General features: G+C 44.1%; 1 protein-coding gene across 1 annotated transcript; it reads left to right on the top strand.

Moving 5' to 3' along the window:
* The first annotated feature begins 48,677 nt into the window (after positions 1-48,677).
* Positions 48,678-66,963, top strand: LOC121553302. The gene is made up of 3 exons (XM_045211460.1): positions 48,678-49,234; positions 55,525-62,862; positions 64,576-66,963. Exons 2-3 carry the CDS (start codon positions 55,765-55,767, stop codon positions 66,622-66,624), a joined length of 9,147 nt encoding a protein of 3,048 aa, XP_045067395.1. The 5' UTR covers positions 48,678-49,234; positions 55,525-55,764; the 3' UTR covers positions 66,625-66,963.
* The last annotated feature ends 5,126 nt before the right edge of the window (positions 66,964-72,089 follow it).

Here is a 72,089-nt window from a genome sequence, read left to right as displayed (position 1 = left end):
ACACACGTACACTGAGCGTCAAAACAGGAAGTGCATGCCTTAATATGACATATGTTTATTTCAGCCAATTACATAGAAACTAGAACAAAGAAACAAAATGGAATTGCATTTGTATTTTATTTATTATGGATCCCCAAGGCAGCAGCTACTCTTCCTGGGGTCCAGCAAAATTAGGGCAGTTATACAATTTTCAGAACATTACAATACATTTCACAACACATTAAGTGTGTGCCTTCAGGCCACTACTCTACTACCACATACAGTATCTACAACACAAAATCCATGTGTACATGTATGATTAGTGCGTAAGACGATCTGGTCGTAAGATCTCAGACTTGTTTATATTTTACATTTACATTTTAGTCATTTTAGCAGACGCTCTTATCCAGAGCGACTTACAGTTAGTGAGTGCATAAATGTTTCATACTGGCTCCCCGTGGGAATCGAACCCACAACCCTGGCGTTGCAAGCGCCATGCTCAACCAACTGAGCTACAGGAGGCCATATGTGTAGAAGAATGCAGATACAGTGCATTCCGAAAGTATTCAGACCCCTTGACTTTTTCCACTTTTTGTTACGTTACAGCCGTATTCTAAAATTGATTAAATTGGTTTTTGTACCTCATCAATCTAAACACAATAACCCATAATGACAAAGCAAAAACTGGTGTGTATACATTTTTGCAAATATATTAAAAATAAAAAAACTGAAATCACATTTACATAAGTGTTCAGACCGTTTACTCAGTACTTTGTTGAAGCACCTTTGGCAGCAATTACAGCCTCGAGTCTTCTTGGGTATGACGCTACAAGCTTGGCACACCTGTATTTGGGGAGTTTCTCCCATTCTTCACTGCAGATCCTCTCAAGCTCTGTCAGGTTGGTTGGGGAGCGTCGCTGCACAGCTATTTTCAGGTCTCTCCAGAGATGTTCGATCAGGTTCAAGTCCGGGTTCTGGCTGGGCCACTCAAGGACATTCAGGGACTTGTCCTGAATCCACTCCTGCGTTGTCATGGCTGTGTGCTTAGGGTCATTGTCCTGTTGGAAGGTGAACATTCGCCCCAGTCTGAGGTCCTGAGTGCTCTGGAGCAAGTTTTCATCAAGGATCTCTCTGTACCTTGCTCCGTTCATCTTTCCTTTGATCCTGACTAGTCTCCCAGTCCCTGCCGCTGATAAACATTCTCACAGCATGATGCTGCCACCACCATGCTTCACCATAGGGATGGTGCCAGGTTTCCTCCAGACGTGACGCTTGGCATTCAGGCCAAAAAGTTCAATCTTGGTTTCCTCAGACCAGAGAATCTTGTTTCTCATGGTCTGAGAGTATTTAGGTGCCTTTTGGCAAACTTCAAGCGGGCTTTCATGTGCCTTTTACTGAAGAGTGGCTTCCATCTGGCCACTTTACCATAAAGGCCTGATTGGTGGAGTGCTGCAGAGAGGTTTCTCCTTCTGGAAGGTTCTCCCATCTCCACAGAGGATCTCTGGAGCTCTTTCAGAGTGACTATCGGGTTCTTGGTCACCTCCCTGACCAAGGCCCTTCTCCCCCGATTGCTCAGTTTGGCAGGGCGGCCAGCTCTAGGAAGAGTCTTTGTGGTTCCAAACTTCTTCCATTTAAGAATGATGGAGGCCACTGTGTTTTTGGGGACCTTCAATGCTGCAGAAAAGTTTTGGTACCCTTCCCCAGATCTGTGCCTCGACACAATCCTGTGTTTGAGCTTTACGGGCAATTCCTTCGACCTCATGGCTTGGTTTTTGCTCTGACATGCACTGTTAACTGTGGGACCTTATATAGACAGGTGTGTGCCTTTCCAAACAATGTCAAATCAATTAAATTTACCATAGGTGGACTCCAATTAAGTTGTAGAAACATCTCAAGGATGATCAATGGAAGCAGGATGCACCTGAGCTCAATTTTGAGTCTCATAGCAAAGGGTCTGAATACTTATGTAAATGTCATTTATGTTTTTTATTTTTAATACGTTTGCACACAAAAAAAAAACTGTTTCTGCTTTGTAATTATGGGGTATTTTGTGTAGATTGATGAGGAAAACATTTATTTTAATCAATTTTAGAATAATGCTGTAACGTAACAAAATGTGGAAAAAGGGAAGGGGTCCGAATACTTTCCGAATGCACTGTAACCAAAGAGCTGAGCTTTGGATTTTCCCTCTTAACGTGCACTGACAACAAACACATTTCCTGTTGAGTGGTATGTTTCAGACCCAGAAGAACTCTGTGCTTGCATTCTCTAGACAGAGGGAGGGAGAGCTATGGCTTTTTTTGTTGTTGTAGCATGCCACGTGAGGTTTTCAGGATGTTTTGTGTGTGTTTGTGTGTTATCAGTGGGATTTGTCTGTGTCTGGTGTGTGTTCCCCATTCAAACCATAGGCATGACCCTAACCCATAACAGATTACCCATACTGCTTTGCTTTCTCATAAGACAAACCACACATGATCACACCAATGAGCCTCAACAATTATAACCCACAACAAATCAAATTGTATTTGTCACGTGCCGTATACAACAGGTGTAGACTATACCGTGAAATGCTTATTTATGAGCCCTTTCCCAACAATGCAGAGTTAAAAAGTAAGAAAATTAGCTAATAAAAATACCAGTACCGAGTCAATGAGCAGGGGATACCCAATACCTCACAGAAGAGACAAGCAAATATGGCAAGGCTAGGGTGTAACAATGTAGAATGTATTTTGAGAGCAATACCTTCCTCTTTCTCTCTCTCTCTTCCACAAAGAGAAAAAGGTAGCTGCAGATGCCCATTAATGTGCTGTGACCACCCTGAAGACTGAGGTCTCTCTCCCTCTTCCCATCCATATCTTTCCCTCTTTCCCTCCCACTCTCTATACCTCCATCTCCATCAATATGCTCTGTAGCCATCCTAAGATGTCTCTTTCCTTCCATCTCTCCCTCCATTATTATGCTCCATAGCCACCAAATGCACCCATAGCTCTGGCTCTGTCTTTAACCTTTGAGTGTGGTGCTAATTGTGCTAAGTGGAGTGGCTTAATAGACTGGAAAATAGTCCCATAACTCTCCCATAGCTATGACCTTCTCCGAGACAACAGTCCACGGCCATTCTCTCTCCTCCACTGGCTTTATGATTTGAAATGCCACACCGATGGGTTCATCAGAATAATTAAATCAAATAAATTATAGTTCCTAGGCAGAACCATATTGTAGACTAACCCAATTATAATGCACTGTAAAGCTAATTATTAAGCATGATTACAATTAGTCTAATTTGAATAAATGTTCCCATTAGAGGGTTCATCCCAGTCACTGACTCCACCTCCTCTTCCTCTTCCTCCTCCTCCTCCATATTCCTATTCTCTGTCTCTGCCTCCACTTTCTCGCTCTCTGAGACAAGGATGGGAGGCATCTCTCATTCTCTCTCTCATTCTCTTCATCCATCCCATCACTCCTTCCATCCTTCACAATCTGACCTTCACAAAATGGCCTCCTCCTTCACCCCTGGTGGGCAGTAGAGCGTGGCACCTCCTGCCTCCAGGATAAAGACTCACATTTAGTGTTTATGTCTGTGGTGTTTATGACTGGGGTGTGTTGCTGAAAGTCTAGAAAGTAGACCGAAAATTAGGAGTGCTGCTGTGCTTAAGTAAGATGTACATCTTTCTGTCCCATGAGATCTCAGTGTCTATGAGCTATTTCTACACATTTAACTCTAGATTGTTTACCATATATTCTTAGTATCCCTATTGTAGTGATAGAACTGCATTTGGTTATCCTAATATTTGTTCATCCATTTATAGATGTGGGTCTATGTGTTCAAGAGAGTCTATATTCAAGGCCATCAACAGTTGTTTACCAACTCAAACAATGATGTTCTTTATTGAAACAGGAAAATAATGACCATATTTCAGGTTTAATTAAGTTCTAACATGATTTATACAATTACTTGTGGAACATCTCCTCACTTTTTAGATACATTAGTGCTTATTTACCTTTTTGTTTTTTTACATTAAACAGAGACTGAGTTTCAATGCTTTCTACCATAGCCAACATGTTGTTGACTTTTCAATATGTTTGATCGCTATTGGCAAGTCAATGATATAGCTAGCATGTAGCTAACATTGTTGAATGCAGAAACCATTATAAGACACACATCTCTAACATGCTGACTACACTGGGCACGCGCGTGCATGTTGATTTTGTCCATCCACTCCAGACTCGATCAGGAAACGCAGGTTGAAATATCAAAACGAACTCTGAACCAACTATATTAATTTGGGGACAGATCGAAACACGTGAAATATTCATGGACATTTAGCTAGCTAGCGTGCTGTTGCTAGCTAATTTGTCCTGGGATATAAACATTGGGTTGTTATTTTACCTGAAATGCACAAGGTCCTTTTTTCCTGGATCTTTGTAGAATTTTGACCCATTTTCAGTCACACAAAATCGTGTGTTCTCTACTCTGACAAATAACCCACAGATAAAATGGGAAATTTAGTTGGTTTCTAGTAATCTCTTCTTCTTCTTCTTCTGTAGACTTGATATGGCGGTTGGCAACCAACTTTAAGGTGCATTACTACCACCAACTGGACTGGAGTGTGGACCTCAGTTCAGCTTTCAACCCCCCACATGGGTATCTGCTCCTAAAAACCAATAAGGAGATGGTAGAGGCGGGACTTGCAGCGCGTCAAGCGTCAAGTTCTATTTTAGCGCCTGGCTACACAGCTGCTCATTGATGCACGCAAGCAGTTTGGATGAAATGATTGAATAACATGTATGTATACATTTATTTTGCAACGCTCATGCATGTAAAGCGAGCGGTGTGGTCAGCATGTAACACAGAAGATCTGGCTCGTAGACAAAATCACCAGCGATGCCAGCAAACAACACACAAACCCACATAGATATTGCATAAATAGAGGCAAGGTGCGAAGCAAGTTTTTGTTGTTTATATAATTGAGTCTGTCGCGATAGTAATGTCTTTGTGTAGCCCTTTCCACTCACATCCTCTGTCACCCTGTATATGGGTTGAAAATTGCAGATGTTGTTCTTTATAAGCGCCTAAATTGGAATTCAGTGGCTGTACAGTAACATGCTATTCATGATGTCAGAGCTCAGGTTCTCTGCTTCACAGCGCTGTATGGGTTTTCACTGACAGCTCTGTTGGTAGAGCATGGCGCTTGCAACGCAAGGGTTGTGGGTTCGTTTCCCACGGAGGGGCCAGTATGAAAGATGTATGCACTCACTAATTGGAAGTCGCTCTGGATAAGAGCGTCTGCTAAATGACTAAAATGTAAATGTAAAAATAAACTTGAGCACCGAGCGCGACAAGAAGATGCCCCCATCCCTCCCGCTAATTGGGCTACTTTTGCACATTTGTTGTTGTCTGAGTGAGGGAAATGCTGTAAATCGAGATGAGTCGATGTGTTCTAAAGATAAGATGTTGAGGATTATAACAAACACCGCTTTGATGCCATACAAGCAAACTACACACCCTATGTTTGTCGCATTGTGAAGAAAATTAGTCATGGAACACACACTTGAATGCATTCATGACTCCATTCTATGCGCACCAAAATTACAATCTGTTCGTCTGAAGTACCTTTTGAAAGCCTAACCCTAAATTCGTATTTTATAACTTAGCTAGCCATGTTGGCAATAGAACAAGCTTTCAAATAATGTCCACCTGACTCAGATTAAGATTTATAATGGAACGTGATGGTGGGGATGCAAGGCTGTGTTCCAAACAGAAAACTACAAGTCTGCCAGCCTCAGTTCCATAATGGCAAAGCTAGGAGTGCTCAAAAAAGCACCTTATAGTTGAATGCTCTTTCTTTGAGTCATAAAAGTACACTGAAATTACTTAGGAACTGTGCACAGTTTGGAGAGATGTGTGGCCACTTGGAGACAATAGTTAGACCTCTCACTCAAAACCTCTACAATCGTTTTTTCTTATCTTGCACCTACAGATTTCATTATTGACAAATGCTGCGAAAGGCACAGAAAATGTAAAACGAACATAAAATCAACAGTGTAATGTTTGTATTCAGTCTTGTCAGGTGAACTGTTGTTTCCTCACCTTTGATCTGATAGTTTACATTTACATTTTAGTCATTTAGCAGACGGTCTTATCCAGAGTGACTTACAGTTAGTGAGTGCATACATTTTTCATACTGGCCCCCCATGGGAAATTGTTTCCCCATAATCTCCAAAGTTTTCTCTTTCAATTGCTACCATGGTCATGCATATACTTTTTATAGTTCCTCTGTTAGAAACATTTCAATTTGGCCCTATCCATATTGGCCAATTTCCACGAGTGTAAGGGCTTAAGTCCATTCCTATATATCTTGCCAGGTCGCCCTCACAATGTTAATTTTTTTTTCAAACTCAAAGTTCCTTCCTGGTTAGATGAAGGTTAAATAAGACATCTACAGCGGTTTCTCCTGGAACAGGATCTGGGTGTAGACTGTGTTAGAGCTGGAAGGGCTGGAGGCTACAGGCTCAGGGATGGAGGGAGAGGATGGAGAAGTGGAGGAGGAGAAGGAGGAGTGGAGTTCAGGCCTGGGTCGTACCAGCTGCAACTCTGCATAGTCAGGCTGTCCTCCTCACAGACCCTCAACTGGAGGAGTGGAGAGGGAGAAGTAAAGGTTAGCATAGTTAAAACCTTTCTCCCCCTCATTTGCAGTTGTTGAAGGTTTTGGTTTACAGGCTTCACATTCTCTCCACTACAACAGAACATTCTCTGTAATGGAAGAACTGGACAGGGATCTAAGGAGGGTGGATTTTGTATAATGGTAGAACTTTCGGTATAAAAGGATCTATTTCCCGTGTCCTCAGATCCCCTTTCAGTCACACTAAATCCAATCAGCAATCTGCGTGCGAGCGACTCATTCAATTCTCGGCCAGTCAAAGTCAGACCAGGTGAATTACAGTGAATTACAACACAGCTGGATCTCAACAATAACACCCTTTTCTACCGACAGGATACAGATCGAAAAATCTTCACTGATCCTTTGTATTTTTCTTTGTGGTCCATATTTTTATGATACTTTTTACAGTTAATGTAATGTAATAAAGACACAACAGACTAAATAAATAATTTTGTTTGGAAAGCAATAAAGCTGAATAGAATTAGCAGGCTCATAACATGAGGACAGAGCAGCAATAACTGCAGTAGAGAACACACACAACAGCCCTCTGAGACCAGCTCTGGAACTCCCCCTCTCTTAGCTCCTACACCCAATAACGCAATTGAAAAATATAAGTAAATGAGATTTTTAAATGTAAACATTATACAATTTAAGACAAAAAGATTAAACACAGAAAATGATTAATAAAGGATTTAACTCAGAAGGCAGAAATCCTGTAATTCAATAATATAACTTTCTTTATGTGTTGTATTTGGCTGAGGGTGTGGGTGGAGGTGACCAATAAGAGGAGCTCTTAAGGACAGATTGAAACGTTGTCCAACTCAAGGTGTCATAATATTTCCACATGACCCTCCCCTTGTACTGTAGAATACATTGAACACCCTACCTCCTCATAGAATTAACTCAAAATAATGTTTACAACCACAAATAATAATAACTAGCGACCCTGTGTTTAAAAAGACACAACAGACTAAATAAATAATTTTGTTTGGAAAGCAATAAAGCTACAAGCATTTCGCTACACCCGTAATAACATCTGCTAAATATGTGTATGTGACCAATATAATTGTATTGTATTTGATAAATGTGGATATCTACTTTGCTTTCGCTGACCACCACAGAGGAGCTCACTCTCCCTGCCTGTTTCATTACTTCACAATCAGAGCCAGTTGCAGACAATGATCAGCTAGGGGGAAATCAGATTTTACACATTCATGCCATATTTATAATTATATAAAATATATGCAACATATTTTCCACCAACAGGTTTCTGTGCCAATGCACCACACAACCAATAAACAAAACATACTGACTTTGGGCACTTCAATATCATGGTTTGCGTTTTTTCAACACCACAAAAAATAGACTATGTCAATCTCGACAAACATAAAAGACATCCCTCCCTACTTTGTAGGCTTACCCAGTATCGAAGGCTTGGCTTGACAATCTCAGAATTTCATTAAACCTTTTGGTGTTTTGTAACAGATGTCTCTTTCCATTCATTAAATTGCCACTGCACAGCTTTGATTGATTGACTGATTGATTTTATTTGTCAGTTAATAAAATACATATATACATAAATAATTGTAAAAGTGACCGGGATTACACAATAAAGAGAGGGATTTATTTCCATTATGGTCCCTACATTTGCTGCTTGTAATCTCACTTTGAGAAAATGGCCTTTGAATGTTTTGGTACCTACTGAAGAGCTCTTCTTTGTCTACACCCATTCAGCATCGTTCACACCCTCTTAAGCTTTAGCCCCACCCAATCATTTCACTCTCGGAGCGTTCAGAGCGTACACTTGACGCTCTGGCCGATGAGTAGGGTTGATCCGAGCGTTCTGACCTTACAACGGCAGTCAAGCACCCAAGCTAACTGGCTGACATTGGCTAGCTTGCTTGCTACTTCCAGACACAAAATTGGGATTATGGTTCATTGTTTACCTCTGGACAACATGAAAACAGCCTAACCAGGACCCCGCTGACCATTTTAATTAGGCTGTTTTTATGTTATCCAGAGCATTGGTGACTGTAACTGTGCTGCTGGCAACAATTTAATTACGCTTTTTTGACACCAGCCATATTCAACAGGTGTTTTGCGTTCGTAAATTCATCAGTTATTCTGCGCTCTGGCATACTCAGACTGAATTTACAAATGCACCCGAAATGGTTACTTACATAGTGGAGTCTTTTGTTAAGACATGTAGCTAGCTAGCTAGGTAAACAATGAACCTAGCTAGGTAAACAACATGTCAAATCATACACATAACATTAGCTAGCGAGCCAGCCAGCTAACGTTAGCTAGCTAGCTAAACAATTAACCATAATCCCAACTCATGACGTTACTACCCTGCATGAATCTGCCGGTAGCTAATCAACCAGGTTCAATGTTAGCAAGCAAATGGCTCTGAGATACGAATAATAAGAGCATACACGTAACGTTAGCTAGCGAACCAGCTAATGTTAGCTAGCTAGCTAATTGTACACTTTAACTTGAAATGAAACCACTTTCTGTTAAAATTAGAAACGTGTTATATATCTGAAAATGTAGCTAGCTAGACTGTCTTACCCGTATACATCATGCATGAGGGACGCGGCTCCCTGTCACGGATGCCCTTAGTTTGAAGATGTAATCCGGATACAGGTGTTTTCTCCATCTCGTTAGCTATCATACTCTAATTCCACTGATTTCAAAACTCAATCCTCCAGAAACTGGAGAGAAACACTTATGCAGCTCCACTACACGATACATAAAAATAAAAAAACGCGTTAGACAGGATTACCTACACATACTGACCAGCTCAAATAGACAGAAGCGCGCTGTATGGCAGACCAATCCGAAATCCTCTCTCGGCATGTCCAGCCCACTCATTATCTCAGCCAATCATGGCTAGTGGGAAGGTTGCTGTCTTTTTCTGTGGCTTAACCAACTAGGCTCGTAATTTAACAATTTTGATCGTATTTACAGATGGCATACACATTTGTTTTTAAGGCACATGAAAGATCACATGTTCCAGAAGGCATTTCTGCCAAAAAACGCATTTTGATTAAAAAAAAACTTTAATTTCAAATGGCTCTCCTATGAAGTAGTGACCCGCGACATACGCCTAGTTTCCTGAAACTAGTCACATATGCTACAGTAATATACAGGACTGAATGCGCGTCTAATTTACACATCTCCATCTGGCTTTCGAGGGTCACCTTATTTCTTAACCTAGCTACATCTATGGGCTTTTATGTTTTTCTGTCATGTGTACTGTGCGGTAGCCTACATCATAGGCTATGTATTGGATAACGGCACAATCATTTGGGCTTTTTTGGGCTTGGGCTCATAAAATGTATTTAATGTATGGATCATCAGGCATCAGACTTCAAAGATCAAAGTTCTAATCAAATGCTTTATATGGTTTAGAATGACACTTCCTGTTTGGGCAGGAAATACCGGGTTACCCAGGAAAAATGTGATTATTCTCGGGATGGAACATTTGTAAAATACCAGGAAAATATTTAACCTTAGTCTGTAGCTTATTCTTTAGATGTTTGGGGCTGCTGGTGAAACATAATGTGCAAGCATAATCAAAGTGACACTGGACTAGCGCACTTGCCAGAGTCTTTAGGGTGTCTAAGGTTTCCATCCAATTGGCGACCGATTTTCATGCGAATATTGTCAAATCTGCATAAAAACATTTAGCTGGATTTAAATTTACTGGACATTTGAGAAATTTACCGGACATCCATATGCATTCAGATCCGACATGGCGCAGCCAGCGCCATCAATAAACGAGGGATATTGGCCAAGTGAGACACATTTACATGTCCTTAAAAACAACCTATAAGAAATTACAAAAACACTATTCCTTGGGTTTCGATGTGTAGCATATGCAAAACTTTTGTGGCTTGCAAAAGTTTTCACCCCCCTTGGCATTTTTCCTATTTTGTTGCCTTACAACCTGGAATAAAAATGGATTTTTGGGGGGTTTCTGTCATTTGATTTACACAACATGCCTACCACTTTGAAGATGCAAAATATTTGTTATTGTAAAACAAACAAGAAATAAGACAAAAAAACAGAAAACTTGAGCGTGCATAACTATTCACCGCGCCGAAGTCAATACTTTGTAGAGCCACCTTTTGCAGCAATTACAGATGCAAGTCTCTTGGGGTATGTCTCTATAAGCTTGGCACATCTAGCCACTGGGTTCCGCTCCAGCTCCTTCAAATTGGATGGGTTCCGCTGGTGTACAGCAATCTTTAAGTCATACCGCAGATTCTCAATTAGATTGAGGTCTGGGCTTTGACTAGGCCATTCCAAGACATTTAAATGTTTCCCCTTAAACCACTCAAGTGTTGCTTTAGCAGTATGCTTAGGGTCATTGTCCTGCTGGAAGGTGAACGTCCGTCGCAGTCTCAAATCTCTGGAAGACTGAAACAGGTTTCCCTCAAGAATTTCCCTGTATTTAGCGTCATCCATCATTCCTTCAATTCTGACCAGTTTCCCAGTCCCTGCCGATGAAAAACATCCCCACAGCATGATGCTGACACCACCATGCTTCACTGTGGGGATGGTGTTGTCAGGGTGATGAGAGGTGTTGGGTTTGTGCCAGATATAGCGTTTTCCTTGATGGCCAAAAAGCTTAATTTTAGTCTCATCTGACCAGAGTACCTTCTTCCATATGTTTGGGGAGTCTCCCACATGGCTTTTGGCGAACACCAAACGTGTTTGCTTATTTTTTTCTTAAAGCAATGGCTTTTTTCTGGCCACTCTTCCATAAAGCCCAGCTCTGTGGAGTGTATGGCTTAAAGTGGTCCTATGGACAGATACTCCAATCTCCGCTGTGGAGCTTTGCTGCTCCTTCAGGGTTATCTTTGGTCTCTTTGTTGCCTCTCTGATTAATGCCCTCCTTCCCTGGTCTGTGAGTTTTGGTGGGCGGCCCTCTCTTGACAGGTTTGTTGTAGTGCCATATTCTTTCAATTTTTTAATAATGGATTTAATGGTGCTCCGTGGGATGTTCAAAGTTTCTGATATTTTTTTTATAACCCAACCCTGATCTGTACTTCTCCACAACTTTGTCCCTGACCTGTTTGGAGAGCTGCTTGGTCTTCATGGTGCTGCTTGCTTGGTGGTGCCCCTTGCTTAGTGGTGTTGCAGACTCTGGGGCCTTTCAGAACAGAAATACTGAGATCATGTGACAGATCATGTGACACTTAGATTGCACACAGGTGGACTTTATTTAACTAATTATGTGACTTCTGAAGGTAATTTGTTGCACCAGATCTTATTTAGCGGCATCATAGCAAAGGGGGTGAATACATATGCACGCACCACTTTTCCGTTATTTATTTTTTAGAATTTTTTGAAACAAGTTATTTTTTTCATTTCACTTCACCAATTTGGACTATTTTGCGTATGTCCATTACATGAAATCCAAATAAATATCCATTTAAATTACAGGTTGTAATGCAACAAAATAGGAAAAGCGCCAAGGGGGATGAATACTTTTTCAAGGCACTGTATTTGTTGGTTTTTAGGCTACTTTCCTAAAACAATAATTGTCCACCTGAAGGTTCAGCTGTCGAGATTTGAGCATTAAATGGATCAGGGCATTGAATGCATAGGCCTATATGCTTAGGTGTCCACTGTATGATATTAATATAAAAAATTTATATATAGCCTATATAAAGGAAGATAAGCTTAGGCCTAGCCCCAGAGAGATAGAGAGAGAGATAGAGATATGCTGGCAGCATGCTACTACACCGACATGCATTTCTTTATGTTAGATGGCTACTGCGTCTGCTATACAGTGCCGTGAAAAATTATTTGCCCCATTTCTAATTTTCTCTACTTTTGCATATTTTTGATACTGAATGTTATCAGATCTTCAACCAAAACCTAATATTAGACAAAGGGAACCTGAGTGAACAAATAACACAACAATTCCATACTTATTTCATTTATTTCATAAACAAAGTTATGCAACACCCTATGCCCCTGTGTGAAAAAATAATTGCCCCTTTACACTCAATAACTGGTGGTGCCACCTTTAGCTGCAGTGACTCCAACCAAACACACCCTGTAGTTGTTGATCAGTCTCTCACGTCGCTGTGGAGGAATTTTGGCACACTCTTCCATGCAGACCTGCTTTAACTCATTTGTGGGTTTTCAAGCATGAACCGCTCGTTTCAAGTCCTGCCACAACATCTCAATTGGGATTAGGTCTGGACTTTGACTAGGCGATTCCAAAACTTCAAATGTGTTGCATTTGAGGCATTTTCATGTAGACTTGATTGCGTTTTTTGAATCATTGTCTTGCTGCATGACCCAGCTGTGCTTCAGCTTCAGCTCACAGATGGATGGCCTGACATTCTCCTGTAGAATTATCTGATAGAAAGCCAGACCCTGTCACCGGGGTGAAAGACCAGGGCCACACTGCGGTGACGATCGGCCTGCGCCTTCTGCCGGAGGACGATGCGCTGGAGACGGGTGTGCGCTGTGTTCCATACCTCCTCGGAGCACCGGAACCAATCGTCCACCACAGGAGCCTCGATCTGACTCCGGTGCCAGGGTCGGCTGATAGCCTAGAACACACTGAAAGGGTGTGAGGTTAGCGGAGGAGTGACGGAGGGAGTTTTGTGCATATTCTGCCCAAGGCAGAAATGCAGCCCACTCCCCCGGCTGGTCCTGACAGTAACTACGAAGGTACCTACCCAGTTCCTGATTTACCCTTTCCAGCTGCCCATTTGTTTGGGGACAGTACCCGGAGGTGAGGCTGACCGTGACCCCCAGTCGTTCCATGAAGGCCTTCCAGACACGGGAGGTGAACTGAGGACCATGGTCAGACACGATGTCCTCCGGGATCCCGTAGTGCCGGAAGACGTGAGAGAAGAGAGCCTCCGCGGTCGGGAGACCAGGAAGAGGAATCAAACGACAGGCTTTGGAAAACCGGTGTACAACGACCAGGACGGTGGTGTGCCCCTCCGAGGGGGAAGGTCTGTGACAAAGTCCACAGAGAGATGCAGCGGGTGGAGTTTACCATAGGGGAGGTGTCTCGGTGTCTTGCTCTGTGCGCAGGTGGAGCAGGAAAAAATGTAAACCCGGACGTCCCGGGCCAAGGTGGGCCACCAGTATTTGGCGGAGAGACAGTCGAGGGTACGGGCTTTACCCGGGTGCCCCGACACAGGTGCTGTGTGTGCCCAGGTGAGGAGACAGTCCCGCACATCAGAGGGTACGTAGATACGCCCCTCGGGACAGTAGGCAGGTGAGGGCTCCTGTCGCAGGGCTCGGCATATGTCCGCGTCCACAATCCACACGACAGGAGCCACAATGCGGGACAGGGGAATAATGGGTGTCACTTCCTCCCTCTGATACTCTGTGTCATGCACCCGGGACAACGCATTGGCCTTAATGTTCTAGATCCCGGCCAGTAGGAGAGGGTAAAGTCAAACCTGGTGAAGAATAGGGCCCACCTGTCCTGACGCGGGTTCAGCCTCTTCGCTGCTCGAATGTACTCTAGGTTCCGGTGGTCTGTCCAGACAAGGAATGGGTGTTGAGCACACTCCAGCCAGTGCCGCCATGCCTTCAACGCCTTCTTGACAGCCAACAACTCACAATCCCCCACGTCGTAATTACACTCCGCGGGAGACAGCTTCCGTGAGTAGAAGGCGCATGGATGGAGTTTAGGCGGCGATCCAATACGTTGGGAGAGAACAGCCCCTACTCCAACCTCGGAGGCGTCCACCTCCATGATGAAGGGCAGAGATGGGTCAGGGTGAGCCAGAACCGGTGCGTTCGTAAACCATTCCTTGAGCGCACGAAAGGCTTCATTGGCCTCCCCGGTCCAGCGCAGCTGTCGAGGACCTCCCTTCAGGAGGGAGATGAGAGGGGCCACCACTGTGCTGAAAACCTTAATGAAGCGCCTGAAATAGTTGGAAAAACCTAGGAAGCGCTGAACCGCCTTGATGTTGGAGGGAACAGGCCACGACCGTACTGCACTGACACTGACACTCTGTTCTCCCATCTCCACTCCCGCGGTGGATATCCGATAGCCCAGGAAGGAGACTGACTGCTGGAAGAAAAGGCACATCTCCGCCTTGGTGTACAGGTGATCCCCTGTATTCGTAGCACGGTGCTGGTGCTGGTGCTGATAACTGAATTTAACCGTAGCCTTATTCAGTGTCCGGTAACCGATACAGGGGCGGAGACCTCCGTCCTTCTTCTTCACGAAAACTAAGCTGGAAGAGGCCGGAGAGGTGGACGGACGGAGGAATCCTTGGGCCAGCGCCTCCTGGATGTAGACCTCCATGGCTTCGGTCTCTACATGCGAGAGAGGGTAGATGTGCCCCCGCGGGAAGGTAGAACCAGGCAGTAGGTCGATAGTGCAGTCCCATAGGCAATGAGGGGGCAGGCACGTGGCAAGTGTCTTAGAAAAATCCACCTGTAGGTCCCGGTATTCCTCCGGGATAGGGATGAGGGTGGCCTGGTCCGGACTTTCCATGGAGGTGGCACAGATAGACACAGATAGACACCTCCCCTGACACTCCTGCGACCAACCCAACAACCTCCTCTCTATCCACGATATACTGGGGTTATGCAACTGTAACCAGGGGAGACCTAAAACTATGGGGTGTGCAGGAGAGTCTAAGATGAGGAACATGATGCGTTCATGGTGGATGTGATCAACTGTGAGTGAAATGGGAATCGTGGTCTGGTTCACCAGTCCTGTTCCTAGGGGACGGTTGTCTAGGGCATGGACTGGGATAGGGGGTTGTAAAGGGACTAGAGGAATGCGTAATGATAAGGCCACTGACCGGTCTAGGAAATTGCCTGCAGCACCTAAGTCCACTAGGGCAGGATTCAGTGGGGGACCAGGATAGTTTGGGAAGGTGACAGGGAGGAGGACGGGCTGGGTGGACAGAGAGGAGCAAGGCACGTCCACGCCTACCTGGGAAAGTGGCGTTGACGTTCCTCTGGGGGAAGGTGCGTCGTACCCACCTCCATGGGCTCAGTCTTGCTTGAGGTTCCTGGGAGAGACCCGAACCCCTGGGATGGTCTCATCGCGACAGGCCAGCTCGGTCTGGATGTCCGCCTGTAGCCCGCTGTGGAAAACCGTCAACAGGGCCTGGTCGTTCCAGCCAGTGGATGCAGCCACCGTCCGGAAATTCAGAGCGTACTCAGACGCTGTCCTTGACCCCTGGCGCAGACGGAGGAGATGCTCACCTCCCTCTCGGGCCTCTGTTGGGTGGTCGAAAACGGCACGGAAGAGTTGGGTGAAGCGCTCATAGGACTGTACTTCTGGACCGTCCCTCTCCCAGATGGCATGCGCCCACTCCAGAGCCCGGCCTGTCAGCACTGAAATCACCAAGGCCACCTTGTCCCTCTCGGAGGCCGTCCCGATATGACGTGCAAGGTGGAGGTCACACTGCAGGAGAAACCCCCTACAGTGAGCTGGGGTGCCATCAGAAATCAATTTGGTGGAATAACCCTGATTTTCAATCACAGCTTTCATGCGTCTTGGCATGCTCTCCACCAGTCTTTCACATTGATGTTGGGTGACTTTATGCCACTCCTGGCGCATAAATTCAAGCAGCTCGGCTTTGTTTGATGGCTTGTGACCATCCATATTCCTTTTGATCACATTCCAGAAGTTTTCAATGGGGTTCAGGTCTGGAGATTGGGCTGGCCACGACAGGGTCTTGATCTGGTGGTCCTCCATCCACACCTTGATTGACCTGGCTGTGTGGCATGGCGCATTGTCCTGCTGGAAAAACCAATCCTCAGAGTTGGGGAACAACAAGTTTTCTTCCAGGACAACCTTATACGTGGCTTGATTCATGCGTCCTTCACAAAGACAAATCTGCCCGATTCCAGCCTTGCTGAAGCACACCCAGATCAACACCGATCCTCCACCAAATTTCACAGTGGGTGCGAGACGCTGTGGCTTGTAGGCCTCTCCAGGTCTCCGTCTAACCATTAGACGACCGGTGTTGGGCAAAGCTGAAAATTGGATTCATCAGAGAAGATGACCTTACTCCAGTCCTCTACGGTCCAATCCTTATGGTCTTTTGCAAACCTCAGCCTGGCTCTTCTTTGCTTCTCATTGATGAAGGGCTTTTTTCTAGCTTTGCACGACTTCAGCCCTGCCCCTAGGAGTCTGTTTCGAACCATCCTCGCCGTGCACTTCACCCCAGCTGCCGTTTGCCATTCTTTTTGTAAGTCACTTGATGTCATCCTACAGTTGTTGAGTGACATTCGAATGAGTTGGCGGTCATCCCGGTCAGTAGAGAGTCGTTTTCGCCCTCGGCCAGTCTGTAGCTTTGTTGTCCCCAATGTCTGCTGCTTGACCTTGTTCTTATGAACCGCCGTCTTTGAAATCTTAAGGATGGAAGCAACCTGACGCTCACTGTATCCCTCTGCCAGTAAAGCCAGAATTGAACCCTTCTTTTCCTCACTCAAAACTTTCCTTTTCAACTCTTTTGGCATGGTCAATAGTTATTTTTTGATTAATATTACTTTTGAGGTACTATTAGCACTGTTTTTACCATCCAGCTGGTCCTATTGCAAGAGGACAGTGATGACCACAGCAGTGGTTTTTATACTTTTCCTCATTAAATAAGATTTGGTTCAGGTGATCACATAATCAGTACCTAATTCAGTAGAATGAGGTGTGCCTGTGTTGGAATTCAACAGATACTGGAATGGAATGGCTGTCATATATGTAGAGATGCTGATTTAAGAAAAATGTGCAGTGGTCTCTTAATTCTTTCCACAGCTGTATATACAGTGGTAGAGTTGGGATTGGAACCAGGTGTGTGTAATGAGTGTAATGGTTGATGAGTGAAGGACGTTTGCCAGCAGCAGTTTCGGCAGCAGCTAGAAGGCTGGCGACGCCGAACGCCTGAGCTGGACAGGAGGGGGAGCCAAAACGAAAGCTGGTGTGATATTCCTCTAACTTTTGTTTTACGTCAATGAAAAGGCCTATATCTTCGCAACAAATAGTAGCCTAGGCCCAGGCTCCTCTGTTGCTCTCTCTCTCATCAGCAGCAGGCGCACATGCGCGCAACGCATGAGAGAATGGTGCTGAAGCGCGAATGTGGGGTGTAGGCTATACAGTGGCGATTTTAGCATGTCAATCTTGGTGGGGCAAACTCAACAAAAAAATTGTAGATGCATGCCAGCAAAGCCACTACACAACACAACACTAAACAATACATTAATTGCACTATAACGGTGACAAACGGTGCCCACAAACTGTTAGGGCCTACATAAAGCTGTCCCAATAGCAGAGTCCCAACATCTTACCACTGCTACATCTGGCTATCAGCGGAGCCTTGTCTGGCAGCGAAACAGTTCATTCAGCCTCATTTACTGCCTTTTAAAAAAACATAGCTGATATGGCTGACTTCCTTAAACAAATGTGGTTTCTACTGACAATTGAGATGTACAAACTATGGCATAAGGGGATGACGAGCGGATAAGAGGCAATCCGTAATTTTGATTAAGACATTAATTGCGAGTTAGGACGGATGCAGTCAATATAACTATTTGTTCAGCACTTTTGAAATGTACAGCGACAGAATTCAGAATATGGGCCGTTCTTACAGTATTCTCCCTGTACACCAAGTCAGAACCGTAGGATAAATAAAGGGGGCATATAAGCTGACAATAAAAGCTGTTACAATATTCGATGATGGCATTTCTCTAAAACAGGCTATAGGCTAAATGCGCACCACCAAATCAGAACAGTAGGCTAAGTAATGAGGGGAAAAGGGAGCAAATTATTAGGGTGAGGCACATGGGCTACTAACAGCTTACTACACAACATACACTTAGTATTATTTTCTTAGCTACAGTATACATATCTCCCTGGCATATTACATCATTTATGCAGTGCTCACTTGAACAGGAAGGTGGCGCGGCGGCCCTTCGTGACACATTTTGTCATCAAAATCTGGCATTCTCAGGATTTATGGTGCTTTCAAGAAAACTGGGAACTCCGGAAAAAAAACAGGGCTGAATCATAATGTCAGTGATCTTCAGGTCGAAGCTCTAGAAAGAGGCACGAATTCCCGACATGGAATTCCAAGTTGGATGACCGTTCAAAACTTATTTTCCCAGTCGGAGCTCATTCTTTTACGAGTTCCCAGTTGTCTTGAACTCACTGAGGTCTGAGATTTCCCAGATCCGAGTTTCCAGTTGTTTCGAACACAGCAGAAGTGATGATGGATTGACAGCATGGCCAATGTTGAATGTTTATCATTTTAAGCTTGAAAAAGAGACCCTTAAACCCAGACTTGGACCACACATCCACTCTACTGAATAGCAGGCTAGTGATTGCTTAGCAATGCTTGCAGTTAGCCACTGATTCCTTCCAAGCCACTCATTGTGGAATTTGCGATTTCCAAATTGTTGTGTAATGTTTATGTCCAATGGCCGATGAGCACCGATACATTTTATCTATAATTTATCTTCATATGACAAGGATTGAAAAAGATTTGCCAGTAGATTGTCAACTTGATTCATGATGATGACTGCTCACTTCCTAGCTAAGATTTTGAAAGTATGATGTTGAGATGATCAGTCCAATCAAAGCTACGGTAGATATAACGTGATTTGACATCATTTTATCTGTGGCCAATGACCTTGAGCCTTCTTGGATGGGCACTTCTAATGTAACTCTATGGAAGCACCCAAGGGGCTTGAATTTTCGAGCTCTCCCCGTAGATTTTGCGGTGACGTAGTGTCCCCATGAGTGACAGAATACTGAGCCAATCACGGCGCAACTAGAGAACATTACCAACCCCTACGCTCCGTATTTTCCGCTGGCTCCCCCACCACCACAGAAAGCACTGAGCTAGGCTGAAACACCTGCATTTTTTATTTATTATTATTATTATTATTATTATTTTTAGGTAAACAGGTGGGGCTCAAAACAGGTGGGATGGGTCAAATTGTCCAGCCTCTCCTGGACAATTTGTAACACAACAAATGTATAATGAATGTGCCCACTCTGGTATTGGCACGTGCGCTCTAGCCAACAGCTTGCACATACAGTAAAACATTTATTTATTTATTGCCTCAGTCAACTCATTCCTTGATTAAAGTCCTTAAGTCGGTTGGTATTTGTTTTATTAGTTGATTGTAGACTATTACATGATGAGATTATTATGGACAAAAGTGCAAGTTTATTTTTATTTGTCAAATGGCAGACAAGCATCGATCATCATGTCACCAGAATAAGACCCTCGATATTTATTGAAAGGAGCATTAACCTCATCACTGTGCATTTTCACCACCCTGTGAAGTCATCATAACTTGTTTCATCTGTAGCCTAATAAACAGCATGCTTTCCCATGATGTGGTGACATGTTTTATCAGACATGTAGGCTACTTTACTCTCATAAAGAGGTTGGATGGGAACCTGGTTAATGTCAAGCCATTTTGAGGATGCTGGAATTATATTTTGGATGAACGTGCACATGCCAACAGGAGGTTGAAGTAGCCTAATCAGATTAAAACATTGTGGTTGTGTTTATGCCACATACAGTGCATTTGGAAAGTATTCAGACCCAGACTTATTCTAAAATGGATGAAACTGTTTGTTTTTTCCCTCAATCTACACAAAATACCCCATAATGACAAAGCAAAAACTGGTTTTTATAATGTTTTGCAAATGTATAAAAAATAAAAAACGGAAATATAACATTTACATAAGTATTCAGACCCTTTACTTAGTACTTTGTTTGAAGCACCTTTGGCAGAGATTACAGCCTCGAGTCTTCTTGGCTATGTCGCTACAAGCTTGACACACCTGTATTCGGGGAGCTTCACACATTCTTCTCTGCAGATCCTCTCAAGCGCTGTCAGGTTGGATGGGGAGCATCGCTGCATAGCTATTTTCAGGTCTCTCCAGAGATGTTAGATCGGGTTCAAGTCCGGGCTCTGGCTGGGCCACTCAAGGACATTCAGATACTTTTTCCGAAGCCACTCCTGCATTCTCTTGACTGTGTGCTTAGGGTCGCTGTCCTGTTGGAATGTGAACCTTCACCCCAGTCTAAGGTCCTGAGCGCTCTGGAGCAGGTTTTCATCAAGGATCTCTCTGTACTTTGCTCCGTTCATCTTTCCCTCGATCCTGACTAGTCTCCCACAGCATGATGCTGCCATCATGCTTCACCGTCGTGATGGTGCCAGGTTTCCTCCAGACGTGACGCTTGGCATTCAGGCCAAAGAGTTCAATCTTGGTTTCATCAGACCAGATAATCTTGTTTCTTATGGTCTGAGAGTCTTTAGGTGCCTTTTGGCAAACTCCAAGTGGGCTGTCATGTGCCTTTTACTGAGGAGTGGCTTCCGTCTGGCCACTCTACCATAAAGGCCTGATTGGTGGAGGGCTACAGAGATGGTTGTCCTTCTGGAAGGTTCTCCCATCTCCACAGAGGAACTCTGGAGCTCTGTCAGAGTGACCATCGGGTTCTTGGTCACCTCCCTGACCAAGGCCCTTCTCCCCCGATTACTCAGTTTGGGCGGGCGGACAGCTCTAGGAAGAGTCTTGGTGGTTCCAAACTTCTTCCATTTAAGAATGATGGAGGCCACTGTGTTCTTGGGGGCCTTCAATGCTGCATAAAATGTTTTGGTACCCTTCGGTCTGGACGTCCGCCTGTAGCCCGCTGCGGAAAACCGTCAACAGGGCCTGGTCAGTCCAGCCACCGTCTGGAAATTCAGAGCGTACTCAGACGCTGTCCTTGACCCCTGGCGCAGACGGACGAGATGCTCACCTCACTCTCGGCCCTCTGTTGGGTGGTCGAAAACGGCACGGAAGAGTTGGATGAAGCGCTCATAAGACTGTACTTCTGGACCGTCCCTCTCCCAGATGGCATGCGCCCACTCCAGAGCCCGGCCTGTCAGCACTGAAATCACCAAGGCCACCTTGTCCCTCTCGGAGGCTATCCCGATATGACGTGCAAGGTGGAGGTCACACTGCAGGAGAAACCCCCTACAGTGAGCTGGGGTGCCATCAAACCACTCCGGGAGGGGATCGAGGGAAATATAAACGGAGCAAAGTACAGACAGATCCTTGATGAAAACCTGCTCCAGAGCGCTCAGGACCTCAGACTGGGGAGAAGATTCACCATCCAACAGGACAATGACCGTAAGCACACAGCCAAGACAACGCAGGAGTGGCTTCGGGACAAGTCTCTAAATGTCCTTGGGTGGCCCATACAGAGCCCGGACTTGAACATCATTGAACATCTCTGGAGAGACCTGAAAATACCTGTGCAGCAACGTTCCCCATGCAACCTGACAGAGCTTGAGAGGATCTGCAGAGAAGAATGGGAGTATCTTCCCAGATACAGGTGTGCCAAGCTTGTAGCGTCATACCCAAGAAGACTTGAGGCTGTAATTGCTGCCAAAGGTGCTTCAACAAAGTACTGAGAAAAGGGTCTGAATACTTATGTAAATTTGATATTTCAGTCTTATATTTGCAATAAATTAGCAAAAATAAAAAAAATAAAACTGTTTTTGCTTTGTTGTTATGAGGTATTGTGTGTTGATGAAGAAAAAAAACTATTTAATCAATTTTAGAATAAGGCTGTAACATAACAAAATGTGGAAAAATTCAAGGGGTCTGAATACTTTCCGAATGCACTTTATATACTTAGCCTCTGAACCTGTAAATGTATCTTTAACACAGGAAGTGATACAACATTAAAACTGTCTCACTTCAGTTCACCAGAGAGGGCTTTGTATTCTTACCACCCATATAATATAGCATGTCTGCTCCAGGGACATTGTACATTGAGAAAATGCTGTCATGTTTACATTTTTACCTAAATATTGACATTTACAATATCTCAGCAATATACTGTAGTTAGTGATATACTGTAGAGATAGAGAGCATACTGCTGTATTTGACTGAACACACAGGCTAACCTTGCTGATAACTGAAGGGATGGAGAGGGCTAGAGTTCCAAGCAAAGTCTTCTGAAGTAAGATGAGATACTCGCACACACACACACACACACACACACACACACACACACACTTCAGTTAACCTGAGAGGGCGTTGTATTCTTGTGGTCAATCCTCACAGTACTAAACATTTACGCCTGACCTGTGCTGTCTGTCCGTCTGTCCGTTAAAGAAACAGTGTATTAAAAAACGTGATTTTCCTCTTTTTTAAATACAGTCGTGGTCAAAGGTTTTGAGAATTACACAAGTATTGGTCTTCACAAAGTTTGCTGCGTCAGTGTTTTTAGATATTTTTGTCAGATGTTACTATGGTATACTGAAGTATAATTAGAAGCATCCCATAAGTGTCAAAGGCTTTTATTGACAATTACATTAAGTTTATGCAAAGACTCAATATTTGCAGTGTTGACCCTTCTTTTTCAAGACCTCTGCAATCCGCCCTGGCATGCTGTCAATTAACTTCTGGGCCACATCCTGACTGATGGCAGCCCATTCTTGCATAATCAAAGCTTGGAGTTTGTCAGAATTTGTGGGGTTTTGTTTGTCCACCCGCCTCTTGAGGATTGACCACACGTTCTCAATGGGATTAAGGTCTGGGGAGTTTCCTGGCCATGGACCCAAAATGTTGATGTTTTGTTCCCCGAGCCACTTAGTTATCACTTTTGCCTTATGGCAAGGTGCTCCATCGTGCTGGAAAAGGCATTGTTTGTCATCAAACTGTTCTTGGATGGTTGGGAGAAGTTGCTCTCAGAGGATGTGTTGGTACCATTCTTTATTCATGGCTGTGTTCTTAGGCAAAATTGTGAGTGAGCCCATTCCCTTGGCTGAGAAGCAACCCCACACATGAATGGTCTCAGGATGCTTTACTGTTGGCATGACGTAGGACTGATGGTAGCGCTCACCTTGTCTTCTCCGGACAAGCTTTTTTCCGGATGCCCCAAACAATCGGAAAGGGGATTCATCAGAGAAAATGACTTTACTCCAGTCCTCAGCAGTCCAATCCCTGTACCTTTTGCAGAATATCTGTCTGTCCCTGATGTTTTTCCTGGAGAGAAGTGGCTTCCTCTCTGCCCTTCTTGACACCAGGCCATCCTCCAAAAGTATTTGCTTCACTTTGTGTGCAAATGCACTCACACCTGCCTGCTGCCATTCCTGAGCAAGCTCTGTACTGGTGGTGCCCCGATCCCGCAGCTGAATCAACTTTAGGAGACGGTCCTGGCGGTTGCTGGAAGCCTTCTTCACAACAATTGAACATCTCTCCTTGAAGTTCTTGATGATCCAATAAATGGTTGATTTAGGTGCAATCTTATTAGCAGCAATATCCTTTCCTGTGAAGCCCTTTTTGTGCAAAGCAATGATGACGGCACTTGTTTCCTTGCAGGTAACTATGGTTAACAGAGGAAGAACAATGATTTCAAGCACCACCCTCCTTTTAAAGCTTCCAGTCTGTTATTCTAACTAAATCAGCATGACAGAGTGATGCAACCAGTCAGGATGCTCTCGATGGTGCAGCTGTAGGGCGAGGTTGTTATCCTGGCACCACACGGACAGGTCTCTGACCTCCTCCCTATAGGCTGTCTCATCGTTGTCGGTGATCAGGCCTACCACTGTTGTGTCGTCGGCAAACTTAATGATGGTGTTGGGGTCGTGCCTGGCCATGCAGTCATGGGTGAACAGGGAGTACAGGAGGGGACTGAGCACGCACCCCTGAGGGGCCCCCGTGTTGAGGATCAGCGTGGCAGATGTGTTGTTACCTACCCTTACCACCTGGGGGCGGCCCGTCAGGAAGTCCAGGATCCAGTTGCAGAGGGAGGTGTTTAGTCCCAGGATCCTTAGCTTAGTAATGAGCTTTGAGGGCACTATGGTGTTGATCGCTGAGCTGTAGTCAATGAATAGCATTCTCACGTAGGTGTTCCTCTTGTCCAGGTGGGAAAGGGCAGTGTGGAGTGCAATAGAGATTGCATCATTTGTGGATCTGTTGGGGCAGTATGCAAATTGGAGTGGGTCAAGGGTTTCTGGGATAATGGTGTTGATGTGAGCCATGACCAGCCTTTCAAAGCACTTCATGGCTACAGACGTCAGTGCTACGGGTCGGTAGTCATTTAGGCAGGTTATCTTAGTGTCCTTGGGCACGGGGACTATGGTGGTCTACTTGAAACATGTTGGTATTACAGACTCAGTCAGGGACATGTTGAAAATGTTGGTGAAGACACTTGCCAGTTGATCAGCACATGCTCGGAGTACACAACCGGGTTATCCGTCTGGCCCTGCGGCCGTCTGACCCTGCGGCCTTGTGAATGTTGACCTTCACAAGGTCCTTTGCTGTTGTTCTGGGATTGATTTGCACTTTTCGCACCAAAATACGTTCATCTCTAGGAGACAGAACGTGTCTCCTTCCTGAGCGGTATGACGGCTGCGTGGTCCCATGGTGTTTATACTTGCATACTATTTTTTGTACAGATGAACGTGGTACCTTCAGGCGTTTGGAAATTTCTCCCAAGGATGAACCAGACTTGTGGAGGTCTACAATTTTCTTTCTGAGTTATTGGCTGATGCCTTTTGATTCTCCCATGATGTCAAGCAAAGAGGCACTGAGTTTGAAGGTAGGCCTTGAAATACATCCACAGGTACACCTCCAATTGACTCACATGATGTCAATTAGCCTATCAGAAGCTTCTAAAGCCATGACATCATTTTCTGGAATTTTCCAAGCTGTTTAAAGGCACAGTCAACTTAGTGTATGTAAACTTCTGACCCACTGGAATTGTGATACAGTGAATTATAAGTTAACTAATCTGTCTGTAAACAATTGTTGGAAAAATTACTTGTGTCATGCACAAAGTAGATGTCCTAACCGACTTGCCAAAAAACTATAGTTTGTTAACAAGAATTTTGTGGAGTGGTTGAAAAACGAGTTTTAATGACTCCAACCTAAGAACAAGAAAGCGGCTTCTGCATCTTGCCCTAGGAGGCTACTAGCTAATGTTACCGTGGATGTTTGAATAATTACAGAATTTTGGATTACTCATATTTTCATCATGGACAACACGCAAAGTGAAGCTATAGCTTTACCCTGAATTCAGCTGGTACCATCGACAGAGCTCAGTCAAGAATGTCAGAAAAAATGCAGAGTGAGAATTATGTTTCACTTTCAGTCTTTTGCAGAGGTGGGACAAAGTCATTGTTATGCAAGTCACAAGTAAGTCTCAAGTCTTTGCCCTCGAGTCCCGAGTCAAGTCGAGTCAAAGATGAGGCAAGTCCCAAGTCGAGTCAAAAGTCAAAGCCATCAAGTCTCAAGTCGAGTCCAAAGTCCTACATTTTAGTTTCGAGTCATTTCAAGTCCTCTTAGCAAGCCTTTGCAAGTCATTACAAGTCCTCGTAGCAAGTCTTCTCGAGTCATAAGGCGCAAGTCCAAGTCAAGTCACGAGTCATTGATGTTAAAGTCCAAGTCGAGTTGCAAGTCTTTGTACATTTTGTCGAGTCGAGTCTGAAGTCATCAAATTCATGACTCGAGTCTGACTCGAGTCCAAGTCACATGACTCGAGTCCACACCTCTGGTCTTTTGCCATGAATCATTCATCCATACACAGGTAAGAGACTATGTGAAAGTTAAATTGGCTAGCTAGCTACGTGTGCATAAATGTTTTTTCAACTGTATCAAGTCGTTTGCTTTGCTAGCTAGCTATATTGTTAGATAGCTAGCTAGCTACCTAGCTAGCTGCATACTGGTAGCTAGCTAGCGTTATCTAGCTAAGATGATCATCTTTGTCATTATTGTCAGTTTGTCATGTTTAATTGACAAACATATGCAATGTGGTTCGACTAATCGATTAGCATGTTGAGTGCAAATTGGCTTTTAGCTAAGTTGGCTAACGTTAGCTAGCTTTTTTTTTTGCATGTTCAACTAGGTGGCTAGCTAGATGAATACCATTCACATCTAGCTAGCTGGTAATTATGAAGTGAAATGTTTGCTAAATCTAGTTATCTTGTTGTGTCTGCATTGTCATTGCTTGGTTTGGCTGGAGTACAGGGCAGGGAACCTCTGTGACTTGTTTTTTTAGCTGATGCATTTTACTACAGCTGTAGCAGTCAACAGGCAATAACAAGCTATATGAGATTAATTAATACATGTTTTAACTCTAATCTATTTTTCTGGAATTTGTCTTTCAGCATTAAAAAAACCCTGCCTCTCCTCCACCAGTAGTGACTGAACAAGCTGCACTTCACTTTTTTTTATAGCCTAACCCTTAATAATAGATAATGATAATAGATTATATGACTATGAAAATTCAGGCTTTGTGATCAGATTAGTAACTGAATCATCTTGGTCGAGCTGATTTGTGACTTTGCTACTTATAGGCATATGTAACAGGGTTAGTTATACTGTATTTCCACTTGCCACTGCAGAAATGTGTATTTAATATGTATTTATTCCTATTGGTTGGTTCAAGTCAGATGTCAATAAGGTGTAATGTCATTGGTTACACTTGCAGATAGGGGGAGATCGCGAACGTAAATTCTTCCCAGTCTGATCATTTATGCAAGCCGTAGGGCACGTTCTGAAATATATTTACGTCTTTACAATGTGTCCGAGTTCACTATGCACATTTCCTGATGTGTACAGTACCTGTTAGATATTGGGGGCTTCCTGTGATGTCCTTTTGTATGTATGATTGCTGTACAAGTGCGTTAGCTTGCATGTTCGAGACGTAATGGTCGCATTAGCCCCTGCTAATACAGTTGTTTTCATGCTACAGGCGAATCTACAGCCATCAACAGACTTCTGTCTGGCACATCTAATGTGCTTCCTTGTGTCTATTGTCCGGTACCTACCCATATTGTATTTTGTAATATTTTTGTAATTGTTCTATTATTGACTGATAATTCATGGAAGCAACGAAACTACAGCCATCAACAGAATTCTGTCTGGCACACCTAATGTGCTTCCTTGTGTCTATTTTCAAGAATAAACACCAATCAACTGGGATCGCTGGCTAGACATTCTTTCTTTATTACACTATGCAAGAGAGTTACAAAGTTTAATCACATCTGTTAAACATACATGATCAAGATAGAAAGGGGAATAAGACGTGGTTGGCTTGTGTGGCACCTGAATGTGAGGGCAAGCGGTTGTGTATGATTTTATGGTTATGATAGGGATGTAACTTGCATTTTGTTTTCAAGTTTGAATGAGACAACATCTTCTCCTAACCTTATTCTTTCAATAAAGTTATCGTTTTATTCATATTACATTACTTGTGTATGTCTTTCCTTGTCATATGTAAGACTCAATGCTTTCTGTAATTTGTTTTGGTGCAGATATGTGTTTAATATACTGTTTCATTTACTATTTATTCATTAAAACAGCTATAACTCCTTCACAGTAAAACATTCCCTAATAATCCTGTTTACATGGACACATCTGAAACAGGCTACTTGATGGCACTGATAAATTCAGAAAATCGCTAATCAAAATCAACGTTCTACCACAGCGACCATGTTATTTTTGGGAAGCATATTTGATTATGAGTTCGGACATATACAGTTTGGCTAGTGCTAGCACATGCAGATCAAATAAACAGCTGGAATGCCGATTAAGGTGTTTACATGTCGTAAAAATATTGTTCGGAAAACCAGGTGTTTTAATCTGCGTATGATTACTTCAATTTTGATTTATGCTGATTAAGATAAAATGAGTAAGGTGTTTACAGCATGACTATTGCATAATCTGCTTACTGCCATAATCAGTTTAATATCGAATTATTACTGTGTATTTAAATTTACTCATTGACATTATCCCACCCTTGGTTAGCCACTATTGGCTTAAAAAGCCAAACCTATTAATTCATTTTCTACAATATTGCAACTGTCTGTCTGTGTGGTTAGCGCATTTGTCTATCACTCCATTTGTAGCCAGTTGATGTGATAACTATTTTGTGGGTTGACAAGAAATACTTTCCCAAAAACTTTCTCAGTTAATGTTAAATGCAAAGTAGGCTTACCTGGCAGAAGTATATCATGAGTAAGTATATCATTTGTATCTATTATTTGTTATTTGCTAACTTTGCCATGTAATGAGCAGCAGCAGTACAGAACCATCACTAGACCAGCACATTAAAGTGCACATTCCTCACTTGCTAGATGCGCAATTAAAGGGGAATTACACAAAACAAATCTACATTTGTTCGTTTTCTTCCAGACCTAAAGAAATGGTCTTCGTTTGTGATTTAAGCATTGACATGGACTGAGAACATCCAATTTCGTTGTTTCTCTATGAACAATTGTAATTTTGAGAGTGAAAAACAAAACAAATCTAAAACCAGGATTTTTTAAAACTAAGGAAACAACATCATTTGGGAAAATAAAAAACACAATTTTTGGGAAAAAATCACAGATTTATAGGGCCCCCCTAAGAGTTGTTTATTAACCATTATTTTACCAGGAATATTGACAGAAAACATAGTGCACTACTTGTACACACTAATGACCTGGAGAAGAGTTGCAGGGAAAAGGAGAAGAGAAGAATGTGCCTATTTATTTTTTAATAATGAGTAGCTCGCAACATGTAAACATTTTTTAAAAGTAGTTCATGCTACAAAAGGTTGGAGACCCCTGGTCTAGACCATTGTCACGCCCTGGCTCTGGGGACACTGTTATGTTGAGCCAGGGTGTGTAGATCTATGTTCTCTATTTCTATGTTGGCCTGAGTGACTCCCAATCAGAGGCAACGAGTGTCAGCTGTTTGCTGGTTGTCTCTGATTGGGAGCCATATTTAAACTGTCGGTTTTTCCTTTGGTTTTTGTGGGTTCTTGTTTCAAGTTGGTTGTGTTTGACCGTGTACTGTCACGTTACCGTCTTTGTTGTTTTGATCGCGTTTCGCTCAATAAAGAGTATGTTTGCCTGCAACGCTGCGCCTTGGTCCTCATCTGTTCCCGACGATCGTGACAGAAGAACCCACCAAGACAGGACCAAGCAGCGTGAGGAGGAGAGAGGATGGACCTGGGATCAGTGGAGTAGGAGTCTCGACTGGGCCAAGCCAAGTGAAGAGCAGAGAGGTTGGACTTTGGAGCAGTGGGGTGAGAGTCTGGCGAGAACTAGGGAGGCCTGGTCCACGGGGAGGAGAGACCCCCCAGAAAATTTTTTAGGGGGGCTCACGTCGTGGACGACGGGGCAGCAGGAGGCCGCGATGGAGCGGTCCAGCGGGTGCGCAGAGGAGGCCGCCAGGTTAAGGGGGCCACTGGTCACAGAGGAGAGGGAAAGTGTGGAGGCACGGCGAGAGGTACTGGGGTGTGTTACCAGTCCGGTCGGGCCCGTTCCTGATCTCTGCGTAGGGCCAGTGGTGTGTGTCCCCCAGTGCGGTCCGGTCTGTTCCTGTTCCTCGCATCGAGCCTGTGGTGCGCGTCGCCAGCCCGGTCCGGCCTGTTCCTGCTCTCCGCATCGAGCCTGTGGTACGCCCGTCAGCCCAGTCCGGCCCATTCCTGCTCCCCGCACCAAGTCTGTGGTGCGTCTCGTCAGCCCGGCTCGGCCCGTTCCTGCTCCCCGCACCAAGTCTGTGGTGCGTTTCGTCAGCCCTGTCCGGCCCGTTCCTGCTCTCCGCACCAAGTCTGTGGTGCGTTTCGTCAGCCCTGTCCGGCCCGCTCCTGCTCTCCACACCAAGCCAGTGGTGTGCGTCGTCAGTCCAGCACGGCCCGTGCCTGTTCCCCGCACCAAGCCAGGGTGCGTATCGTCAGCCCGGCTCGGCCCGTTCCTCCTCCACGCACTAAGCCAGGGGTGCGCATCGTCAGCCCGGTCCGGTCCATTCCTGCTCCACGCACCAAGCCAGGGGTGTGTATCGTCAGCCCGGTCCGGCCAGTTGCTACTTCACGCACCAAGCCAGGGGTGTGTATCGTCAGCCCGGTCCGGCCAGTTGCTACTCCACGCACCAAGCCAGGGTGCGCATCGTCAGCCGGTCCGGTCCGTTCCTGCTCCACGCACCAAGCCAGGGGTGCGTGTCGTCAGTCCGGCTCCGGCCAGCGGGGCCAGACCGGACCAGGGGTACTTTGGGGGGTTGGAGAGGGAGTGGGGATCGGGCCCAGAGCCGGATCCGCCGCCAAGGCGGAGTGCCCACCCGGTCCCTCCCCTGTGGTATTTAGTTGGCGCGGTCGGAGTCCGCGCCTTTAGGGGGGGGTACTGTCACGCCCTGGCTCTGGGGACACTGTTATGTTGAGCCAGGGTGTGTAGATCTATGTTCTCTATTTCTATGTTGGCCTGAGTGACTCCCAATCAGAGGCAACGAGTGTCAGCTGTTTGCTGGTTGTCTCTGATTGGGAGCCATATTTAAACTGTCGGTTTTTCCTTTGGTTTTTGTGGGTTCTTGTTTCAAGTTGGTTGTGTTTGACCGTGTACTGTCACGTTACCGTCTTTGTTGTTTTGATCGCGTTTCGCTCAATAAAGAGTATGTTTGCCTGCAACGCTGCGCCTTGGTCCTCATCTGTTCCCGACGATCGTGACAACCATCCTATCAGCTAATCGGGCTGTGTATGTAAATATATGATCAGACTGAGCATTTCAATTGGCCAAAGGAGGCTCAAGGAAATAAATAATACAAAATATATTGTGGAGTTATTTCCATTAAATAAATACACACAGTGATTTATTAGACTTACAGTGATTATTTAAAAATACAATTTTAAAGACAGTGGGGGCTTTAACACATGGGCTGTCCGATATCCGTCTTACCTACTACTTACTAAAACTACATACTGTGAACTAATCATACTACATGCTATTTAGAACATACTGTTTAGTAAACAGCAACAAATATCAACATACTAAACTCACCCATACTGAGAATGCATAATCTAATGCGCAATTGCGTTGTTTCCCAACATTCATTTATTTTGTTACTATGCCTCCTTTTATCTGATTGTCAGCCAATAATCAGCTGTTGTCAAACACATATGTAACTGAAAAGATGGTTCTCTTCCTCAATAGCACGCAGCTAATTCTACAAGATGAAAAGCCGAAATGAGTATGATGTCCTGGCATTTAAAGGCCCAGTGCAGTCAAAAATGTGATTTTCCCGTTTTTAATGATGTTTCCACACTTAGGTCAAAAGAACACTCTGAAATTGTGAAAATTATGCTAATTTACTTTTTGTGTAAGAGCTGTTTGAAAAACAAATCCTGGAATTTCAGCCTGTTCAGGTGGGATGGAACTTTTTGCCCACATCATGATGTCACAATGTGACCTGATTATAATAAACCAATGGGGTAGGCTCTAGACCATCCTATCAGCCAATCAGGGTTGTGTATGTAAATATGTTCTAGTTTGTTTCCTAATGCAAACACAATCAGACTGAGCATTTCAAGGGCCAAAGGAGGCTCAGGAAAATAAATGATAGCAAAATATATTTTGGAGTTATTTTCATTAAATAAACACACACAGTGATTTATTAGACATACATTGATGATTAAAACATAAAATTACAAATGCTGCATGGGGACTTTAAAGCATACTATAAAATGTTATATTTTCGCATACCCAATCAGCCTACTATGTAGAACGCAAGTACAGCAGTACAGCATCTTTGTTCTGAGGTGAGTGAGTGGGCTAACTCAGGAAGGTGTAGTCTTTGTTCTCTGACTGAGAGGGACTGAGGGGAACAGTCAACTACACTTCATGTCCCTCCACTCCTCTCTCTCTCAATTAAAAAAGGGGCTTTATTGGCATGGGAAACATCTCCCCACCCCCATAGTTCCTTTCGGACTGTCTTGTGTGTGTGTCTCTGCAGTAAGTATATGTCAGAGATGCCTGAGGTTTACTGGTTCCTCGAACAGGGCAGAGCTCTGGGCGTTTTCTCATGCCACCAGCCCACTCATCCTGCTGTGTTAAGAGAATCCTGGGTCCTCTTCATTGGGCACAAAACTGAAAAAACGGACTGAAACAGGGAGGGACTACCTGAATAAGAAACTTTTGTTTTCCATTGGAAAATGTTTAGCGTGCACCATAATTAATATTACCCCAGTCCAAATGAGTTTGCCTGAAGATCCAGGACCCAAGTACATAAACAAGAACTAGCTGATGTCAGCTAGAATTCATTTGCTAAAGTGCCCCATTTTTATTTTTGAGAAAACAAAATTATAGACTATTGAATTTGCTGGAAACCCAGGAATTCCCTGCAATTCACAAGGAAACACTGTGAATGGAAGAGATGAGTCTGTCTCTCTGTGAGTCTACAACTAACCCCAGTATGCTGTCTTCAGCCATTTCCATGTCAAAACAATGAGCTCACACAGCCAAAACCACACTCACACACTCAACAATATCACTTACAGTAACTACAGAAATGGACCGTGCTGTGTGTGTGTGTTTGTGTTCCTTGGGCATCGGTGCCAAGTCTCCCATTGCTTCATATTGTCAGCCTACAGGCCTGTTTAGGTTGTCAGGAAAAGCTTGTAGAGTGGAAATGGTAGAGTGAGTATAAACGTGTACTGTGGCATAACAACCAGGACCAGGAAAGCTCTATCCTGAGAGATGTGACTGACCTCTCTCTTGCCATTAGATGATACCTTCCAGGTATTTCTGTGTCTGCGTATCTCCTGGACCCTGCAGGTGTAGAACCCTTGGTCCCACCTAGTCACATTCAGAACTAACAGTCCATTCCTCCCTCCCTTCCCTCTCTCTCCTCATACAGATGAAACTTAGGCTGGGGGAACCGGCGTCTGTAGTTCCCATAGATCTTCATCTTCTTCATGTTCAACTTCACTAATAGCTGTTCAGGAGTAGGAGAGGGGGATGGAGGGAGAGGAGGAGGGAAAGATAGAGGATTACATTTTAGTCATTTAGCAGACGCTCTTATCCAGAGCGACTTACAGTTAGTGAGAGGATGAGGGGAGAAGAGCCATTGGAGGGTGAGGAAGCTTTTGCTCCTCTTCTTCTTGGAGACAAGGCAGGACAGGGTCAGGTTCTCACCCTCCGTAACCATTAAGACGGGCCCGGGGATCACGGTCACATTCAGGGCCTCACACACACCTGTGGGGTGACACATACACACACACACACATACACCTACTCAGAGACTGTACTGACGTATAGACTATTGCTCAAATCTACTTAGTGGAATTTCATGAGCTCAGCACTTCTGACCTGCGATTATAAATACATTATGACCACTTGAATAATGATTATATGACTGTAACATTTATACTGGATCATCAGTACATTTATAGATTCTGGAGAGGATTAAGATATATATATATATATATATATATATACAGTGGGGGAAAAAAGTATTTAGTCAGCCACCAATTGTGCAAGTTCTCCCACTTAAAAAGATGAGAGAGGCCTGTAATTTTCATCATAAGTACACGTCAACTATGACAGACAAATTGAGAAAAAAAAATCCAGAAAATCACATTGTAGGATTTTTAATGAATTTATTTGCAAATTATGGTGGAAAATAAGTATTTGGTCACCTACAAACAAGCAAGATTTCTGGCTCTCACAGACCTGTAACTTCTTCTTTAAGAGGGTCCTCTGTCCTCCACTTGTTACCTGTATTAATGGCACCTGTTTGAACTTGTTATCAGTATAAAAGACACCTGTCCACAACCTCAAACAGTCGCACTCCAAACTCCACTATGGCCAAGACCAAAGAGCTGTCAAAGGACACCAGAAACAAAATTGTAGACCTGCACCAGGCTGGGAAGACTGAATCTGCAATAGGTATGCAGCTTGGTTTGAAGAAATCAACTGTGGGAGCAATTATTAGGAAATGGAAGACATACAAGACCACTGATAATCTCCCTCGATCTGGGGCTCCACGCAAGATCTCACCCCGTGGGGTCAAAATGATCACAAGAACGGTGAGCAAAAATCCCAGAACCACACGGGGGGGACCTAGTGAATGACCTGCAGAGAGCTGGGACCAAAGTAACAAAGCCTACAATCAGTAACACACTACGCCGCCAGGGACTCAAATCCTGCAGTGCCAGACGTGTCCCCCTGCTTAAGCCAGTACATGTCCAGGCCCGTCTGAAGTTTGCTAGAGTGCATTTGGATGATCCAGAAGAGGATTGGGAGAATGTCATATGGTCAGATGAAACCAAAATATAACTTTTTGGTAAAAACTCAACTCGTCGTGTTTGGAGGACAAAGAATGCTGAGTTGCATCCAAAGAACACCATACCTACTGTGAAGCATGGGGGTGGAAACATCATGCTTTTGGGCTGTTTTTCTGCAAAGGGACCAGGACGACTGATCCGTGTAAAGGAAAGAATGAATGGGGCCATATATCGTGAGATTTTGAGTGAAAACCTCCTTCCATCAGCAAGAGCATTGAAGATGAAACGTGGCTGGGTCTTTCAGCATGACAATGATCCCAAACACACCGCCCGGGCAACGAAGGAGTGGCTTCGTAAGAAGCATTTCAAGGTCCTGGAGTGGCCTAGCCAGTCTCCAGATCTCAACCCCATAGAAAATCTTTGGAGGGAGTTGAAAGTCCGTGTTGCCCAGCGACAGCCCCAAAACATCACTACTCTAGAGGAGATCTGCATGGAGGAATGGGCCAAAATACCAGCAACAGTGTGTGAAAACCTTGTGAAGAAAACGTTTGACCTGTGTCATTGCCAACAAAGGGTGTATAACAAAGTATTGAGAAACTTTTGTTATTGACCAAATACTTATTTGCCACCATAATTTGCAAATAAATTCATAAAAAATCCTACAATGTGATTTTAATGATTTTTTTTTCTCATTTTGTCTGTCATAGTTGACGTGTACCTATGATGAAAATTACAGGCCTCTCTCATCTTTTTAAGTGGGAGAACTTGCACAATTGGTGGCTGACTAAATACTTTTTTTCCCCCACTGTATGTCTTCCATTTCCTAATAATTGCTCCCACGGTTGATTTCTTCAAACCAAGCTGCTTACCTATTGCAGATTCAGTCTTCCCAGCCTGGTGCAGGTCTACAATTTTGTTTCTGGTATCCTTTGACAGCTCTTTGGTCTTGGCCATAGTGGAGTTTGGAGTGTGACTGTTTGAGGTTGTGGACAGGTGTCTTTTATACTAATAACAAGTTCAAACAGGTGCCATTAATACAGGTAACGAGTGGAGGACAGATGAGCCTCTTAAAGAAGAAGTTACAGGTCTGTGAGAGCCTGAAATCTTGCTTGTTTGTAGGTGACCAAATACTTATTTTCCACCATAATTTCAAATAAATTCATTAAAAATCCTACAATGTGATTTTCTGGATTTTTTTTTCTCATTTTGTCTGTCATAGTTGACGTGTACCTATGATGAAAATTACAGGCCTCTCTCATCTTTTTAAGTGGGAGAACTTGCACAATTGGTGGCTGACTAAATACTTTTTTTCCCCACTGTACATATGGGCAGTATCAAAACAAGTGAGCTAATGATTCTGTCTCTTCGCAGCAAAATCTGCAGAGCTGGGATGGTTGTATCCCCCATAATGTATATACTGAACAAAAATATAAACGCAACATGCAACAATTTCAACGATTTTACTGAGTTACAGTTCCTATAAGGAAATTAGTCAAACAAAATCAATTCATTAGGCCCTGATCTATGGATTTCATAACTGGATACGGGTGCACCCATGGTTGGGCCTGGCTCCCCAGTGGGTGGGCCTATGCCCTTCCAGGCCCAATAATGGGTGCGCCCGAGCCAAACAGAATGCATTTTCCCCCAGAAAAGGGCTTTTATTACAGACAGAAATACTCCTCAGTTTCATCAGCTGTCAGGGTGGCTGGTCTAAAACGATCCCACAGGTGAAGAAGCCGGATGTGGAGGTCCTGGGCTGGCGTGGCTACATGTGATCTGCGGTTGTGAGGCCGGTTGGACGTACTGCCAAATTCTCTAAAACTTTGTTGGAGGTGGCTTATGGTAGAGAAATGAACATTACATTGTCAGGTAACAGCTCTGGTGGACATTCCTGCATTCAGCTTGCCAATTGCACGCTCCCTCAAAACTTGAGACAAAACTGCACATTTTAGAGTGGCCTTTTCTTGCACCTGTGTAATGATCATGCTGTTTAATCAGCTTCTTGATATGCCACACCTTTCAGGTGGATGGATGATCTTGGTAAAGGATAAATGCTCACTAACAGGGATGTAAACAAACTTGTGCACAACATTTGAGAGAAATAACCTTTTTGTGCGTATGGAACATTTCTGGGATCTTTTATTTCAGCTCATGAAACATGGGACCAACCCTTTACATGTTGCATTTATATTTTGTTCAGTATAATATACAGTGGCTTGCGAAAGTATTCACCCCCCTTGGCATTTTTCCTATTTTGTTGCCTTACAACCTGTAATTTAAAATGGATTTTTTGGGGGGTTTGTATCATTTGATTTACACAACATGCCACCACTTTGAAGATGCAAAATATTTTTTGGGGTGAAACAAACAAGAAATAAGACAAAAAAACAGAAAACTTGAGCGTGCATAACTATTCACCCCCCTAAAGTTAATACTTTGTAGAGCCACCTTTTGAGGCAATTACAGCTGCAAGTCTCTTGGGGTATGTCTCTATAAGCTTGGCACATCTAGCCCCTGGGATTTTTGCCCATTCTTCAAGGCAAAACTGCTCCAGCTCCTTCAAGTTGAAAGGGTTCCGCTGGTGTACAGCAATCTTTAAGTCTTACCACATATTCTCAATTAGATTGAGGTCTGGGCTTTGACTAAGCCATTCCAAGACATTTAAACGTTTCCCCTTAAACCACTCAAGTGTTGCTTTAGCAGTATGCATAGGGTCATTGTCCTGCTGGAAGATGAACCTCTGTCCAAGTCTCAAATCTCTGGAAGACTGAAACACGTTTCCCTCAAGAATTTCTCTGTGTTTAGTGCCATCCATCATTCCTTCAATTCTGACCAGTTTCCTAGTCCCTGCCGATGAAAGACATCCCCACAGCATGATGCTGCCACCACAATGCTTCACCGTGGGGATGGTGTTCTCAGGGTGATGAGAGGTGTTGGGTTTGCGCCAGACATAGCGTTTTCCTTGATGGCCAAAAAGCTCAATTTTAGTCTCATCTGACCAGAGTACCTTCTTCCATATGTTTGGGGAGTCTCCCACATGGCTTTTGGCAAACACCAAACGTGTTTGCTTATTTTTTTCTTTAAGCAATGGCTTTTTTCTGGCCACACTTCCATAAAGCCCAGCTCTGTGGAGTGTACGGCTAAAAAGTGGTCCTATGGACATATACTCCAATCTCCGCTGTGGAGCTTTGCAGCTCCTTTAGGGTTATCTTTGGTCTCTTTTTTGCCTCTCTGATTAATGCCCTCCTTGCCTGGTCCGTGAGTTTTGGTGTGCAGCCCTCTCTTGGCAGGTTTGTTGTGGTGCCATATTCTTTCCATTTTTGTATTATGGATTTAATGGTGCTCCGTGGGATGTTCAAAGTTTTGGATATTTTTTTATAACCCAACCCTGATCTGTACTTCTCCACAACTTTGTCCCTAACCTGTTTGGAGAGCTCCTTGGTCTTCATGGTGCCGCTTGCTTGGTGGTGCTCCTTACTTAGTGGTGTTGCAGACTCTGGGGCCTTTCAGAACAGGTGTATATATACTGAGATCATGTGACAGATCATGTGACACTTAGATTGCACACAGGTGGACTTTATTTAACTAATTATGTGACTTCTGAAGGTAATTGGTTGCACCAGATCTTATTTAGGGGCTTCATAGCAAAGGGGGTAAATACATATGCACGCACCACTTTTCTGTTATTTATTTTTTAGAATTAGTTATTTTTAAAAGTTATTTTTTTCATTTCACTTCACCAATTTGGACCATTTTGTGTATGTCCATTACATGAAATCCAAATAAAAATCCATTTAAATTACATGTTGTAATGCAACAAAATAGGAAAAACACCAAGGGGGATGAATACTTTTGCAAGGTATACTGTATATAGGCTATTTCTATCATATTGAAATCAATTTTATGTTCAATCAATTGAGTTCTATTTTGCGACTAGGCTACTGTCTGTAATTTTTGCCTCAATGTGTTTCATGATGTGTGATCAGTATTGTGGAATAATTCTATTATTAAGCTAAGATTTGAATGGAGAAAGCAGATCCGAGAGCAGCGCTGCTTTTCGATCCTATCAGTATTGACACGTAGTCTAACGACGCACTTAACGAACGTTCTCTCTAAGTGCTTGCTTGGGAAACACTCTTAAAACGTTGGCTCGTAAATAATGATGTATCTAGTATGATCATCGTAATGCTTAAGTTACATCGCAAACAAGACCTAGATCATTCTCCCACACCCTACCTTTGTATATGTGGAGCCCAGCTGTGTGTCTGTGAACCCTGGCCTATAATAGATTATGAAGAGTGTCAAACAGCAAATTATTTAATAAAGCTGCAAGCAGCAGTGAAGGCTCCTAGCCACTAGAACCATTAGAACACATGTATTGTGTTAATGAAACTACCAAACTTTGAACAAGTGACCTCCATTAATGGCTCTGCATGGTTCTCAGACAGTAACACTTAAATGTATGCTTTATCCAAAAATGATCTTTCAGTATGTTGCTCATTAGTCCACTGTTAATGCAATCCCAAAAGAATGTGCATGTCAGCAGTCAGGTTTTCAAGATAAAGCACTTTCAATACAGAGCAAAAACTGTGACGATGATGCATTTTACATATGATGCATTTAGCATCATCGCAGTTTTGGGGTAAAGTGCCACCTATTGGCCATTCAGTTGGAGGTTTGGTTTCTTGGGTGTTCCAAATATATTCAATTTCTTATGCATGTTTGACAACCTGTGCTTGAGATATTGTCCCCATGAGATATTGATCCCAAATCTTAGCATAAATGAGCATAAATGCTAACAGTTTAGGTGTACAACTGAATTGCATCCTGTTTCTATGTATTTGGCGATACAATATCAACACCAAAAATATGGAAGGTGGTAAATTACCTTTTAATGGCATCAGACCAAGGCTCTGTGTCTGTCCTTGTGGTCCTAGACCTAATGCTGTTTTCGACACCATCGATCACCACATTATTTTGGAGAGATTGGAAACCCTAATTGGTTTACACGGACAAGTTCTTGCCTGGTTTAGATCTTACCTGTCGGAAAGATATCAGTTAATCTCTGTGGATGGTTTGTCCTCTGACAAATCAAAGGTAAGTTTCGGTGTTCCTCAAGGTTCCGTTCTAGGACCACTGCTTTCACTATACAGTATATGCTACCTCTTGGTGATGTCATTTTGGAAACACAATGTCAACTTTCAATGTCAACCTGGTCGTGCTGCTGCTCCAGTTTCAACTCTTCTTCCTGCGGCTATGGAACCGTGACCTGTTCACCGGACGTGCTACCTTGTCCCAGACCTGCTGTTTTCAACTCTCTCTCTCTACCGCACCTGCTATTTCAACCTCTAAATGCCCGGCTATGAAAAGCCAAGTGACATTTACTCCTGATGTACTGACCTGTTACAACCTCTACAACCACTGTGATTATTATTTGACCCTGCTGGTCATCTATGAACGTTTGAACATCTTGGAGAATAATCTGGCCTTAATGGCCATGTACTGTTATAATCTCCACCCGGCACAGCCAGAGTGGGACTGGTCACCCCCCAGAGCCTGGTTCCTCTCTAGGTTTCTGTTTTTCTAGGGAGTTTTTCCTAGCCACTGTGCTTCTACATCTGCATTGCTTGCTGTTTGGGGTTTTAGGCTGTGTTTCTGTATAGCACTTTGTGACATCTGCTGATGTAAAAAGGGCTTCATAAATAAATGTGATTGAATTTGATTGATTGATTGCTTGGCATACAAATAATATTATTTCTTGATACATTTGAAACAAGGTCTAGCTGTGGCTGCTACCGGACTAGATTGTGAACGACTCTTGGCGGAATGCATTGCTTGACTGCCGTGAGAGTGATAAGCACAGTCGTTCGCAAATTGCAGCCTCCCAAGCAATTTGTTCTCGAGTTCGAGTTTGTTGAGCAGAGGCTGTATGTGTTTTGGTTGTACAAAGCTGTTTCCATCATAACATTCAATAATCAAGTAATTGCAGTTATTCTTGCACCATGCGATCAATTATCAGCTCTAAACATGTATTTTGCTTCTCTATGCTCATGATCTATTTTCCTGCGGCCATATGACAGACAGTTAGTGGTCGGAACACGTCTCTGGTGCCGCTGAGCCGGAGGAGCGTGAATTTTCTCCTGCTGTAGGACTCATTGCGGCCAGCACTAGCAGGTCAAACTAACTACTGAAATGAACGAGTCACTCAGAAAAACGAATCATGACTCTCGAGTCATTAAAAATAGTTATTCAAAAAGAACAAATAATTTGCAAACTGCAGATCACTACCTTCTAGATGGTAGCGAGGTGAACAGGCTGTGGCTAGGGTGGCTTAGGTCCTTGATGACCTTCTTGACCTTCCTGTGACAGCGGGTGCTGTAGATGTCCTGGAGGGCAGGCAGTGTTTCCCCGGTGATGCGTTGGGCTGACTGGTGAGCCCTACAGTTGCGGACTGTGCAGTTGCCGTACCAGGCGGTGAAACAGCCTGACATGATGCCCTCAATGCTGCATCTGTAGAAGTGAGTGCGGGTCTTAGAGGCCAAGCAGAATTTCTTCAGCCTCCTGAGGTTGAAGAGGTACTGTTGCGCCTTCTTCACAACACTGGTTGTCAGTGATGTGCACACAGAGGAAGTTGAAACGTTTCACCCTCTCCACTGTGGCCCCGCCGATGTGGATGGGGGCGTGCTCTCTCTGCTGTCTCCTGAAGTCCACGATCAGCTCCTTCGATTTATTGACATTGACACACATGTGGTACACACAGCAAGTAGTATATCTTCCCAATTATATTAGGTGGGACCGTTCAATATTATGAAGGGCACACAGTCTGAAACGTAGAGGGATGACGGTAGAGTGAGGTGTGTGTGTGTTGTGAGGTTGTGGATCAGGGGAAATCAAAGGAAAGGCGTTTTCATTGCAGTTGTAGCTTCCAGTCCTCTGGGGGCAGTTGACATTCATTTAACTCATTTGGGTGGTTTATACAGCTACGGGAAAGACACACACACACGCTAACAATAAAGGAAGAGAAGGAAAGAGAAAGAGGGTGATGTTGTTGATTCAATGGAAGAGAGAGAGAGTAGCAGCGTAGAATGTGATTACTTAAACCTCCCTAATGAACTGTGGTAATTATCTGTGTGATAAAGGCAGTCCCAGTCCTGCCTCTAAGACATGGGGCAGAGTGGGGGAGGGGAGTAGGAGGGAGGGAGGGAGGAGGAGGAGAAACTAGCGAGGAGGGTCTCAGTCCATGTCTTTTTCTTTAGAAGATGTGAGAAGGTTAAACATCTTGATCACCCTCAGTGATTAGCATGAGTTGCTACGGTACCACATCAGGACATTTTAATCATGTACTGTATTTACAGTGGGGGAAAAAAGTATTTAGGTATCCACCAATTGTGCAAGTTCTCCCACTTAAAAAGATGAGAGAGGCCTGTCATTTTCATCATAGGTACACGTCAACTGTGACAGACAAAATGAGAAAAAAGAAAATCCAGAAAATCACATTGTAGGATTTTTAATGAATTTATTTGCAAATTATGGTGGAAAATAAGTATTTGGTCACCTACAAATAAGCAAGATTTCTGGCTCTCACAGACCTGTAACTTCTTCTTTAAGAGGCTCCTCTGTCCTCCACTCGTTACCTGTATTAATGGCACCTGTTTGAACTTGTTATCAGTATAAAAGACACCTGTCCACAACCTCAAACAGTCACACTCCAAACTCCACAATAGCCAAGACCAAAGAGCTGTCAAAGGACACCAGAAACAAAATTGTAGACCTGCACCAGGCTGGGAAGACTGAATCTGCAATAGGTAAGCAGCTTGGTTTGAAGAAATCAACTGTGGGAGCAATTATTAGGAAATGGAAGACATACAAGACCACTGATAATCTCCCTCGATCTGGGGCTCCAAGCAAGATCTCACCCCGTGGGGTCAAAATGATCACAAGAACGGTGAGCAAAAATCCCAGAACCACACGGGGGGACCTAGTGAATGACCTGCAGAGAGCTGGGACCAAAGTAACAAAGCCTACCATCAGTAACACACTACGCCGCCAGGGACTCAAATCCTGCAGTGCCAGACGTGTCCCCCTGCTTCAGCCAGTACATGTCCAGGCCTGTCTGAAGTTTGCTAGAGTACATTTGGATGATCCAGAAGAGGATTGGGAGAATGTCATATGGTCATATTTTCTGGATTTTTTTCTCATTTTGTCTGTCATAGTTGACGTGTACCTATGATGAAAATGACAGGCCTCTCTCATCTTTTTAAGTGGGAGAACTTGCACAATTGGTGGCTGACTAAATACTTTTTTCCCCCACTGTACATACTATTCATGAATGAATCTACCCTTTCAAGAAGGAAATCATGTATTTTTTTTAGACACAGCTCTTAGATAATGGTTGTAGGTTGTTTAAGGGTATGCTGCAGATTAGAGTGATCAACCAGATTCCACCCACAGTCAGAAGAGGATATATAGGTGTCCCACAGTCTTACCAGTGGGCGTATCCGAATACACGTACTTGCGTTCTTTTGTAGTAGGCTTTATAGGTATGCGAAAATAGAATGTTTTATAGTATGTGACATTTCAAAAATGAAGTATGCTTTAAATGCCAGAATGTCATACTCATCTAGAATGAATTCTCTGTACAGTCGTGGTCAAAAGTTTTGAGAATGACACAAATACTAATTTTGACAAAGTCTGCTGCCTCAGTTTTGATGATGAAAATTTGCATATACTCCAGAATGTCATGAAGAGTGATCAAATGAATTGCAATTAATTGCATAGTCCCTCTTTGCCATGAAAATGAACTTAATCCCCAAAAAACATTTCCACTGCATTTCAGCTCTGCCACAAAAGGACCAGCTGCCATCATGTCAGTGATTATCTCGTTAACACAGAGTGTTGATGAGGACAAGGCTGGAGATCACTCTGTCATGCTGATTGAGTTAGAATAACAGACTGGAAGCTTTAAAAGGAGGGTGGTGCTTGAAATCATTGTTCTTTCTCTGTTAACCATGGTTACCTGCAAGGAAACACGTGCCGTCATCATTGCTTTGCACTAAAAGGGCTTCACAGGCAAGGATATTGCTGCTAGTAAGATTGTACCTAAATCAACCATTTACCGGATCATCAAGAACTTCAAGGAGAGAGGTTCAATTGTTGTGAAGAAGGCGTCAAATAAGGCGTCAAATAAAATCCCTCCTGAGATGTGTGCAAACCTGGTGGCCAACTACAATAAACGTCTGACCTCTGTGGTTGCCAACAAGGGTTTTGCCACCAAGTACTAAGTCATGTTTTGCAGAGGGGTCAAATATTTATTTCCCTCATTAAAATGCAAATCAATTTATAACATTTTTGACATGCGTTTTTCTGGATTATTTTGTTGTTATTCTGTCTCTCACTGTTCAAATAAACCTACCATTAAAATTATAGACTAATCATTTCTTTGTCAGTGGGCAAATGTACAAAATCAGCAGGGGATCAAATACTTTTTTCCCTCACTGTAGTAAATGTAAATCCGAGACACTCAAATTAGTGTGATATGTTACATTTGGTATGGTTACATAAGACAGATGGTGACTTAATGCAAAAACGAAAGTAGGGTGGTTGGTCAATGTGGATAAGTGGGCATATAACGCAAACGTCTAACAACCCAAAGGTTTCAAGTTCGAATGTCATCACGGACAACTTTATCATTTTAGCTAATTAGCAACTTTTTCCAACTACTTACTACTTTTTAGCTACTTTGCAACTACTTAGCATGTTAGATAACCCTTCCCCTAACCCTAACCTTAACCCTTTTAGCTAACCCTTCCCCTTTCCCAAACCTTAATCCTAACCTTAACCCTAACCCCTAGCCTAGCTAACATTAGCCAGCTAGCTAATTTTAGCCACCTAGCTACCTAGCTAGAATTCATAACATATCATACATTTCGCAAATTCGTAACATGTTGTACGTTTAGCAAATTCGTAACATACAGTATAGTACGAATTTTAATTTGAAACATATCATGTGAAATGGGTGATGGACATCCACAAATTAATACATTGGTATTGGTATTTATTAGGATCTACATTAGCCGCTGCAAAAGCAGGGGTCCACATGAAACATGGCATAATACATATTACAGAACATTATTAGTCAAGGACTGAACTACATACATTTCAAACGTCACACATAGCCTACATATCATTACATACACACAACATCTAGATCTAATACATAATACAGTGCAAATTACAATACAAGATAAATAAAATGGCTGTGTCTCTTCACAGTCCCAGTTGTGCAGTAAGGTGTTATTTTATCTGGTTTTTTACTCTGGTTTTATTGCTAGCTTGATTTACCTGGGGTGGCAGAGAGTTCCACGTAATCATGGCTCTATTTAATACTGTGCGTTTCCCAGCCTCTGTTCTGGACCTGGGGACTGTGAAGAGACCGCTGGTTGCATGTCTTGTGTGCCAACTGCTTGAACAGACATTCCGGTACCTTCAACACATCAATACCTCACACAAAGACCAATAGTGAGCCAGGAGAGATTGACATGCATGTTACTTATACTTGCACTCCGTGTACATGTAAGTGCAATATGTGCTGCTTTGTTCTGGGCTAACTGCAATTTACCTATGTCCCTCTTTGCCGCACATGACTACACAACTGGGCAGTAGTCCAGGCGCAAAAAACTAGGGCCTGTAGGACCTGTCTGGTCGACTGAGATGTCAAGAAGGTAGAGCAACGCCCTATCGTGGACAGACCTCTTCCCATTTTAGCAACCATTGAGTCTATATGTTTTGACCATGACAGCTTGCTATCTAGGGTTACACCCAGCAGTTTAGTCTCCTCAACTTGCTGAATCGCCACATTATTCAATAATAGATCTAAATGAGGTTTAGCGTTGAGCGAGTGATTTGTCCCAAAAATGATGCTTTTAGTTTTTTAGATATTTAGCACCAGCCTATTGCTAGTTACCCATTCTAAAACTGACTGGAGCTCTATGTTAAGGGTGTCAGTTATTTATTGTACTGTTATAGCCGATGTGTATACTGTTGAGTTGTCAGCGTACAGACACACAGGCTTTATTCAAGGTCAGTGGAAGGTCATTAGTAAAAACTAAAAATATTGGCGCCTTGCGGTACACCACACTCAACTGAATTTGCATGAGAGAGGCTTCCATAAACGAAAACCGTCTGTGTTCTCTTAGATAGTTAACTCTCAATCCATAAAAAGGCAGAGGATGCAAATCCATAACAGCTAAGTTTTTTCAGCAATAGGTTATGATCAATGACATCAAAAACTGCACTGAAGTCTAACAAAACAGCTCCCACAATCTTCTTATTATCAATTTCTTTCAGCCAATCATCAGTCATTTGTGTCAGTGCTGAGCATGTTGAGTGCCCTTCCCTATAAGCATGCTGAAAGTCTGTTGGTAATTTGTTTTTTGTAAAATAACTTTGTATTTGATCAAACACATTTCTTTCCAAAAGTTTGCTAAACACTAGTAACAGGCTGATTGGTCGGATGTTTAAACCATTAAAGGGTGCTCTGCTATTCTTGGGTAGTGGAATGACCTTTGCCTCCCACACTGTCTTCTAAGCTTAAATGGAAGATGTGGCAAACAGGAGTCACAATGTATTCCGCTACCAACCTCAGCAATTTACCATCCAGGTTGTCGGTACCAGGTGGTTTGTCCTTATTTATAGATATGTTTTAAAAATCCAGCTCTTCCACACCCACTTTGTGGAACTCAAAACTACAGCGCTTGTGTTTCATTGTTTGGTCTATTATGCATGAATATGAAGGCTCAGCTTTTGTTGTTTGCATGTCATGCCTAAGTTTGCTAATCTTATCAACAAGAAAGTTATTAAAGTGGTTGGCAGTATCAAAGGGTTTTGTTATGAACAAGCCATCTGCCTCAATGAAGGATGGAGCCGAGTTTGCTTTTTTGCCTAGAATTTCATTTAAAGTACTCCAGAGCTTTTTACTATCATTCTTTATATAATTGATCTTTGTTCCATAGTATAGTTTCTTCTTCTTTTTGTTTAGTTTCGTTACGTGATTTACATACCAATACAAAACGTAACATATCATACTAAATGGAGTGTCTCAGATTTATGTACAGAATAATATTAAATGCTCTGAGACCAGGTTGGTATGGAGCGAGGGGGTGAAGGTGAAGGGGAAGTGGGTGAGAGGTGGGTAAGAGGGAGGGGTGTTGAGAGGGAGGACCTCTGCCTTTCCTGAGGCATAGTAACAGGGAGGGGGGGTTGAGAGGGAGGACCTCTTTGCCTTTCCTGAGGCATAGTAACAGGCTGTGTGTGTGTGTGTGTGTGTGTTTCCATTAAAGCCCATGTGTGTGTGTCCATCACCCAGACAGGCCAGCCCTGGGAGAAGGCCTATTTCCTATTATAGATGTGGACTGCAGGGGAAGGCAGAGGGGCGGTAGGAAGACATGAGAGGGGGGAGAGCAAATGTAGTGGAGAGGACTCCTCTTAATGTTGCGGTAGTAGGGAAGGGGAGGAAGGGGGAAAAGGGAGGGGGGAGGATTGGGCGTAAGGGTGTTAGGCAGTATGACACCTCCCACACCTCCGCTCTCCCCCTCCTCTGCCTTCTGGCCTTTACCTCAGTGAGAGTCTGCAGGGATGGAATCTATAAAAGACCTCAAATTAATTTACACTGAACATAAGTATAAACGCAACATGTAAAGTTTTGGTCTCATGTTTCCATATGCACAAAAAGCTTATTTCTCTCAAATTTGTTCACAAATGTGTTTACATCCCTGTTAGTGAGCATTTATCCTTTGCCAAGACAGGTGAGGCATATCAAGAATCTGATTAAACAGCATGATCATTACAAAGGTGCACCTTGTGCTGGGGACAATAAAAGGCCACTTTACAATTTGCAGTTTTTTCATACAACACAATTCCTGGAAGCTGAAAATGTCCCAGTTCTTCCATGGCCTGCATACTCACAGATGTTTCACCCATTGAGCATGTTTGGGATGCTCTGGATCGACGTGTACGACAGCGTGTTCCAGGCCAACAGCAACTTTGCACAACCATTGAAGAGGAGTGGGACAACATTCCACAAGCCACAATCAACAGCCTGATCAACTCTATGCGATGGACATGTGTCGCGCTGCGTGAGGCAAATGGTGGTCACACCTGATACTGACTGGTTTTCTGATCCACGCCCCTACCTTTTTTTAAAGGTATCTGTGACCAACAGATGCATATCTGTATTCCCAGTCATGTGAAATCTATAGATTAGGGCCTAATGAATTTATTTCAATTGACTGATTGCCTTATATGAACTGTAACTCAGTAAAATCTTTGAAATTGTTTATATTTTTGTTCAGTATAGTTCCTCCAGTTCTTCCTCACAACCCTGACTGGGAACAGCCAGATGCTGCCACCAGGGAGAGCAATGAGTATTATGAAATAATCTATCTCTCTCTGAATTCTCCTGAATGCAACAACTGTTGTAAGGCCTTGATTCAATCAGATCGACCGTTTAACCGTGTTGGCCTACATAGAGGATGTTTTGGCGGTGTTGGAGGTGTAACTGTGGTATGAGCTGACAAATCGGTCAGCGGCTGCTCTTGTGTGTCAAAAAACACTCCATTCCTATTATCCCTACCCGTTAGAAGTTCAAAACGGTGATAGAAAGTGTAGGTTTATGCATTTTTCCATGTTAATTTGGATGGGGATAGGCTATCAGTCTAATATAGGTGTAGACAACAGAACATCACGCATTCGAGTGTTTGAACTTGTTACACGGCTGCATGAACTTCTAACGCGGCTGCATGGGATTTGTCAGACATAAAGTTGTGTGTGGTTTCGTTGCATCCGTTGGCAGTGTCCGCGATAAGGTAACGCAAGGAGCCGCTTGTGGATTTGACAGCTCTAAAGCAGCTCCACCTCTTACACCGCCACAACAACAACGCTGTAGCTCTTCTCTCTGTAGCCATATGAAAAGGGTGAGCTCAACAGGCTATTTCTGTTTCCCAAGGGGGCACATGTGCCCAAGCCCCCCCAGACCCTTACCACAACAACAGATCTGGAGGGTTTTCTCTTCTAACTCTAGTCCCATGTTTTTCTTCTATGTTTTATGTTCTTCAGAGGTGCTGTTAGCAACTAGCCGTTAGCATTAGCGGACCAGATTTATAAATAGTTTGAGGGGCCTGTTTGTTTCATCTGTCTGACACTCGACACCGACCGTCTGTCAGATAGCTGGCTACGTGTACTAGCTGAAGGCCCTGGTAACCGTCCCCAGCCTACAACACTAGCTTTCTCCTGGACGGCTCGTCTTCCTCCGCCTGATCTTCAGACCCTTCGTCTAACCAAGCATCTGACCAGGCGCTCCGAGGCCTGAGAGAGTACTGTATGGATGGAGGACTGGGTTAGAGCAGCATGTTAAGTAGAGAGGCACAGAGCGGTCAGTGTGCTGTCTGAGAGGGCTCTGTTAGGGCAACAAAGGGCCTGTCTTTCTGCAGCTGCTGGCTTGGTGCACCATGCCAAGGCTCTCCCGCAGGACAGACTTGTGTTTGAGGATTTACTAAAAGATCACTACACAAATATGGAATACAGCAGCAGAAGGTAAGACAGTACGCCGGTTTCTTTCCACCCACTGCTTTGTGTTATCTTTGGTCATGAACAGGGGTAGATAGATACTGTATGAAGGAATGCATGTGCACTCATCTCCCATGGGTACTGCATGGTTGACACATTCACTGAAAATAGCTGTTGCTGCACAGTCTTTCACTGCATTGGACTGACTGCAATTGAAACCCATGAACATGGCCAAAAGTACACTAATGGTTTCTGTTATATACTGCTGGGTTCAGTAGCTGTAAGGTGTAACTGTAAATGACCACCAGCCATTTTAAGGGAGGCCCAGTGGTATCAGAGACTGTGGAGCTAGGACTAGAGACAATCTCTAAGTTTAATGAAGGACACTACATGACCAAAAGTATGTGGACACCTGCTCGTCGAACATCTTTCCAAAATCATGGGCATTAATATGGAGTTGGTCCCCCTTTGCTACCATAACAGCCTCCATTCTTCTGGGAAGGCTTTCCAATAGATGTTGGAAAAATGCTGTGGCCTGGCTCGCAGTCGGAGTTCCAATTCATCCCAAAGGTGTTCGATGGGGTTGAGGTCAGGGCTCTGTGCAGGCCAGTTAAGTTCTTCCACACCGATCTCGACAAACCATTTCTGTATGGACATTCCACAAACTGTTGCCACAAAGTTGAAAGTACAGAATAGAGAGCCGGAATTCTTACTGGTTGGTAGGTGATCAAATACTTATGTCATGCAATAAAATGCAAATTAATTACTTAAAAATCATACAATGTGATTTTCTGGATTTTTGTTTTAGATTCCGTCTCTCACAGTTGAAGTGTACCTATGATAAAAATTACAGACCTCTACATGCTTTGTAAGTAGGAAAACTTGCAAAATCGGCAGTGTATCAAATACTCGTTCTCCCCACTGTGTAGTGTATCTTAAGACTGGGCAGGTATGATGGATGTACGATGAATATTCAGCGATACTGAATGCAGCTTTTCTGTGAATCCTAGGTCAGTGCAATCAAAATCTACATTATGGTTCATTTGGATTCTAATACCTATGGAAGAGTTTCTGTTTGTACATTTAGCTGACATATAGTGGCTTGTTTGGTTTAATCTATTTAATCCATTCTAGCATATATCTGATGACAGAATGTGTTGTTCCCCGGGTCAGGAGTACTAATGTACAGTAGATATTCTATAGTATTAGATCTGTGTGGTGTGGTCTGCATCTAGTTACTGTAGCGTATCTGGTATGTAATGAGTGCTGTCTGATACTCCCAGTCAGGTCAGGAGGTATTAATGGCCCAGTAGATATTCTGGGCCGGGTGACGACTGCCTGGCAGCTGCAGTAAAATTAAACACCCATGATGATCACCCTGTATTACACTCCTCAGTGATTACCCCGTTTAACACTGCTTCATTACTGTATTGCACTGCTATGCAAGTTAACACACAGCAAATACTGATTTCTGGTGTTGTATCCTTTCATAAAGCGTTTCAATTCTGTATCAGGCTTAAAGGGATATTCCACTCAAAATACTTTTGTACAATATGAGTTGGATTGAGGTGTTTGCAAGCTATCTTATATTTTCAGGGTGAATGGTACTTTTATATGCAATTCTAACTCAACAAAATATGGCTATTAAGTAATTCAATAAGCGAACTAAATATCCCAAACCAACATTTTTAGTGTAACATTCCTTTAAGTTCCCAAGGGAATGTGCACAATACCGTAGCGCTGTTAGCAACTTTAACAATTTTCAGATCTCAGTTATTCTTTAGAGACACAGGATATGTTATTCATTGATGGGAATTGTGGGTAATGAAAAGGAAAGGATTTTGACTGATTTGCATCAGATCAGGTGATTGTTTTCGTCGTCTAGAACATATTTTCCATTTAATGTCTTCTTTTCAGTTCTGAGAGCTGAAGTTTGACTGCCTCAGGTACAATTCTGTTGTATAATCCTTGAGCAAGCAGCAGTCTGTTTCAGCCACACCCATTGCTGACAGGTGTATAAACTCGAGCACAGAGCCATGCAATCTCCATAGACAAACATTGTCAGTAAAATGGCCTTATTGAAGAGCTCAGTGACTTTCAACGTGGCACCGTCATAGGATGTCACATTTCCAACAAGTCAGTTCGTCAGATTTCGGCCCTGATAGAGCTGCCCCAGTCAACTGTAAGTGCTGTAATTGTGAAGATGGAAATGTCTAGGAGCAACAACGGCTCAGCCGCAAAGTGGTAGGGGCTGTTTTTCATGGTTCGGGCTAGTCCCCTTAGTTCCAGTGAAGGGAAATCTTAACGCTACAGCATACAATGATATTCTAGACAATTCTGTGCTTCAAACTTTGTGGCAACAGTTTGTGGAAAGCCCTTTCCTGTTTCAGCATTACAATGCCCCCGCGCACAAAGTGAGGTCTATACAGAAATGATTTGTTGAGATCGGTGTGGAAGAGCTTGACTGGCCTGCACAGAGCCCTGACCTCAACCCCATCGAACACCTTTGGGATGAATTGGAACGTCGACTGCGAGCCAGGCCTAATCGCCCAACATTAATGCCCAACCTCACTAATGCTCTTGTGGCTGAATGGAAGCAATTCCCTGCAGCAATGTTCCAACATTATATATTCCAACAAATGTTCCAACAAATTATATTATTTTATACTAATACAATTGCTCAGAGAAAGAGATTTTGTTTAACAAGTCATATTTTTTTTTTTTTTAAAGATAGGGGTCAAAACTATTGGCTTCCATTTGCAATACCTTTCAATACCTCACCTTGCAAGGATGAGGGCACTGAGCCTTTTTCTAAAATGTTTTATGAGATTGGAGAACACATTGGGAGGGATCTTCCAGATCCTTGATATCCTTCATTTGCCCTCTTCAATTCAAACCACAGGTTTTCAATGGGGTCCAAGTCCGGAGACTGAGATGGCCATTGCAAAATGTTGATTTTGTGGTCAATTAACAATTTCTTTGTGGCTTTTGATGTGGGCTTGGGCTTATTGGCTTGCTGGAAGATTCACTTGCGGCCACATTTCAGCCTCCTGGCAAAGGCAACCAGGTTTTTGGCTAAAATGTCCTGGTACTGGGTAAAGTTCATAATGCCGTTGAGCTTAACAAGGGCCCAAGGACCAGTGGAAGCAAAATAGCCCCAAAAAATCAAAGATCCACCACCATATTTTACAGTAGTTTTGGGGGTTATTTTCTGCATATGCATCTTTCTTTCAACGCCAAAGAGCTTAATTTTCATATGGCTTTCACGACACTGACCAAGGCTTAGGCCGAAACATTTGTCTATCTATCTACCCCTGAATTAAATAAATACTAAAAAGAAACCATGAATCTCCTTTTTGAGTGCGGAACAGCTACACAATTTTTCCAACACATACAGAACATTGCTGCTTAATTCACAGAAAATCGATTTAATTAAATATAGCTCTTGTTCAAATGCTAAACAACCACCAGTATCCTCTTGTACTTTTTAGTAGCTTGATATAAAGTTATATATATATATATTCTTTTTTTTCACCTTTATTAACCAGGTAAGTCAGTTGAGAACAAGTTCTCATTTACAACTGCGACCTGGCCAAGATAAAGCAAAGCAGTGCGATAAAAACAACAACACAGAGTTACATATGAGGTAAAACAAAACATAAAGTCAAAAATACAACAGAAAATATATATACAGTGTGTGCAAATGTAGCAAGTTATGGAGGTAAGGCAATAAATAGGCCATAGTGCAAAATAATTACAATTAGTATTAACATTGGAATGATAGATGTGCAAGAGATGATGTGCAAATAGAGATACTGGGGTGCAAATGAGCAAAATAAATAACAATATGGGGATGAGGTAGTTGGGTGGGCTAATTTCAGATGGGCTGTGTACAGGTGCAGTGATCGGTAAGGTGCTCTGACAACTGATGCTTAAAGTTAGTGAGGGAGATAAGAGTCTCCAGCTTCAGAGATTTTTGCAATTCGTTCCAGTCATTGGCAGCAGAGAACTGGAAGGAATGGCGGCCAAAGGAGCTGTTGGCTTTGGGGATGACCAGTGAGATATACCTGCTGGAGCGCATACTACGGATGGGTGTTACTATGGTGACCAATGAGCCAAGATAAGGCGGGGATTTGCCTAGCAGTGATTTATAGATGGCCTGGAGCCAGTGGGTTTGGCGACGAATATGTAGTGAGGACCAGCCAACAAGAGCATACAGGTCACAGTGGTGGGTAGTATATGGGGCTTTGGTGACAAAACGGATGGCACTGTGATAGACTACATCCAATTTGCTGAGTAGAGTGTTGGAGGCTATTTTGTAAATGACATCGCCGAAGTCAAGGATCGGTAGGATAGTCAGTTTTACGAGGGCATGTTTGGCAGCATGAGTGAAGGAGGCTTTGTGAAATAGGAAGCCGATTCTAGATTTAACTTTGGATTGGAGATGCTTAATGTGATTCTGGAAGGAGAGTTTACAGTCTAACCAGACACCTAGGTATTTGTAGTTGTCCACATACTCTAGGTCAGACCCATCGAGAGTAGTGATTCTAGTCGGGTGGGCGGGTGCCAGCAGCGTTCGATTGAAGAGCATGCATTTAGTTTTACTAGTGTTTAAGAGCAGTTGGAGGCTACTGAAGGAGTGTTGTATGGCATTGAAGCTCGTTTGGAGGTTTGTTAACACAGTGTCCAATGAAGGGCCAGATGTATACAAAATGGTGTCGTCTGCGTAGAGGTGGATCTGAGAGTCACCAGCAGCAAGAGCGACATCATTGATATACACGGAGAAAAGAGTCGGCCCAAGAATTGAACCCTGTGGTACCCCCATACAGACTGCCATAGGTCCAGACAACAGGCCCTCCGTTTTGACACATTGAACTCTATCTGAGAAGTAGTTGGTGAACCAGGCGAGGCAGTCATTTGAGAAACCAAAGCTATTTAGTCTGCCAATAAGAATGCGGTGGTTGACAGAGTCAAAAGCCTTGGCCAGGTCGATGAAGACGGCTGCACAGTACTGTCTATTATCGATCGCGGTTATAATATCGTTTATGACCTTGAGCGTGGCTGAGGTGCACCCATGACCAGCTCGGAAACCGGATTGCATAGCGGAGAAGGTACGTTGGGATTCGAAATGGTCGGTGATCTGTTTGTTAACTTGGCTTTCAAAAACATTCGAAAGGCAGGGCAGGATGGATATAGGTCTGTAACAGCTTGGATCTAGAGTGTCACCCCCATTGAAGAGGGGGATGACCGCGGCAGCTTTCCAATCTCTGGGGATCTCAGACATTACGAAAGAGAGGTTGAACAGGCTAGTAATAGAGGTTGCGACAATTTCTGCGGCTAATTTTAGAAAGAAAGGGTCCAGATTGTCTAGCCCAGATGATTTGTAGGGGTCCAGATTTTGCAGCTCTTTCAGAACATCAGCTGTCTGAATTTGTGTGAAGGAGAAGCGGGGGGGGGGGCATGGGCAAGTTGCAGCGGAGGGTGCAGAGCTGATGGCCGGGGTAGTGGTAGCCAGGTGGAAAGCATGGCCAGCCGTAGAAAAATGCTTGTTGAAATTCTCGATTATTGTAGATTTATCGGTGGTGATAGTGTTTCCTAGCCTCAGTGCAGTGGGCAGCTGGGAGGAGGTGCTTTTTGGAGTTAGTGCTACAGGACGCAAATTTCTGTTTGAAAAAGCTAGCCTTTGCTTTCCTAACTGCTTGTGTATGTTGGTTCCTAACTTCCCTGAAAAGTTGCATATTGCGGGGGCTATTCGATGCTAATGCAGTACGCCACAGGATGTTTTTGTGCTGGTCAAGGGCAGTCAAGTCTGAGGAGAACCAGGGGCTATATCTGTTCTTAGTTCTGTATTTTTTGAATGGGGCATGTTTATTTAAGATTGAGAGGAAATTACTTTTAAAGAACAACCAGGCATCCTCTACTGACGGAATGAGATCGATATCCATCCAGGATACCTGGGCCAGGTCAATTAGGAAGGCCTGCTCGCTAAAATGTTTTAGGGAGCGTTTGACAGTGATGAGGGGTGGTCGTTTGACCACGGACCCGTTACGGATGCAGGCAATAAGGCAGTGATCGCTGAGATCCTGGTTGAAGACATCGGAGGTGTATTTAGAGGGTAAGTTAGTCAGGATGATATCTATGAGGGTGCCCATGTTTACGGATTTAGGGTATGTTCCCTTTTAGGGCAACAAAGAAAAGGTCTGATGGTCGTGAAGACACAGTCAGACATTCATTCTATATATTTAGGCTAAAGTGCAGAACAATTTTAGGCCTTTTCCACTTTTAACTCTGTTCTCTCGTCTATTCTCTTCCTGCAGGACACACAGGAAGTCGTGGCTCCTTCTGCTACACAAATGCAATACGCCTTAGGGGCCACCAGGAATACAACCACGCCTTTGGGGCTGCAGCCCTCCATAGAGACTGATTGGGCCCCTCTGAGGTGTCCTAACCCAGCCCCAGCTAAACACTGCTGCCTGGGTGTGTGACTGAACACTAGACATGAGCTGTGTCTGAGTGAGTGTGAGTGTGTGTGTGAGGTGTGTGATTGAGCTTTACCCATGACGACGGTGGAGAAGCGCCACTTCAGCCGCAGGGGCAGCGGCCACAGGAAGCACAGCAGCGGCGGCATGAGCGACACATCCAGTGGAGGCTCGATCCTGGACGACACAGACCGTGAGGTCAGCAGCCTGACTGACCGATCCTTCAGGAGCCTCTGCATCGGGGAAGAAGCTGTTTACAACGACTCTGACCTGGGCTCCTCACCGTCAGCTCAGAGAGAGAGACACCAGGCCTTCAGCCAAGAGATTATAGCTGCCCAGGACAGCCAGGGCTGGGAGAAGGAGGACAGGGAAAGGGATGCTCTCAAGAGAGCCGCCCAAGAGAGCTTCAGCCTCAGTCTCCAGCAGTATGGACAGGGAGGGGGTGAGGCGGGTTGGGAGGGGGAGGGAAGGATGTGGACGGGACAGTGTGGTTTAGAGAACCAGGATTATTCGGGGTGGGAGGGGCAAGGGGAGAGGAGGACAGAGGGAAGGGTGTCTACCACATTCCAGCGCTCCTTCATGGACGTGTCTCAGCAGGAGAAGACTCTGAGGGAGGAGAGACTGTCCTTCCTGAGTTATGGAGGGTCCGACACCAGCTGGCAGCAGCGTCGCAGTCGCTCCCGAGTCTCCTCTCTCATCAAAGCCTTTAGCTCGGAGGGTTATGGAGGTGGGGATGGGTGGATGGAGGGGAAACTCAGGGACTGGAACAATGAGTCCTCCTGGGACAAGTCAGCTCTGATGAGCATCCAGAGAGAGCTGTCTGAGTTCTCTACGGCGTACCCCCATAACTTTAACACTGGCCCCTTCCCCGCGGCCGGCGCCTTCCCCAGGCAGACAGGCCCCTTACCCCCCAGTAGGAACAGCCTGTACCCCTCTGAGGTATCTTCTGCTGTGTCTCAGATGGACAAAACATCCTCCTTTATGAGATCCTCCCACAGTAAACAAAGCATGTTTGCGCAGCTCAACTCAACCTCTAACTTCTTTCTCCATAGTGAGTTCAGCCCCTTCCAGCCCCTGTGGAGAGACCATAACAGATTCCCCTTCCAGCAGGGAGGTGTCTCCGGGTTCATGTCCCCTGCAGACTTCCCTAAATGGTACGACTCGCCCATGTACAAGGAGCTGACATTCGAACAGCAGTTCTACACGCCCCCTGGGATCAAGGAGACAGTGTATGGACCCCAACGTAAGCCCATGGAGGGGGGCTCCACAGTGCTGCAGAAGGCCTCGGCCCTAGAGAAACGCTCTGAGTCTGAGCTGGCCGGTCACTATCCACCCTGGAAACGCACCCAGAGCGTGGGGTCAAACAGATATCCCTCACTCCGTCCCTCAACAGTCTCTCCTACCAGGTCCCGACTTGGCCAAGATGCTGTCAGCGCCGTCACTGAGTTCCAGCACACCGAGCGGTTTACCAAATTGACCACAGAGCAGAGTGTTACAACGGTCCTAAACAGCGCCGAGCAGAGTAGTGTAGTGAAAGGCAACAAGAACAGTGTAATTTCCTTTAGCAACAAATTTAGCACAGTAGCAGTGGAGCAGGGTGTAGTCGCTAGCAACACCAGCACCACTCCCTTTAACTTCACCCAGCTGTTGACACCTGTCATCCACAATCCGCAAGACACTGACACCACCTCAGAGGTGCTACAGTACGCCCTCTCACCCCCCCTCACCCTCGAACAGCCCCCCATCTGGGGCGAGAGAGAGAGGGAGAGAAGGGGGGCCACACCAGAGGTGAGGATGTCCAGCTACAAGTCCAGAGCCTCCGGTCTCCTCTTCAACCTAAAAGACAATAGGAAGAGGGTGAAAAGCACCTACAGTCCCACCAAGTTCAAAGGCCTGGAGGTGACTGGCAGGAGTAAATCTAACCTGGACGGCTATGAGCCCAGAGACACAGTGATAGATATGCCAGCTATCTTAGACATCCCTGTTCCCCAGGAGGTAGTACAGGAGGAGCCCAATGCAGTAGACACTTCATTTCACCCCCATACCAACCCACAGTATAGCCCCTCATTGCAGCCAACCACTGCACACTCTTCCCAACACTTGGACTACACAGGTAAACCAGAGGCCTATCAGGCAGTGAGGTCGTCTCAGACTCAGGAGGAGATGGTTTACCATCAGGAGTACAGTGGAAACTACAGTAGTAGAGATCAGCTCACTACCAGTCAGAACAGCCAAGGTGGGTTAACACAATTTATTAAACCAGATGAAATAAATAGGACTGAGCTCCTCCAAAATCATATGTATGAGCAAGTCAGACCCACAAAACCAGGCCTAGACAACACCCTTCCTACAGTGAGATCACCCCTCCCTAACACTAAGCCCAAACCTTACCCTAGCCCTAATTGTACCCCTAACCCACCCCCGGCAGTCATAGACACTTATAGGAGAGATGGAATCACTGCAAAACAAACCAACACTGTAAACAGAGATGCACTAGTATCTAAACAAATTATTGAGCCCAATACAAACCAGGCTACAGTAGAGAGATACACAAAGGCATGTGGATATGACCAAGTGAGAGAGAACAAATATGGGTTGGGTGTGAATGACAGAGTTACAACAGACGTGCCTCCATGGAAAGGGGAGATCGCTGCACTAATAGAAAAAGACAAACAGTCTCTACCCTCACACAGAGCAGCTACAATGAAGCAGGACCCAAACCAGAAATATGGAAATGAGTGGAATATATATGGACAACAAGAAAAGAGAGAACAGGGGGAGCAGTATGTATCTGATGGAAGGGTGCATCCAGCAGGTGAAGTCTTAATAGGTAAAAATAGCCTTCCATATAAGGAAACGCTTCCAGTTCCTGATCACACACTGGCCAATCAGGAGGAACTGTCAAACAGATTCGCTCAAAACACAGACTACCCTCTGAGTCAGCAGATCATCAGAGACCCTGTAAAAGAAAAATACTATTCTGGGACTTTTATGGACAAGTATGGAACTGTAGATCAGTATCGAGTCAATGAGGAATCTCTCACCACCAAAGAGAAGTATCAGAACCAAAATGATCACTTGTACAGGGGTAAAGGACAAGACCACAGAAAACAGAGTCTGTATTCGGAGGGTGATAAAACATATTCAGTCCATAACACCCTGACAGAAAGAGAGCAACCTGTTCAGAGAAAACCACATGCCCCATGGGTGGACGACAACAAACTACCCAGACACGAAAGATATATATATGACCAGGATATACAGTGGAATTCATCACACAAGAATGAGAACAGACAATACACAGACAATGCAGCTGTAACAGCACAATGGGCAAAAGATCACAGCCAGTATACTGACAGCACTGCTACAATATTGCAACAGATAAAAGGAGAATTTAGTGCAAATAACAGTCACCAATATCCCAAAAGTACTACGAATGACCCCAATAAGATGCACACAACAGGGCTAGCTATAGCAGAACAAGCTAAATTAAAGGAAGATAAAGCAGCGTTAGCTAAATCAAAACAGGCTAAAATAGAGCAAGTGAAAGCAGAGCTAGATAAAGCAGAACAAGTTCAAGCAGAAATAGCTAAAGCAGAGTTAGCTAACGCAGAGTTAGCTAAAGCAGAACAATCTAAAGCAGAAAATGCTCAAGCAGAACAGGCTAAAGCAGAGTTAACTAAAGCAGAACAAGCTAAAGCAGAGCAAGCTAAAGCAGAACTAGCTAAAGCAGAACAAGTGAAAGCAGAGCTAGCTAAAGCAGAGCAAGCTAAAGCAGAACTAGAAAAAGGAGAGAAAGCTAAAACTGAGTTAGCTAAAGCAGAGCTAGCGAAAGCAGAACAAGTGAAAGCAGAGCTAGCTAAAGCAGAACAAGCTAAATCAGAGAGCGCTAGAGCAGAGAAAGCTAAAGCTGAGTTACCTAAAGCTAAAGCAGAACAAAATAAAGCAGAGCAAGGTAAAGCAGAAGTAGCTAAAGTAGAGTTATCAAAAGCTCAAACAGAACAAGCAAAAGCAGAGCTTGCTAAAGTGAAACTAGCTAAAGCACAGTCAGCTAAAGCTCAAGCAGAACAAGCTAAAGCAGAGCAAGTGAAAGCAGAACTAGCAAAAACAGAGTTGGCTAAAGTAGAGACAGATAAAGAAGAGTTAGCTAAAACTCAAGCGGAACAAGCTAAAGCAGAATTAACTAAAGCAGAGTTGGTTAAAGCAGAGTTGGTTAAAGCAGAGTTAGCTAAAGCAGAGTTAGCTAAAACAGAACAAGCTAAAGCAGAGTTAGCTAAAGCAGAGCTTGCAAAAGCAAAGAATGATGAACCTGCTCAGTACAGTTCATGGTCAGCCAGTGAGGACAGATACGGTATAAACAATATCCTCACTACCAGAGACTATGAACAGGTGAAGAGAGAGCAACGGAGAGAGAAAAAGTACAGTGTCAATGAAGCCGTTGCAGCAACAGATGACAATCTCACCGATCACACCATATCTGCAAAGGCAGAGAACAAAACACTCCAGCAGAAAGATGTCTCTCCCATCAGCAGGTATGAAAGAGCAGACAGGGGGGGAGTTGACTACAACAGATTGAGAGAGAAATACGGGTTCAGTCATGCAGTTTCAGCTAAGGAAAACAAACAGCCCTCTAAGGATGTAGCTGCAACAGATGAGAGTGAAAAGACTCCGAATGATGCACTTGCCACTAATAAACATGAGCGGGGGAGTGAGGGTCAATGGGTTTACAGCGAGTCATCCAAACAATTCAAACTGGCCAGTCAGATTGAGAGTAAGACGAAGCCTGCTGACCAGACTGCAGCAATGAGTAAAGACGTCCATCCGTCCTCATTCAGAGCTCTGTCACTAAAAGAGAAAGGCCAGACCAAGCAAGAGATACTGACGTCAAAACTGAAGGCCCACGCTGAAAAGGAGATCTCAGCCATCAAAGAGAAAGGTTTTGGTAAACGAGACAGACTCTTATCAAGAAACCCCACCAAGCACCAGGAACACAGAGAGAGAGGTCAGAGTGGACAGGAAGTGAAGAGCGTTAAAAATGATCCATCCAGGGGTGAAAAACAAACAAACAACAGCCAACTCAGCATCAGGAAGGAAGCACCTCAATCACAACATAAAGAGCCAGCTAAAACTGAAGCATCGGCTGTCAGTGATGGTCAACAGTCAACAGCATCACTGGAACAGGCCAGAAACAGGTCAAAGGTCAGTGATATAACTGAAAAGGCAGTGCTCCATTCAAAGAAGGAGGAAAGTAAAAATGAGACCATCTCTGACGACCAAAATGATCTTAAACTTGTTCTTGGGAAGAGTGAGGCAGTTTCAGATGATGACAGTTTGCAGATCATGGGGATAATGGTGACCATAAGAGAACCCTCGGTGGATAAAGATAATGTTTTTACTCCACAACAACCCACCCCAGTAAAAGATAAGATAAACAGGGAAGAAGAGGCAATTATTTCCAATAAAAATCAACTCAGCTCAGGCCAACTTCCCAAAAACAATTCAGGCCATTTGAAACAAGAGACTTCTCCAGCCATGGCTCCCATTGCAGATGAAAGAGTTTCAGATAATAATGTTAAATCAACTGTAACAAGCGAAAGAGAAGACACTACATTTGCTGAGCCTGTAATTCCAGAAAAGGCCAGAGTTAAACAGCAAACACAGTTGCCAGAGGGGAAAGGTGAACCTAAAACTGAATGTGTTATAAGTGAGAGTAAGCAGGCTAGAAGTGCACCTGAAACCACAAAGAAAGACCCCCCAAAAAATGAGAAGACTGTGAGGAACGAGAATTATTCACAGGAGATTCCTCCATCGTATGGGAGAGATCAGTCTCGGATGGAAACTCTACTCCATGACACCTCTGCAGTTAAAGATGGACGCTCAGCAGAGGTCAAACCGGCTAAAAATAAACAGTTGGCTGAAACTCAACCTCTCCTCTTTAAACATGGCATCACTGCACGAAACCCTAACGACTACGCAAATAACAACCCTCCTACTAATGAAACCATCGGCAAGGCCGACCTTGCACCAGTGGAAATGGCAAAGAGCAGTGTCGTTCAAGGTGGCAAAGACGTCAGCGTTGAAGATGGCCAAGTGGAGAATTTACACATAGAAAGTATTACTATCCGTGTTGTATCATTAATAAGTGAGATTGACAACGACAAAACTACCAAACATGTTTCTTCAGGAGCAGAGAAACCCACTGGTGACAATAATGTTCACACTGATAGTATAGCCATCCGTGTTGTGTCAGGAGTGAGTGAGAACAACAATGTGGAAACAACAGCAAAAGAGAGAGAGCATAACCCAGCACTTCCAACAAGTGAAAAGGTGTCTTGTAAACCAGAGGTGAAACCAAGAGAGAAGGTGCTGCCTACTGTCCCAACTGCCATCGCAGACTACGCCAGACTAAAGGTGATCTCTACAGAAGAAGATTCCTCTCCTAACATGCACAGTCCAAGCAGAAAGGATGGATATTTTCCCATGATACAGACTTGCCGCAGTAGATGTCCAGTCTTGACAACTGAACAACAAGACCACCCAGTGACGGGAGGGATGTCGAGGAAAGAAGCAGTAGCTGTGAAAGAACCAGAGGTTCCCTCCAAACTAAACATGGAGGCTAAGATAGGAGTGTTGTCTTCCATGGAGCAGGAACAGAGAAAGAAAGGGATGTTCAATCTGAGGGAAAAAGACAAACAGGCAATCTCATTCAATGAGGCAAAATCTACTGAGGGATTCACAGAGACAACAGATACACACTCTCTTAAACACGACACTGTGCCACAACCAGAACATACAACAACTTCAGGGTACCAACCTGGGTACCAATCTGAGATTGATAGGAACCAAAGACTCTATCAATCCCAGAATCCTCCTCTGCCAGCTCACTCCATACCCTCGCAGGTCGACGTTAAGACCAGAAACCCCTCTTTCTCACAACAACCCATCCAACCCACTCATGTTGACATGCCTGGAAAATACCTGTTCTTCCCTACAGAAGAGGCAACGCAATATATGGAGAAAACACATGCAACACAGGCCTCTCTGGGAGACATATATAGCGTGGAAAAGAGAGAGGAGGAGAGGAGAGAGAGACAGAGAGAGGAGCACAGGAAAGAGGAGGAGAGGAAGACGAGACAGAGAGAGGAGCAGAAGCAGAGACAGGAGGATAGGAAGACAAGACAGAGAGAGGAGGAGAGGATGGCGAGAAAGAAAGAGGAGAGGGAAGAGGAGGAGAGGACTGAGCAACAGCGACAGAGAGAGGAGGAGGAGAACAAAGAGGAGGAGAGGAAGGTAAGATGGAGAGACGAGGAGAGGATGGCGATTGCGAGACAGAAAGAAGAGGAGGGGAAAGAGGAAGAGAGGAGAGAGCAACAGCGACGGAGAGAGGAGAAGAAATCGGAGGAGATGAGGAAGAGACAGAGAGAAGAGGAGAGGATGGCTAGACAGAAAAAAGAGGAGAGGAAAGAGAAGGAGAGACGTGAGCGACAGAGTGAGGAGGAGAAGAAAGAGGAGGAGAGGAGGGTGGTACAGAGAGAGGAGGAGAGAAAAGAGAAGGAGAGGAGAGAGCAACAGCGACAGAGAGAGGAGGAGAAGAAAGAGGAGGAGAGGAGGGTGGTACAGAGAGAGGAGGAGAGAAAAGAGAAGGAGAGGAGAGAGCAACAGCGACAGAGAGAGGAGGAGAAGAAAGAGGAGGAGAGGAGGGTGGTACAGAGAGAGGAGGAGAGAAAAGAGAAGGAGAGGAGAGAGCAACAGCGACAGAGAGAGGAGGAGAAGAAAGAGGAGGAGAGGAGGGTGGTACAGAGAGAGGAGGAGAGAAAAGAGAAGGAGAGGAGAGAGCAACAGCGACAGAGAGAGGAGGAGAAGAAAGAGGAGGAGAGGAGGGAGGTACAGAGAGAGGAGGAGAGAAAAGAGAAGGAGAGGAGAGAGCAACAGCGACAGAGAGAGGAGGTGAAGAAAGAGGAGGAGAGGAGGGTGGTACAGAGAGAGGAGGAGAGAAAAGAGAAGGAGAGGAGAGAGCAACAGCGACAGAGAGAGGAGGAGAAGAAAGAGGAGGAGAGGAGGGTGGTACAGAGAGAGGAGGAGAGAAAAGAGAAGGAGAGGAGAGAGCAACAGCGACAGAGAGAGGAGGAGAAGAAAGAGGAGGAGAGGAGGGTGGTACAGAGAGAGGAGGAGAGAAAAGAGAAGGAGAGGAGAGAGCAACAGCGACAGAGAGAGGAGGAGAAGAAAGAGGAGGAGAGGAGGGTGATACAGAGAGAGGAGGAGAGAAAAGAGGAGGCGAGGAGAGAGCAACAGCGACAGAGAGAGGAGGAGAAGAAAGAGGAGGAGAGGAGGGTGAGACAGATAGAGGAGGAGAGGAAAGAGGAGGAGAGGAGGGTGGTACAGAGAGAGGAGGAGAGAAAAGAGAAGGAGAGGAGAGAGCAACAGCGACAGAAGGACGAGGAGAGGAGGGTGAGACAGATAGAGGAGGAGAGGAAAGAGGCGGAGAGGAGGGCGAGACAGAGAGAAGAGGAGAGGCTAGCAAGACAGAAAGGGGAGAATCTGAAAGAGGAAGAGAGGAGAGAGCAACAGAGAAAGGAGGAGGAGAGGAGGGCAAAACAGAGAGAAGGGGAGAGGATGGCGAGACAGAAAGAGGAGGAGAGGAGAGAGGAACAGCAACACAGAGAGGAGGAGGAGAGGAGGAAGAGACAGAGAGAAGAGGAGAGGATGGTGAGACAGAAAGAGGAGGAGAGGAGAGAGGAACAGCAACAGATAGAGGAGGAGGAGAGGAGGGCGACACGGAGAGAAGAGGAGAGGAAAGAGAAGGAGAGGAGAGAGCAACAGCGACAAAGAGATGAGGAAAGCATGAAGAGACAGAAAGAGGAAGAGAGGAAAGAGAAGGAGAGGAGAGAGCCACAGCGACAGAGAGAAGAGGAGAAGAAAGAGGAGGAGAGGAGGGCGAGACAGAAAGAGGAGGAGAAGATGGATGCTCTCCAGTATTATTCCATCAGCAGCTCTGAGGGTCAAACCAGACCCAGGGACATACCCCTCTTCTCCCCCCAGCCCTCCCCACGCAGGGGGGACCCTGAGGACTGGGAGTCCTATGGTAGACCTCACCTCCCTACCTCCCCTGCCCCCCCTTCCACCCGCTCCAACACCTCCTCCCCCAGCCTCGGGGGCAAGCCCACCATGTTCAGAGTCAAAGACAACACCTTCAGAGGCTCCTCTCTCACCAAGTCAGTCAAACCACACTTCCACAAGAGCTTCGGAGAAGAGTTCAGGGTGGGCTCAGCCCGCTGGAGCGGATCAGAGAAGGGAGACGAGGAGCACGAAAGGCAGAGAGAGAGCGCCGGGACTCCTGTATATCACGACTCCGCCATCTCGTCACACCGACTCCCCCACATTCGAGAGACTCAGCCTTCGAAAGAGTTCACCGCCCCCTCAGAGACCACCTACACATACCCCTACTCCAGGTTCTACTCCAGGAGGAATGTGGCTATGGACGATGATGACTCTCGCTCAATGATCAGCAACATGTCTGGGGATGCTGAGAGTTATGCCACCAGTGTAGCCGACGTGTCTGACTTCAGGTCCGACAGGTACTCAGGTCTGTACGACTCTGAGTTCGCCAGCAGGTGGGGCTATGACAGGCCAGATTCAGCCTGTAGTTTTACCAGTGACGTAGGACGGCCACTTGGGAAGCCCCCGACTGTTCCTCCTAAGAGTGAGAAAGCTCTACGGAGAGCCAAGAGGCTCACTACCCGCAGGATAAAGAAAGAGTCGACTGAAACAGACAGCACTGCTGACCCAGTGGAGAAACCGGTCCGTGCGGTCGCTAGTGTCCCCTCCTCACCCTCGGAGCTACGATCCTCCAACCGTCACGCTCGTGCCTCCCCCCATTTCGCTGCCCCTATCTCCCTGCCCCTCGCCCCAACTCACATCTCCAGTGTCCCCTCTTCTCCAACTGATTTAGGATCCACCCATTACCCATCCTTCCACGCCTCCCCCCACGCCAAAGCCCCTGTCTTCCTTCCCCTCGCCCCACCCCATGCCTCACCCCATGCCTCACCCCCTGTCTCCCACCCCCGAGTCCCAACGCAAGCGGCCAGTGTACCCTCCTCACCCACCCACCACCACCCTGCTCACCCCAGACACCTTGTCTCACCCCTGCCCCCCCCCCCCCTCACCTCCCGCCTGAATGTCCCTCAGTATCACGTAGACCCCAACTACCCTTCCCCGCCCTCCCTCAGCCTCCCCCAGCACTTCACCCAAAGTTTAACCCAGAAGAAGGTTCTACAGGACCCGGGGTCTGGTCAGTACTTTGTGGTGGACATGCCTGTCCAGGTGAAGACCAAGACCTTCTTTGACCCAGAGACGGGGAAGTACGTCCAGCTGAATGTCCGTCAGCCAGCCCAGGGAGGCTCTCTGTCTCAGCCCCAGCCACAGTGTTATACCCAGTCCCTTCCCGAAGCCACATTCACCCAGCCCCAGGCTCCTCCAGCCAGCCGGCCCTATGTGCTCTACCAGGGATACCCCCAGAGATACCAGCCCATGCCCGTATCCTCCCTGCCCATTCACAGGTCTCTCTCTGGAATGTCTGCCTTGGTGTCTCCCACCCAGGACCCACAGCCTACAGAGGAGAGTCAGGGTTGGGCAGAGGATGGAGAGAGGCAAGGAGAGGGCTGGAGCAGCCAGGGCTATGAAGGACAGGAGGAGAGAATGGAGAGAGAGACATATGGACAGAGCTACAGCCAAGAGCAGACACCTTACATGGACACAGCTCATGACACACACACTGTGCATGACACACACACAGTGAACGACACACACACTTCGTACGACACACACAACCAGCTGGACAAGGGCGCAGTGGACAGTGATGATACTAAATCCGCCCCCCACCGTGATATCATCACCATGAGCGAGCTGGAGGACTTTGCTATCGATTCCGGTGACTGGTAACGACACTGATTGACAGCTTTTGTTTCACTGAAGCAGTCCGGTTAGGATCGTGTTCATTAGGCACCAAACGGAAGAAAATGGACTGAAATTGTCTTTTTCCGTTACGTGCCCTAATAATGAACACAACCCTGGTCTCTCTAGGTTCAAGCATCAAAGAGACTTATAAAGGCTGAGTAACATTTCATGAAATTGAATAAACAGCTGTGTTTTAAAGTGTTTGATAGTATTTACATGCAAAAATACAGATTTCACAGAAGCACAATATATAGTTATAAAAACAAATACAAAAATTATATAAAAAACATGCTTCGTAGACAACAGGTGTAGACTAACAGTGAAATTCTTACTTACGGGTCCTTTTCCAGCAATGCAGAGTTAAAGATACTAAATAAAATTAAATAAAAAATATGAATAGTGACACAAGGAATAAATACAAAGTAAATAACGAATAAGAGAATAACAACTAAAAATAACATGGCTATATACAAGGAGTAAAGGTACCGAGTCAATGTGCTGGGGTACGAGGTAGTTGAGGTAGCTAGTGTATGTACTGTACATATAGGTAGGACTAAAGTGACTAGGCAACCGGATAGATAATAGACAGTAGCAGCAGTGTGTGTGTGGGTGTGTGTGTGTGTGTGGGTGTGTGTGTGTAAATGTTAAGTGTGTGTGGACGTATGTAGTGTGTGTGTATGTGTGTGTTGGGGTGTAAGTGTGAAGCGATGCGGCTGTATATGTGACTTATTTAAGATCTTTCTATCTTGTTTTGTTTTCGGAGACATTTTGTAAAGCTTATTGTTATATTGCTGATGTTGATGTTTTTGTAGTGGAATTATGAATTAGATTAAGGCTATTTATTATTAACTGTTTTACAGAAATGTTTACCATTCCAATTTTGAATGTGATATGCTTGTGGTGCATTTGATCAATATGTCATGGTCACCTACAACTTATACTAATATTAGTGAATAGTAAATAAGAATACAACAAATGATTTATCTACAATATTTAACAGTTTCAATGCTGCTAGTACTTTTGGGGATGAAGTTTAACAGGTTGTAGAAAATGAAGTTCTCATTAGCTCCATCTGTTACCGGTGTAAACATAAAATGGATGGGAATATTATTTAGACCTCAATTTGGTTGGTGTGCATGAAATATTGTCTAACAAATGTGGTGGCGATTACGCAACATGGTCTCATTAGAATATGTCAGAATAGTGACATATGGGGAATTTAACCATTGTAGTTATGATGTATGTCACCTAAACTGAAAGGTCTATGCAAAGTGAACACAAAATGTGTATTTATGCAAATATGCAACCACATTGTGTAGATGTGAAAGCTGATTTAAATCTTGCTGTTTAGTAGATTTGATTTCAATAAATAGATCCACATTTCTGAAGTGAGAAATGTGTACTGGGTTTCTCTCTTGCTGTGAATAATATAGTGTGAGATGGACTTAATAAAAGCGCAACTTATCACTCTGTATTAACTTTCTTTGTCAGTATTTTGGATGTCTTTCAGAAGCACTTTGTAAAGAAGCAAATAAAACAATGTGTTGTTTGTTGGTCTTGTTCTTGTTGTTGACAGAATTAGTTCTCCATTCTCTGTTGATGAACTCAGTAGCTGACTAAGATACCACCTAGTGGACGTGATAAGTACATAACCACGATCCTCCTCTCCTTAAGTATAATAGTAGATTTGGTGTCCATAATCACACTGTTTGTGGCCTTTTTCAATACACTGTCCTTCCACATGGCCTGCATAATGCTCCAGTCATTTCTTATGGTGCATTTATGTTCATTTATGTATGTATCCCTAATACTGAGATGCACCCTAAATGGCTTTATAAATATATGCTCTGACTTTGGTCAATTTTATAGTGGCAAGAAATGTTCGATCTAAAGCCTAAACCAGAAATTACATGTCATTTTGAGGCAGAGGAACTTGCAAAAAATATATTTGTATTTATTTATTTATCCTTTATTTAATATGATATATGATATATCTTTTTTTAATCTGGTGTACCCCATTGAGAAATAAATATATTTTGCAAGGGAGAAAAATGTGAAAGAACGTTTTTAATTTAACCTTTATTTAGGTTAAATAAAGTCCCATTGAGGTCAGGAGACCTGGCAAAGTCGGCCATGTTGATGGCTTCATGAGCCATCTCTGGGTCTGATATGAGACAGGAGTCTGGTCCAGGTCTTCTCCATGCTGAGTCAGGTGCCTCCCTGTGGTTGTGTTGCTGTCAGCAGCCTGTGGTTACAGCTGGCAGACGTCTGACAGACAAATGCATTACTTTGCTGAGTTAAAATATGCTATGCTGGTATAACCTCCATCAGAGATGAGTCTAACTGATTCTAATTGATTGGCTTATCGATCGTCTCTAATGCGGGAATTAAAAGCAGTGATGATGACGGTGGAGGTTCAGTCTCTTCTCTGAACTGAACACTTTCTGCACTGTTTCTCTCTGCCGTTGGGTAGAAGTTAGCATAGCCCTATAGATACAGATCTAGGATCAGATTTAATACCCTCCCTCAAATACGTTACCATTAGGGAGGGAAAACATAAAACTGACCTTGGATCAGTGTCCAGGGTCAACTTCATCCTGCTGGTTGTCTCTCAGTGTGTAGTGTCCCGGGTCCAGGACATCTCCCTTTCTCTCTTACTGCAGCACAGTATTATGTTTTCATTACTGCAACAATAGAAGTCCATTAACATGGCTGTGTAGAACAGAGTAAAATGCCTGTCCTCCATATTCACTCTGTCAGTTTATGTTTCTGGCTGCCCTCCAGTTAATTTAATACAACAATGCTCCACAAAACTGCTGCAGGACTTATTTTAGGTGACAGAGAATTATCACAGATGCCACATGCACAGCGGGGATGTCAATAGCAACTTGACTTGTTTATGGGATATTAAAGCAGTGAATTATGGGTGCTACACAAAACTTAGATGATCGGAACCATTATAACCCCGAAATCTTTTGTTTTTGTTCATGATTAAATTCCAAAACTACTGTATTCAATTTGGAGAGATTTAAATGTGTTGTCTGAATGTTTTGTGCCAGTTTTAGACCATATGTCAATGTCAGCCACATCATATAATAAATGTTCCATTTTGGGATTTTTTTTTCTTATAATAAGTATTGTTATAATAATTATACACAATATTATCATTAGCTGCCATGTCATTGGATTTTTAGAACTCAAACATTTGCATATTACCATATTAGGAGATGATTAATCAAGTAATCCTTGATTCGGCTTGATTGGATAATATATATATATATACTATCGTTCAAAAGTTTGGGGTCACATAGAAATGTCCATGTTTTCGAAAGAAAAGCACATTTCTTGTCCTTTAAAATAACATCAAATTGATCAGAAATACAGTGTAGACATTGTTAATGTTGTAAATGGCTATTGTAGCTGGAAACAACTGATTTTTTATGGAATATCTACAGTTGAAGTCGGAAGTTTACATACACAAGACCTCAGAAAAATAATTGTAGACCTCCACAAGTCTGGTTCATCCGTAGGAGCAATTTCCAAACGGCTGAAAGCACCTTGTTCATCTGTACAAACAATAGTACGCAAGTATAAACACCATGGGACCACGCAGCCGTCATACCGCTCAGGAAGGAGACGCGTTCTATCTCCTAGAGATGAACGTATTTCGGTGCAGAAAGTGCAAATCAATCCCAGAACAACAGCAAAGGACCTTGTGAAGGTGCTGGAGAAAACAGGTACAAAAGTATCTATATCCACAGTAAAACGAGTCCTATATCGACATAACCTGAAAGGCCGCTCAGCAAGGAAGAAGCCACTGCTCCAAAACCGCCATAAAAAGCCAGACTACGGTTTGCAACTGCACATGGGGACAAAGATCGTACTTTTTGGAGAAATGTCCTCTGGTCTGATTAAACAAAAATATAACTGTTTGGCCATAATGACCATCGTTATGTTTGGAGGAAAAAGGGGGTGCGCTTGCAAGCCGAAGAACACAATCCCAACCGTGAAGTACGGGGGTGGCAGCATCATGCTGTGGGGTGCTTTGCTGCAGGAGGGACAGGTGCACTTCACAAAATAGATGGCATCATGAGGAAGGGAAATTATGTGGATATATTGAAGCAACATCTCAAGACATCAGTCAGGAAGTTAAAGCTTGGTCACAAATGGGTATTCCAAATGGACAATGACCCCAAGGATACTTCCAAAGTTGTGGCAAAATGGCTTAAGGACAACAAAGTCAAGGTATTGGAGTGGCCATCACAAAGCCCTGACCTCAATCCTATAGAACATTTATGGCTAGAAAAGAAAAAGCGTGTGCGAGCAAGGAGGCCTACAAACCTGACTCAGTTACACCAGCTCTGTCAGGAGGAATGGGCCAAAATTCACCCAACTTATTGTGGGAAGCTTGTGGAAGGCTACCCGAAACGTTTGAACCAAGTTAAACAATTTAAAGGCAATGCTACCAAATACTAATTGAGTGTATGTAAACTTCTGACCCACTGGGAATGTGATGAAAGAAATAAAAGCTGAAATAAATGTACTATTATTCTGACATTTCACATTCTTAAAATAAAGTGGTGATCCTAACTGACCTAAAACAGGGATTAAATGTCAGGAATTGTGAAAAATTGAGTTTAATGTATTTGGCTAAGGTGTATGTATACTTCAGACTTCATCTGTATTTATATGTACAGTATATATACACACACAGTGCTGTTAAAAAGTATTTGCCCCCTTTCTGATTTTCAATATTTTTTATACTGAATGTTATCAGATCTTCAACCAAAACGTAATATTAGATCAAGGGAACCTGAGTTTACAAATAACAAAAAAAGGTATACTTATTGTATCCATTTAATTAACAAAGTTATGCAACACCCAATTCCCCTGTGTGAAAAAGTAATTGCCCCCTTAAACTCAATAACTTGTTGTGCCACTTTTATTTGTAATGACTGCAACTAAATGCTTCCTGTAGTTTTGTATTTGTATTTGTATGTATTATGGATCCCCATTATCTCCTGCAAAGGCAGCAGCTACTCTTCCTGGTGTCCAGCAAAATTAAGGCAGTTATACATTTTAAAAACATTACAATACATTCATAACAGATTTCATAACATATTAAGTGTGTGCCCTCAGGCCTCTATTCTACTACCACATTTATTTTATTTTTTTATTTTTTTGGGGGGGTGGATCAGCTTAATATTGCAGATAGATTGTATCTTCTATCAATGTAATTGTCTGCATCACTTCCAATCTCCCCTTTATTACTTTTCAACCCTGCCATCATTTCCCTACTTGGAGTAAATTAGTGAACAACAATGCCCAGGCCTCTACTTCCGGTCTATACTTACTATCTACACCTTATGGACAGAGTTAATTTTACAATAATTCTATATATATATATATATATATATATATATATATATATATATATATATATATATACA

Source organism: Coregonus clupeaformis, chromosome 37 (genome assembly GCF_020615455.1).
Source record: "Coregonus clupeaformis isolate EN_2021a chromosome 37, ASM2061545v1, whole genome shotgun sequence".
In the NCBI taxonomy this organism is placed as follows: domain Eukaryota; kingdom Metazoa; phylum Chordata; class Actinopteri; order Salmoniformes; family Salmonidae; genus Coregonus; species Coregonus clupeaformis.
Note: the sequence above shows the minus strand (reverse complement) of the source record. Positions and strands in the feature narration are given on the sequence as shown.

Coding starts and splice junctions, on each gene's coding strand:
- LOC121553302 (XM_045211460.1), top strand. CDS start 55,765: ATGACGACGGTGGAGAAGCGCCACTTCAGCCGCAGGGGCAGCGGCCAC. Junction 62,863..64,575: donor GACAGGAGGATAGGAAGACA/AGACAGAGAGAG, acceptor GAGAGGAGAGAG/CCACAGCGACAGAGAGAAGA.